This window comes from Natator depressus, chromosome 20, assembly GCF_965152275.1.
Source record: "Natator depressus isolate rNatDep1 chromosome 20, rNatDep2.hap1, whole genome shotgun sequence".
Taxonomy (NCBI): Eukaryota; Metazoa; Chordata; order Testudines; family Cheloniidae; genus Natator; species Natator depressus.
In genome coordinates, this window is record NC_134253.1 from 1,929,364 (window position 1) to 1,991,060 (window position 61,697).

The 61,697-nt window shown below is 59.9% G+C and overlaps 3 protein-coding genes across 8 annotated transcripts; 1 reads left to right on the forward strand and 2 right to left on the reverse strand.

Moving 5' to 3' along the window:
* Positions 1 to 2,501: 2,501 nt before the first annotated feature.
* On the reverse strand, positions 2,502 to 10,249 carry CD63 (CD63 molecule). Its single transcript, XM_074934896.1, has 8 exons — positions 10,117 to 10,249; positions 9,763 to 9,840; positions 4,730 to 4,918; positions 4,363 to 4,437; positions 4,042 to 4,137; positions 3,673 to 3,822; positions 3,102 to 3,185; positions 2,502 to 2,785 (listed from the first exon to the last, which is right to left on the reverse strand). Exons 2-8 carry the CDS (start codon positions 9,826 to 9,828, stop codon positions 2,720 to 2,722), a joined length of 726 nt encoding a protein of 241 aa, XP_074790997.1. The 5' UTR covers positions 9,829 to 9,840; positions 10,117 to 10,249; the 3' UTR covers positions 2,502 to 2,719.
* Positions 10,250 to 13,490: 3,241 nt separating this feature from the next.
* On the reverse strand, positions 13,491 to 50,241 carry LOC141975016 (inositol polyphosphate 1-phosphatase-like). 6 transcript variants are annotated; one of them, XM_074935144.1, is made up of 7 exons: positions 50,138 to 50,241; positions 21,008 to 21,369; positions 16,033 to 16,250; positions 15,695 to 15,755; positions 15,169 to 15,369; positions 14,702 to 14,876; positions 13,491 to 14,062 (listed from the first exon to the last, which is right to left on the reverse strand). In XM_074935144.1, exons 2-7 carry the CDS (start codon positions 21,012 to 21,014, stop codon positions 13,573 to 13,575), a joined length of 1,152 nt encoding a protein of 383 aa, XP_074791245.1. In that variant the 5' UTR covers positions 21,015 to 21,369; positions 50,138 to 50,241; the 3' UTR covers positions 13,491 to 13,572. The 6 variants fall into 6 exon arrangements, with proteins under 6 accessions (XP_074791245.1, XP_074791244.1, XP_074791249.1 ...); XM_074935143.1 differs by lacking the exon at positions 50,138 to 50,241 and adding an exon at positions 30,618 to 30,956; XM_074935148.1 differs by lacking the exons at positions 21,008 to 21,369; positions 50,138 to 50,241 and adding an exon at positions 30,618 to 30,956.
* Positions 31,435 to 50,386, forward strand: GDF11 (growth differentiation factor 11). Its single transcript, XM_074935150.1, has 3 exons — positions 31,435 to 31,948; positions 46,903 to 47,276; positions 49,398 to 50,386. Exons 1-3 carry the CDS (start codon positions 31,555 to 31,557, stop codon positions 49,776 to 49,778), a joined length of 1,149 nt encoding a protein of 382 aa, XP_074791251.1. The 5' UTR covers positions 31,435 to 31,554; the 3' UTR covers positions 49,779 to 50,386.
* Positions 50,387 to 61,697: the final 11,311 nt, after the last annotated feature.

A 61,697-nucleotide genomic window follows, 5' to 3' on the forward strand; every position in this document is an offset into this window, starting at 1 on the left:
GTGCCTTCCGCTGGACACAGGGGCCGCCTTCACTTCCTGTCCTAAACGCCCATGCCCAGTTGCTGCATGGCTGGATAAATATGCCCCCGCCCCCAGGTGGTTGAATCTCAGCACCGGGCAAGGGATCTCTGTGTCAACAGCTGCCGTGCCTCACCCCAGAAGTGGCTGCATCTGCCTGTAACACAGGGGTGCCCATGGCAGGGAGGCAGTGACCCAGGAGGCAGGAATGGGAGCCGTGTGTGGGGGGCTGTGCCTGGCCCTGCCGACCCCGGCCAATGCTCCTCGGGCCCCCCTCTCTCCCCCCAGACCTGAAGGTGCAGCGGCTCATCATGGACTTCATCTGCGACCCGGACCTGAGCAAGGTGACCAGCTGCATGGAGCACGCGCTGCAGGCCAAGCACCCGCGCACGCGGTACAGTGCCGGCTGGGACGCCAAGCTGCTCTGGCTGCCTGCCTCCTACCTGCCGGCGGTCGTGGTGGATGTTGTGCTGGCCACGATCCTGCCGAAGCCGGCCTGCCGCGTCCGCTAGCCCCGCTCTGGGGGAGGGGGGCACCACATGTGGGTTTTAGCCCAAAGCATGTGATCGGGCCCCGGCACCCCGCAGCCTGTTGGAAATAAACCGGCCCCCAAAGGACACCAGGCCTGGCCCGTTCGGCTCTGTTCACGTTCCCCTGAGCAGGGACTGGGCGATGCCCCTTCCCAGCCGGGCTTTGCCTCCCACCAGCCCCCTGCTCAGTGCAACACAGCCTCAGGGGCCAGCGGTGAGCAGGGTGCTGGGGGGCTGGCCTCAAGGATCTAGCCCCACTGCTGGGAAGGGAGGGGGCCAGTGGGGGGGGGTCAGGACTCCGGGGCTCTCAGCCCTGCTGCTGGGAAGGTAGGGGGCTAGTGGGGTGGGGGGGGTCAGGACTCCGGGGGTCTCAGCCCTGCTGCTCGAGGGGGTGCTGGGGACGGGACACCGGAAAGCAGGACCCCTGGCTGGGTTCCCTGTGGCGCTTCGGGAGAGGCACAGCCCCAGGCTGGAGAGCAGGTCCCCAGGCTGGGCAGAGGCGGCTGGTGCCCACGCTGCCCTGGGGCTGCAGGCTCTGCCCCTTTTAAAGGTTAGGCCTGCACAGCCGCAGCTCCCATCCTGCTAGCCCCGGTCCCGGGGCTTGAACCAGCAAAGCTGGGGAGGTTGCCCCCCCTGCAGCCCCACATGTGACCAGCAGGGGGCCCAGCTGGGAGACAGTAAATGCCACAGCCCCTCAGGGGTCCACCGCGAGCACATCAATGATCCCGGGGAGCCAGGCCCCAAGGAAAGTCAAGGCTCCTTCACTACGGGCGATGGGCTGCTCACTTGCGGGAAGGGGCAAAGCTATGGGGCTGCTCACTCCGGGGGGGCACAGCTCTGGGGCTGCTGTCCAATCCAAGCAGGCGGGTGGGAGCGAGCTGCTCCCAGCCGCTGGGTGGCCCCAGGTGCGACGAGTTGCCCGGTCACGGAGCCCCCGCTGCCCGGCCACTGGGGGCACGGAGATGGAGTGGGGTGGGGTGTCCCCTGTGGGTGCCTGCGCCCACTGGGGGGGCTGAGGGGATGCCAGGAGGCCACAAGGCGCCAGTCGGCAGGGGGCCCCAGCAGCCTCACCCCTGAACTAGCTGACCCCCCCGGCCCTCCCCAAGGAGCCCCCAGCCCAGGGGCTCCTGCTGGCTTGGAAGAGGCCAGGCTGTCAGCTGCTCAGCACAGCAGGGCCCCCCATTTCCACCCAGTCCCCGGGGGCCCTGCTGGCTCCCCCGGTTCCTGCTGCAGGAAGCCTGACCCTTCCGGAGGGGAGCGGCCAGGACAAGTTGCCATGACAACAGTCGCCAGTGACCTTCAGGGGCTGAAAAATATTAAACAAAGGAGGGGGGCGGGGGAGTGAATACATCCAGCCCCCTCCCACCATGTTTCCAGGGAGGGGCCACCCGTCAAACATAGAATCAACCAGGGTGAAATTCTTGGTGTGTGGTCAACAGCCCTGGGCTAAAAGGCAGCTGGGGACAGAGCGGGGCTGGGGACTCATGGGTCAGAGGGACCTTGGGGGGAGCAAGGGGAAAAATCACACACGCCCCCCCACTGAGCTGGGCAGCCCGGGCTCCTGGTCCCACCCCCGCTGCAGCAGCAGAGGGGTTAACACTTGTGGGCAGGCCCTGCCCCCCACTCACCACTGACGAGGGGGAGGTTGGTCCCTTGGGACCCCCAGCACGGACACCCCAGGCCACGTGTGTGGGAATCCCCCCTCATCAGACACCAGATGGGACGAGGTCAAATCTCCCCCTTGCCCCTCAAGCCGGGGCCCAGGCCAGAGCCAAAGAACCCAACGGGCCCAAGGCATCAGAACGGAGAGATCCAGGGAAGCTTTTTATTTTCAAAATACTGTGCCCCCCCCTCACATCTTCAAACGTATCGACGTTCCCCCCCCAAAGACAGAGAACCCCCCCCCGAACCCCCCTCCCCCGACACTGGACAGGCGGGGGGAGGGGCCGCTAAAGTAAGAAAAGGGGGAGAGGTTTTGGCAAATGTTTAAGGCACCTGCTACCCGTCCATTAGAGGAAATACGGTACCAGCTGCAGGACAGGAGCTGCCCACCAGGGGGCGCTGTGGAAAGAAGGCGGGTCTGACAGCTTAAAGGGGCAGAGAGCGACACCCCCCTCCCCTCCCCGGGGAGCCCCCCCAGAGTCCGGGCTGGGGCGGGGCCGCCCCGCCGGCTACATGACCTCGTAGCCGCTGCGGATCCCCTTCATGAGGCAGCAGGCGAAGATGATGCCCAGGAGCTGCAAGAGGAGACCAGGCGTCAGGCGACCACGATGCCAACGGCCCCCCCCGGCGTTAACCTTCCGCCTGCTGCGGCCCCCCACCCCCACCAGCTGGGCACTGCCTGGCCCTGTGACCTTTGCCCGCCAGCCCATTAGGGAGAGGGGTACCCCCAGCTCGCCCCCCCAGGGGCCCAGCCAGAGGATCTAGGGCAGGGGAAATTGTCCAGCACCCCTGGATTCCCCCGCCCCACCCCCAGCGCTGCCTGTCTCCGGACTCAGGGGCGGGGCGGGCCGGGCATGCCACAGGGAGGGGCCAGGGGCGGACGCTCGGTACCTCGAAGAAGGCGATGCCCAGCGCCACGGCCGCCACAATGACGATGTGTTTCTTCAGCCAGGCCTCGATGCTCTGTGCACAGCCCTGCAGGGGGAGCCGACGAGGCAGCTCAGGGCCCCAGCCGGGACGGTGTGAACCCCCCCCTTCGCGCCCCCGCCCTGCCCCCACCCCCCCGGCCCCAGCCGGGACGGTGTGAACCCCCCCCTTCGCGCCCCCACCCTGCCCCCACCCCCCCCTTCGCGCCCCCACCCTGCCCCCACCCCCCCGGCCCCAGCCGGGACTGTGTGAACCCCCCCCTTCGCGCCCCCGCCCTGCCCACACCCCCCCGGCCCCAGCCGGGACTGTGTGAACCCCCCCCTTCGCACCCCTGCCCTGCCCACACCCCCCTGGCCCCAGCCGGGACGGTGTGAACCCCCCCCTTCGCGCCCCTGCCCTGCCCACACCCCCCCGGCCCCAGGCGGGACGGTGTGAACCCCCCCCCTTCACGCCCCCGCCCTGCCCACACCCCCCCGGCCCCAGCCGGGACAGTGTGAACCCCCCCTTCGCGCCCCACCCCCAGGCTGGAACTCACTTGGACATTGATGGTGGCAGGCGTGGGATTGAGGTAGCATGTGGGCACGGTGGCGTTTGCCCAGCAGCAGGATGCGGGGACGCTGTGGTTGCTTTTGAACGGTTCGATGGCGGACCAGTCCGTGTAGTTATTGGCCCCACAGCAGGAATACTGCGAACAGGAGAGAACCAGGCGTCAGAGCAAGCAGGAACCCTCTGGCCGCAGAGTCATGCGGTCTAGTGGTTAGAGCAGGCGGCTGGGAGTCAGGACTCCCAGGTTCCCTCCCCAGCTGTGAGGGGGAAACTTGGTCCAGCATTTGGAACCAGAGCCGGCAGCACCCCACCCGGCCCCCCAAAGAGGTCAAAGGTCGCAATGCCCCAGCCCACTCACTTTCCTCTGCAGATCGTCCAGGGTCTGGGTTACCAGCGTGTCGTTGCCGTATTTCTTCATGGCGTCCTCCAGGCCGTCCTGGAGCACAGCACGGACCTGGGGGGGGAGCAGGGGGTCAGAGCAGCCACACGCAGCTCCTGAGGCCAAGCGCCCCCTTGTGGGCTCTCGGGTCACCCACCGCCTCAGCTGGGTGGGCCCCGGACCCAGGCTGAGCCCCACTGGTGATCCCTAGACAGCCCCAAGCGCGTCTCCCCAAGAGACACCTGCGCCGGGGGAGCAGGACCCCTCATCGCGGGATCCACACGGCGGTGAGGTGCCCACCTTGTCCTTGAAGATGTACCCGGCAATGGCAGCTGCGATCTCCACCAGGAAGATACAGGTGAGCAGGACAGCGAACTGTGGGGGAGAGTGGGGTGAGCGGTGCCCTGCAGCCCCCAGCCCCCGCATCCTAAACCCTTGGGGTGCCCCTCAGTCCTGCCCCACAGCCCCCAGCCCCCGCATCCTAAACCCTTGGGGTGCCCCTCAGTCCTGCCCCACAGCCCCCACATCCTAAACCCTTGGGGTGCCCCTGAATCCTGCCCCGCAGCCCCCAGCCCCCGCATCCTAAACCCTTGGGGTGCCCCGAATCCTGCCCCGCAGCCCCCCGCTGGCCCTGCCCCCAGCTCTGCTGCTGGCCGCACCCCCTCACCGTGGTGACCATGCAGTAATTCTCCTTCGAGGCCCCGCAGCAGCCAAAGAAGGAGACAAAGAAGATGACGACGCCCACGACGATGATGACGATGGGGGCGCCCGAGGCCGAAGGGCTGCTCATGATCAGTGTCTTGTTGAGCTCAATCTGCACGTAGATCCCGATGACGATGAGGGCGATGCCGCAGAGCTGGGGGGGAGACGGGGGCAGGTCACCCCGAGCATCACCTGACCAGCGCCCCTCCCCCACACTCACCCCTCCCAGACCCAGTCAACAAGGGCCCCTGGCTGGCCCCGGGCCCCACCAGAGCCAAGAAAGTGCTGTCCATGTCCCCTTTGCTGGATGGCACCTGACCTGCTCAGCTGTGTGTCACAGCCCCGTACTGCTGGCAGCTGATGGGGATTCGCCTGTAGCCAGGGTGGCTTTTGGAATGAGGAGGAGGGGGGACGGGAGTGCCAGTCCTGCCAGCCTCAGGGAGTTTCTCTATTTGCTAGAAGAGCTTAAATTCCCCCCCCCAGGATCCTGAAGCACATGCCAGGCCTGGCACGGAGGCCACGCTTAAAATGCAGCCACCTCTGGGGCAGGGCATGGCAGCCTCAGAACAACAGTGCTGGAGAAAGGTGTTCCCGCCCCCTCTCCCGTTGGGTCCTGCTCAGTATTCCCTCCCCTGGTATCCCCTCCTGGGGGAGGGGTTTGGAGAGTTAGAGGTACCCCCCCCCCCCCGTCAGAATTCAGCCAGGACACCCCAAGCCCTTGAGTAGTGCCAGGGCGGCTGGTGTCTCCTGTCTGCATGGCATCACCCTGGCAGCATCTCAGACACTAGAATGGGGGGGCAGAGAGACCCCGCCACCCTAAAGATAATCTGGAGCAGGGGAGGGGTGAGAACCCCCCCAATAAGGGGGAGATGTGCCAGGTAAGTCCTACCTGGCCCCAGAGAGCGACCCACAGGCAGACCCAGGCCCTGCGGCCTCCTTATCTCCCCATCCCATCTGAGGATCTCAAAGCACAAACTCCATTGAACTTCGCCTCTTCCACACTCCCATGTACACTACACCCCACACGGGCTCGCCTCCCCGCCACCAGCCTCCACCCCCTTCTCAAACAGCCCCACCTGGCCCTATTTACCTTTCCCTGCCCAAGAAACACAGACCCACTGGTGCATGGACTCCACCCACTTGCCTGGGATCAAGGGGCAGAGATGCCAAACCCTGGGGAGACCGGGCAGGGGCATTCCCTGGACGCATGGCGGGTGGAGGGGGCACGTGCCCCACTGCCCTCTGCTGGGCAAGGGCGGCATTGCTCAGCCGCATCATAGGCCCCCACCCCGCCCCAAGCCCCTGGCAGAGCCGGAGCCTCGTCCCCACCCCGCTGAGCAGGGGGGTGATTTGGTACCAGCAGGACAGAGCTGGGGGCACCAGACCCTGTGTGGCTGGGGACTCAGCTGTTGCCACCAACACCCCCCAGGTCTGAGTTCTGTAATCCCATGGGAGCCCCCCTCGGGGGGTAGGTGTCCTGTGACTCGGGACTTTCCCTTTCTCCCTGCTCAGCCCCCGGGGGGGGGGGGGGGGAAATTGGCTGGAACCAGTGGGGGGGGGAGGGGCACCGGAAGAAGCCACATGGGAGAACAGGCCCCGCCCCTGGGTGTGACGGGGCCTGGGGGTCCCTGACAGGGGAATAACATTCCCCCCCCATCCTGCCCTCCCTGGTCCCCCCAGAGCCCACCCGGCTTTCTCCTCCTCCAGCCCAGCGACATGGCAGGCGGTGGGGGTGGGGGTGGGGGGTTATTAAAGCCGAGCTCCACTGGAGCCTGGGTTTCCGGCCTGGCCTGCGAGAGGCGGCTGTGTGTGTGTGTGCGTGCGTGTGCGTGTGCACGCGTGCGTGTGTGTGCACGCACTCGGCGGCGGGGGGGGTGTGAGGCCTCGCAGGGGGCAGAGGATCCTGGCACCGGCTCTTCCACTACCGGGAACCAATGCCAAGCGTGACCCCCCCCACCCCCTGCTGGGATCCCGGGGCTGCCACGTTCGTCCCAGCCCTGCCTCAACCCCCGCCCCGTCAGCGGGACGAGCTCTCGGTGCTAAGCGGTACCCAACCGGCCCTGCAACAAACTGCCATCTGCTGCTGCCAGCGAGCTGCCCCGGGGGGCAGGCCAGGCCCCCACACCCCCACCTCTCCGGGGTGGGCTACGGGGCGGGGAGGGGCTGGGAGCCAGGCCTCCGGGGTTCCCATCCCAGGAGGATGGTGACATCCAGCGGTTAGAGCAGAGGCGGCTCAGGCCCCCGGGTTCCCATCCCAACTCTGCCACAGTCAAGTCCCTTCTCCATGCCTCAGTTTCCCCATCTGCCAAATGAGGCCACTCCACCTTCTGGAGCCTTATTCCTGGTGTTTAAGGAGCAGGGCGGGAGGGGAGCACAGGTTGCCAGTCAGAGATCCCGAGCAGGAGCCCTTACAGTGACGTTCCATCGGCCGGGATCCCCACCCCAGGAAAGCCCCGTGTTCTCGGGCCCAGGTGTATTTACCTGCCGGGGAGGGTAAACAGAGCAGCCAGCTTGGCTGCCCGTGCAAACACTGACGCTCCCCTGAGCTGCTCACCACGGGCGGGCCGGGCCAGGTACCACTGACGGCATTCACGTGGGCAGCGGAGCCAGGGTGGCAAGGGGAGAAACTGCCCCAGGCCATGCCGGGCAGAGGGGAGCTGCAGACCCAGCTACTGGGGTCACAAGTGCCCCTGCTGGGCCAGGCACTCCTCATTCCCCGGCTCCAGCCCACATCCACTGCTGAGCCCGACTGCCGGGCACCGGGGCCATGCCCCTGGCACCGCGGGAGCGCGGACGCTCCAGCACTGCCCAGGGATCCCCTGGTGCCGATGGGTTTGAAGGGTCCCCTTGCCAACCTCTGTGGGAGAGTGGCCAGGGCTGGGCACACGCCCCCTCCTCACAGCTGAGCTGGTTCCTCCTCCCAAACTCTGTGACTTCCCTGGCTGGGTGGGGCTGGGACAGGGACAGGAGGCCCTGGCTCCTTCCCCCCATTGAGCAAGTGAGACCCCCGTGCGAGCCACTCCTCCCGCCTACGAGGGGTGACTCAGCCCCCTCTTCTCGGCAGGACGCGCCCTCCCACCCGTTCCACTGGGCAATTGCAGGCTGATTACGATCGAAGCCCGGAGCCGTTAGGCCCTGCCCGGGTCTTTCCCCACCAGCCACTTCCCCTGGCCATTCGGATGGCACATGACACGGGCCGTGATAGCATCTCCCTCGGGTCAGGGGGCCCAGCACCCCTCAGCTGGAATCAGCACCATGACAGTCCCCATGCAGTGTCCAGCCTGCCACAGGCCAGGAGGTGCCCGGGCTCCAGGGACGACAGCCACCGAGGTCACAGACAGCCAAGGCAGTGGCAGCAGAGATGTCAAGGGGCGAATGGGCCAGGGAGGCCCAGCTCCCCGGGGGGAGGGGGCATCTGTCCAGGGCAGGCGAGACACCGTGGCCCAGGGGGAGGGGAGGCCTGCCCCGTGCCTGCTCTGGGATTAGCCAGCAGGGCAATTCCGTGGATGCTGAATACGCTGTCGAGCAGCCCCAGAAGCCAGGCTTAAGGTCTCCAGCCGCTCTTGGGGAAAAAATGGGTATGACTCACTCACTGCACTGGGGTGTTACCCCTGAAACCTAATGCTGGCTGATTATAGGTCAACAGTGCAGCTGCCGGGCTATTAGCAATAAATCACCAGCTACTCTGGGCCAGGGGTGGGGAGGTATCACATCTTCCCCAGCTGACTCCTGTTTACGATTAGCTGCCCACCTCCCACCCCGCCCCCCCATCCACACCCCCCCCCAAATAAGTCAATCACTCCCAAGCGGACACCCTCCAGATTTCCTGCCCAGGAGCACCAGGAAAAGCCTCAGGGCCCAACCAACCATCCCTTGGTGCCCCACCCCAGTGGAGAGCCGGGTGCAGCCTGGGAAGGCCCCGTCTCCTCACCTGCAATTCTGGATTGGTTCGCACCCTCCAGACACATTAAATGGAAACTCCTGCATCCCGGGGGCATGAGCTGTGGGGGGCCTGTTCCAGAGAAGTCACCTGCCATCGCGAGCCAAGGCCTGTACAAGGTGGCACCACTATGCTCTCTGCCAGGCAGAGCCAGAACCCCAGGCCTGTTGTCATAGACCCAATACTGCAAACAGGCAGGGGAGAGGCCCAGTGTGCTGGAACGGCAAGGTGTTTGGGGCTGGATGACCTGGGGTCAAGCCCCGCTGTGGCCATGAAGGTCTGAGTGGCACCAGGTTCGTGACAATACTAGCCAACTTCCTCCCTGGCCCCCAGTGTGAGGCAGACAGTGGTATTAGTGATGCTCTGTGGTTTTTTAGGGCCCTTTGAGCCCCGCATTAGCCACCAGAGTGGGGCTGCAGCTAGCCCACATCCTGTCCCCACAGCAGGGAAAAGGAGCCTCTTTGGGGCTGGGCCAGAGCCAAGAACCCGGCTCCAAACTTCAGAAGGGCTCAGGGCTGAGACTCAGAATCTCCCTGGTCTCTCTAATGAGCCAAACTGGCCCCTCAGCCCCACACATCAGCCTCAGCCCGGGGCCCATCTAGCCCGGCCTCCAGCCTGCCACAGGGGCAGCCCAGCTGCTTCTGAGAAGGGCCCGGGAACCCTGCAGGCCCCCGGAGACCTTCCGCCCAGCCCCACCCCACTTCAGGCCCAGCTCATGCCCTGTCACAGAGGGGGCTCAGCCCCCCATGTCCCCAGGGACCCGAACCCCCACCTGCCCCAGCCCCTGTCCACGGGGAGAGCCCCACTTGGTCCAACCCCAGCCTCTGCCCCACCCCCGGGGGGAAGTCTCCAGCCTCTGCCCCCCTCCCCAGGCAGGGCGGGGCAGGAACCTGGGACCCCCGGCCACCGCTCGGCCAGCCAGACCCCTGCCAGCGCTGGGGGCAGGGAGACGCGCCCACGGGCGCGGGGGGAGACTTGGGGGTGGGGATGACGCAATCAGGAGCCAGCCCGGGTCACCCCGAGGGAACGAGGGGGTGGGGGGGCCAGGCCCGACTCACCCAGAACAAGAAGTTGAAGAAGAAAACCAGGAACTTGACGCATCTCATGCCGCCTTCCAACGCCATCGCGCCCGGTGCCTAGGGGAACAAAGGGCGCAGCAGAGCCGCGGGGCTGGGGGAGTGCGGAACAGACCCCCCCCCACAGCCGGCCCCCGGCCCCTTCGCCCGGGGAAAGCCCCCCTCCGCCGGAATCACCCCGGCAGCGGGTCCCCCCACCCCTCCATACCCCCCCAAGCTGGAATCCTCCCCCCTCCTGCCCCAGCCCCAACCCCAACCCCAACCCCTCCTTCCCTCTCCCCCGCCCACCTCGGGAGCCGCCCCCTGGCTCCCCACTTTCTAAAGCCCCCCACCCACCTCGGTCTCGCAGCCCCGCGCTCCTGCCTCCGCCCGGCCCGGTCACTTGACTCGCTCGGCTCCACGCAGGTGGCAGGAGGGGCCCGGCACCATGTGACCCCTGTGAGTCAACAGGAAACCCACGGGTGGGCGTGGGGTGGGGCGGGGCGGCCCCGCCCCCGGGTGGCTTCCAGCCCCGGCGCCAGGGGCCCCGGTTAACCCGCCCGCCGGCCCCACGGGGAGCCCCCGGCCCAGCCCTGCGAGCCCCGGGCGGGCGGGATCGGCCCCCACGCGCGGCCCCGCGGGGGCAGCTGGCTATTGCTGGCTCTCTGGGGGCCCCTACGGGTCGGGGTCTCGGCCGGGGCCGCGCTCAGCCCCCCACGGGCGGCGGGGGCAGGTGGCAACGAGCCGGGGAGTTTGACTTTGTCCCTTGGAAAGCGCCCCACAGCCCCCACGTGACTTGGGCTCCCCCCACCTCCCGGGGGAATTAACAGAAACTTCCTCCAGCCCCACTGCCCTAAAGCGGCTCAGGCAGGGGCAGCCCTGGGGCGGACAGGGTCCGTCTAGCCCCAGATCCCGTCTTCACCAGCTGCCCTGCCAGAGCGCCAGGGGGAGAGCCAAGAACAGGGCAGCTGGCCGAGCCCCCCCCCCGGCTTCCCCTCCCAGCTCCTGGCGGTCAGAGGTTTAGGGCGACCCAGGACGGGGCTGCCTGCGGCCCTGACTGCGAACTGACCCAGTTCTTTTTTGAACCCAGTTGTACTTTGGGCCTCCCCTGGCAAGGAGTTCCACGGGTTAACCGTGCACTGCATGAAAACGACTGCCTCTCGTTTGTAGGACACCCACTGCCTGTTCTCTTCACTGGGGACTCCTGGCTTCTGTCGTGCGGGAAAGGGCAAATCACCCTTCCCTAGCCACTTTTCCCCTCCCCGGCCTGATTTTCTCCCCCTCAGTCGTCTCCTTTCTGAAGTCGAAGCCATTCCAGCCCCAGATGATCCTGCTGCTCTGTGCAGCGAGGCTAGTCCCGTATGGGACGGGACCTAAGCCGCTGAATGCTGGGTCCGAAGGGGCTGCTAGCTGGAAGCCGAACCAGACAAATTCCAGTTAGAAAGTAGGCCCAGATTGTTAACGGGGGGGGGGGGGGGTTAACCCCTGGTGCACCTCCCCAGGGCAGGGGGATCCTCCATTGCCGGCGACCTGCAGGAGCGAGACCTGGTTTCCCTCGCAAATAGCGCGGTCCAGAGCAGAACAGCCTGCGGCAGGTACGGGAGCCGACAGTGCCGGGCCCAGGGCCCAGCACAGAGCCGCTGAATCGCCTGCTCCCGGGAGCCTTTGAGCCCCCCGCAAAAGTGAAAAGGAGTCCCAGCCCCTCCCACCTGATCCAGATGAGTTTAGCATTGTGGGGGGGTCAGGACTCCTGGGTTCTGTCCCAGTTCTTGGAGGGCTTGTGCTCCAAGGACTGGTGCAGGGAGCCAGGACCTCCAGGCTCTGCTGCCGACTCCACCCGCCTCGCTGTGTGACCCTGGGCAGGTCACTTTCCTCATTGCCTCAGTTTCCCCCGCTGGGGGATGCAGACAATGCCTGGTTGTTGTCGAACTGCCTTGTAAAGTGACTTCATTTTACCCAGGAAAGTCCCTGGGTGCTGGGCTGGCGTCAGCCCGGACAGGACAAACTTTTCTTTATGTCCACGTTGCGATGGCAGGCCCGGTTCAGTCTCCGGGGGGGGGCTGTCAGTTAGGGGCCAGACCTTGGTTTTAAATGTCTCCCTCATACCTTGTGTTTTATAGCCTCCCTCAGGGGCATTATATACAGAGACCATCCCACCCACCACCAAGGTCAGTCGCCAAAGAGCGTGTGGTAGGTGCCCTCAGGCAGCGGGCATGGGCCCGGGCCGCCCGTTCGAGGAGCTGGAACATTACTTTAGGATTTGTAGTGTGTAGTGGCTAGCGGTCCCCACCGAGATCAGGGCCCCCCTTGTACCAGGCCCTGCACAGGCCCCCCAAATGAGATCAAGGCCCCCCCGTACCAGGCCCTGCACAAACACAGAGGAAGAGCCAGCCCCTGCCCAGAGAGCCCGACCCCTAACCAGACAGGGCGAGGGAGGCCAGTGATCGGGGCACCGAGGCCCAGAGAGATTTGGTGACTTGCTCACGGTGGGTGCAGAGCTCAGAAATGACCCCAGGTGAGGACACAGTTAGACCAGAAACAGCACCTCCCAGAGGGGAAAGGCCTCATGTCCCATTCCCAGCCCCCCTGAGCCAGCCAGGCCCCACCCTGGGGATCGGAGCTGACACGCCCCAGAGGGGAAAGGCCCCATTCCCAGTCCCCCTGAGCCAGCCAGGCCCCATCCTGGGGATCAAAGCCAGTGCCCCCTAGACAGGAAAGGCCTCCTGCCCCATTCCCAGCCCCCCACCCCGAGCCAGCCAGGCCCTGCTGTAGGGCCCGATCAGAGCTGTCATCCCCTGGAGAGGTGCTCCCTGGCTCCAGATTAGATAGCAGCAAGGTGAGGTGTATGGAAACTCCTCCCACCTGCCCTGCCCAGGGACAGCTCAGCGCTGCCAGGTAGGGGAGCCCCAGGGCAGGGGCTGGTGGTTAGAGAGAACGCCTGGAGCCAGGGAAAGTCTGGGCAGCAGGGCAGGGGTCCAGCGACTCCGCTGCTGGGGCAGGGGAGGGGGCTTGGATGCTGCACTGCACTGACCCCCCTGAGTTCTGCCCAGGGCCCTGCTGGGGGCAGGGGATGCCAGGAGCATCCAGCTGTGAGACAAAGGCCTGGCTGCTGGCGCCGAGCTCACTGCTCATCCTGGGGGGATTGGCACCCCTGCCCTGGCCCGGGGGGGGGGTTGCCTGGCTGGGCAGAGACGGGGAAATTCTCCTGCCCAGCAGGGTTTATACACCCCGGCTGCTCCTGCCCCCTGCTGGCTCCGGCTGGCAGTGCAGCAGGGGCCTGCTGCCATGCTCAGAGGGGCTCTGCAGTATGCACCCCCCGCCCACCAGTCCCAGAGCCCGCCCAGCCCCGCTCCAGGGCCGGGTTAGAACCGGGCGCCCCGGGAGCACCAGCCGGGCAATAGGTCTGGAGATGGGGCTGGCCGGGGCAGGGGCCTGGGGCGGGGGAAGGAGGGAGAACAAATGAAAGGCGAGAGGGCAGGAAAAGAAAGGCATGGTTTAATGGGGGCCCGGCGGAGGCTGGCACAAAGGGGTGAGCTCAGCACGGGCAGCCCTAGCAGAGGGGGTGAGGCTGGAAGGCTCCAGGGGGTGGGGGTGGCATCAGACGCCCAGGTCTGAGGCACCCGACAGGGAAGCAGGGGCTGCCTGCAGCCCCCTGCCCCTCCTCTGAATGGTGCTGCCGCCCCCGCCCCTTCACACCCTTGGTGCCCAACTGCCCCCACCCCCACAGACCACGCCGGGCGGGGGCTGGCCCCGCCCCCTGCTGCAGCAGGGGCGGAGCCAGGCTGCCCCTCCCCCAAGGCAACCCCCTGAGGGTCACAGGGCAGCAGTGGCCAGCGTGGCCAGCACCACCTCCAGGTGTTCACGGTGCATGAAGGCCACCAGGCCGCCCCGGTTGGCCCAGCGCTCGGCCCCCACAGCGCCCCCCGCAGGCTGGCTGTAGGTCAGCTCTGGCAGCGCCCCCCGCTGGCCGGCGCACCAGGCCTGCAGGGCAGCCTCCAGGTCCACCATCCCTCCGCCCAGGGCCCGCAGGATGGCATGGGGGGCGCACGAGTCCCACTTGAAGGTGCTGCCCTCCGAGAGGACGTAGGCCTCGGCCAGCCCCAGGATCACGCACAGCATCTTGTAGCCGGCGCCCGAGGCGAAGCGCAGCCGCTCCCCATACAGGGGCCTCAGCGCCCGCTGGATGGCCGGCGTCTCGCTGCGGCTCAGGACGACGGAGGGCTCGGGGCGCAGCGGGGGCCGGCTCAGCGAGCACAGGCTGGTGCCCTGGTACGAGACGCCCCAGTGATACACGCCCTGCCACCTGCGCACAGGAGAACACCATGGGGACGGTGCCAGCTGCCACAGGAAGCAGCAGAGGTGGGGCTGACGGCAGCTGCTCAGGAGAGGAGCTCAGGGCTGGGCTAGCAGGGGCTGCAGGTCGGGAGTGAGGGGCACCAGCAGAGCTGGGGGGAGCCCAGGTCTGGGCTAGCAGGGGGCTGCGAGTCGGGAGTGAGGGGCACCGGCAGAGCTGGGGGTGGGGAGGAGCCCAGGGCTGGGAAAGCAGGGGGCTGCAGGTTGGGAGCGAGGGGCACTGGTAGAGCTGGGGGGGACCCAGGGCTGGGACAGCAGGGGGCTGCGGGTCAGGGCTCAGAGGCACCAGCAGAGCGTGTGAGGGAAAGGGTTACACACACCCTGGGGGGGGTCCCTGCCATGAACTGATCAGAGAGAGCCACGAGCCACTGTCAAAGCAACCCCCCGGCCCCCTTCTCTCTGCCCCAGTCCCTGGGGGAAGGGTGGGGTTGGTACAGGCCAAGGGCTCCACCTAGTGGCCTGCCCTGTGTGGGGTCCCCAGCAAGGTCCAGCTGCTGGGATGCCTGCAGACCCCCCCCAGCCCAGGAGCAGCGCCAGGATGTGCCCAGGGCAGGGCTCAGGGGAAGGTCCGGGGGTGAGGGGCAGGTACCTGTGGGTGAGGGGGTCCTCCCGGAAGAACGGCTCGTTGATGACCCCCAGGACCGGGTCCCCCGAGCTGCGGTCATACGCCCCGATGAGCACCAGTGCCGAGCGCAGCCCGGACGGGCAGATGCCACCAATGGGCGCCACGCTGGCCTGGCCACGGATATACTGATTGGTGGAGTCTGCCAGAGAGAGGGCGGCGTCAGAAGCAGGCTCCAAGCCCCGCCCGAGGCAGAGCACGAAGCCCCCCAGCCAAAGCCACATGGCTCCCTTTGTCCTCACCGTGCTGGCACGACTGGTGCTAACTGGGGGTCTCGGCCCTAGAGCTGGGGATGTGGGGTCCCTCCAGGGCAGGGAGGAGCCACCGTGGGGGTGCGGCCATGGGTCAGCACCTTTTCCCAGCCCCAGGACAGGCCGGCCGCTCCCGCGCCCCTGGTGTCCTGCTCTGGGATGGCAGCGAGGGACCCCCCTTACCGATGGGGTCGATCCAGATGGCCAGTCTCTCCGGGGGGATTGCCAGCACCACAGTGTCCAGCGCCGGGTCCTGCAGCGCCACCTCCTGGTGGATGGCCGCTGCCAGCAGCTCGGCCGCCGGCTGGTTCCGGTCCAGGATTTTGAAGAGCAGCGAGGCCGTGTCCCGCTGGGTCGCGCACACCTGCACCACCAGGGTCTCTCCTGAGGGTGGACGGGCTTAGCCAGACGGGGCAGGCTCGGGGGCCCCCAGTACAAGGGGGCTGGAGTCAGTGTGATGGGGGGGCTCCCCAGACCAGGGACCCCCCCCACCCCAGTACAGGACCAGCTCAGACCCCTAGCACTAGCTGCCCCAAGCCCTCCCCACCCCATGCTGGGATAGCATGGCAGGGGGTGGGGGCCCTTATACCTTTCCCAAGAACTCAGCCCTGGCCACCATGCTGCATGGGAGACCAGGGACCCCACTCAGCCAGGGACAGCGCCCCCCACTGGTAGCTCCATCCTGTCCCCATGCCGCCGACTCACTCACCCAGGCTGTTCTCAAACTTGTTGGACTCCTCCCCGCAGATGTGGCCGTGCAGCTCCGGGAACTGAAAGAGACAGGGCAGGGGGAGCTCAGGGTAGCACGAACCCCTTGTCTCAGGCCCTTGAGACTCCACCTCCCTTCGTCTAGGGGTGAGGGGACCCTGGAGGGGGGTGTCCATAGATGGGGACCTAGGCAGCTCCTTGCCTCAGGGATACGATGCCCTCCCCATGCCCCCAAGGGGCACCCCCTGCCCCCGCCTGCCCCCCCCCAGGGGTGCTATTTGAATGCAGTCGGACAGGCAGAGGGGAGAGGCCCCAGCCCTGCAGGGTGCCCGCAGGTACCTCCTTGCCCACGTCGTGCTTTATGACCTCCTGGATGAGCACGTCCGCCAGCGTCTTGAAATCCTGCACAAACTTCTTGTTCTTGTCGGTGCCCGTCTTCTCCTCAATGAGCAGCTGGAAGAGCGCCTCCTCCTGGCGGCACAGCTGGGCGATGCGGGCTGACTTCTCCGACGCACCCACTAGGCTCTTCAGCAGGGCCGACATGGTGGAGCGGGGGTCTGGAAGGGAGGCAGGGTTAGATGGCACCCCGGATCCCCCTACACCTTCCCACAGGCCACAAGAGACCAGAGCCCACCAGACGGGGAAAAGGAAGGTCCAGTGATTAGAGGGCAGGACTGGGGGAGTGGGGCTCCCAGGTTCATGGGGAAGGGAAGTGGGGCTAGCAGGAGAGCAAGGGCTAGGAGCCAGGACTCCTAAGTTCTATTCCCAGTTCTGTGCCTGACCCGCTGCACGACCTTGGACAACTCCTGCCTCCAGGCCTCCGTTTCCCCTCTGAAATGGGGAGACATGAGACTTGTCTCCCCTCTCATGTGGCTGGGGTTCAGAGCAGCCCCTAGCTGCAGGGCAGGCTGGAGAGGGGCCAGGACCACCACCCGGCATCGCAGTGTCGAAGGGGTTAACAAAACCCATCTCAAAATAGCTGGGTCTAAAGCAGCAGCCGCTAATTGCAGGGCCCGGGGAGGTGCCCTGAGAAGGGGAGCCACCTGCCAGGCAGGGCAGGGCTCCCCCAGCTCCAAAGGCTTCTGGAAGAACGGCACATGCCAAAATTAACCCAAACTGTTACCAGATGTGACAGAGGCTAGGCCGAATGCCAGAGGGCAGGGGACTGCCACGGGGCTGTGGCCTGGCCTGGGTGGGGGACGTGCCACGGGGCCGTGGATTGAGCCATGGGGCTCCAGCCTGGCCTGGGGACGTGCCATGGGGGCTCCAGCCTGACCCAGTTGGGGACGTGCCACGGGGACTCTAGCCTGGCCTGGCTGGGGACGTGCCACGGGGACTCTAGCCTGGCCTGGCTGGGGACGTGCCACGGGGATGTGGATCGAGCCACGGGGCTCTGGCCTGCCTCACTCCCCCAGGCAAAGGCTCCTTCTGGGGGATGCTGGCTTTGGTCCCACGGCAGAGCACTGGGGCCAAGCTGGCAGCGCATGGGGGAGGGGAAGGAGACTGGGGCAATTCCCCCAGCCCCTCCCGCTGCCAGCCCCCACTCCCCTGCTGGCTTGGGGGGCGAGACTGGCTGGTGGGGAGCAGTTGGCGGGGTGCAGCCTGCCAGGCCTCGGGAGGGAGACCCTCACCCACCGGTGCCATGGGCCTGCCCCATCAGAACTCTGGCCTCCCCAGGGGGCGCCAGCCCCCTCCCCCGGGCCATACAGGGCCAGCAAACAGCTCCCTGGCCCGGGACAGAGACCCCTCTCCTCCAGTGGGACCCCCCCTTGCCTGAGTCAGGCCCCCGCCCAAACTGGGAGACCCCACATTAACCCCTTCAGTGCCAGGCAGCATCCCAGGCGGGAGCCAAGACAAATGGCAGCAGCAGCTCCCCCCACCTCAGCCTGTGTCCTGCCCCCCAACACCTGTCAGTTCCCCCCCAGCCTCTCAGCTCCCACCCCAAGACTGTGTCCTGCCCCCCACCCCTGTCAGTTCCCCCCAGCCTGTGTCCTGCCCCCCCAGCCTGTCAGTTCCCCCCAGCCTGTCAGTTCCCCCCAGCCTGTGTCCTGCCCCCCCCAGCCTGTCAGTTCCCCCCAGCCTGTGTCCTGCCCCCCCAGCCTGTCAGTTCCCCCCAGCCTGTGTCCTGCCCCCCCCCAGCCTGTCAGTTCCCCCCCAGCCTGTGTCCTGCCCCCACCCGAAGCCAGGCCCCGGTCGAGTGCAGCATCGTGCAGCCCCTGGCCGGCCCCCGCCGGGCCCCCCCGTACCCGCGGGCTCAGGGATGCTGCGGCCGCTCGCTGGCGCGGACAGTCACGGGTGGGACCGTCCCGACACCCCCGCGAGGGGCGGGTCCCCGCCCGGCCATGTGACGCCGCGGGGTTAACCTCGTCGGCGCCGGGCCGCCCCCCACCCCTCCGCCAGGTGCTTGGGCGTCGAGGCCGGGGGGACCCGGGTTAGGACCGGAGCCGCCGCCCCAGGCCCCGGCTGTGACCCCCCGTCCCCGCTAGCCACAGTGGTTATCGCTGGGGAAATCGAGGCACGGGTCAGGCCAGTCAGCGCAGAGCCTGGACTCGAACCCCGGACTCCTGAGTCCAGCCTCCCCCCAGGGACCCCACCCCCTGGCCAGGGCCAGGAACAGAACCCAGGAGTCCTGGCTCCCGCCCCCTCCCCGCCACTGCCCCATTCGCGGGGGTCCGGACCCTCCCCGGGCCCCTGGGCGGGTCGGAGCCCGGAGTGGGGCAGAGTTGGGCCCGGATCGGGCCCGCCCGGTATGTCGCTGTTTCTAACCTGCCAAGACCCGAATTTTGGGTTCTGGGTTTCCCAGGCAACAGCTGGTGACATCAGCGCGAAAGAATCAGGACAACTCTCAGGCCTTGGTGATGTCATCAGTCGTTGCCATGGTGAAACAGTGAGCTCTGAACTCAGGTCCTGACAGGTCAGTAAAAGAGGAACTGATTTCCGCTCTCAAATCATTCTGACACCTGGCACTTTACACACGTTCAGGAACGAGACCCCGGGACCGCTCCCCCCTGCTCAACAGGGGAAACTGAGGCAGGGAGGGGGAGACTTCAGCCTGGCCACACAGCAAGGCTGGCACAGCTGTGGATAGAACCCAGGAGTCCTGGCCCCCAGCACCCTGCTCTAACCAGTAGACCCCACCCCCCTCCCAGAGCTGGGGATAGAACCCAGGAGTCCTGGCTACCACCCCCCCTCCAACCCCCGTTAAGGCTGATTCCCCACTCTGGCACTTCAAGTGCAGAAGGTGGGGCCCACAAGCATTCTAAAAATTAATATTGGCCACTCCAGGGTGGTATTACATTCCCAAGGTTACAGGTTCTCTCTGACCTTGGCTGGGTAGATGCTGCCACCACCCCAATGCAAAACCCCTTGGAACCCAGGAAGGCGCACTTGGGAATTCCTCCCTGTGGGGCACCCTCAAGCCCTTTCACACACACACACACACACACACACCCCCCCGGGGAAGAGCTGAGAAAGGAAAACAGCTGTAGCCACCAGCTAGTTAAAGAACAGGGGCACAAGCCTCTTAGGGCACCAAAACCCCATCCTGTTCTTAACAAAGGTAGAGTGTATGAACAACAACAAGAAAGGAAATACACCTGGAACTTAGGCTTTTGCTGGATTTAAAAAACCCACTTACAAAAATCAAACATCAAGACTAACCCTGAGGTCCAGCGTAAAGGCTGCTAGCAAAACAAAAACATTTGGGGTTAGCCCTGAGGAGTCCACAGGCCAATAAGAAATAACCCTAATCGCGTTTTCCTAGACATGCCCTAATTTCCTTACGCATCGGGGGGTTCAGATCAGCAATCTCTCGGTATGATCTGATGGTTTTTCTTAACTGGCTTAAAGCTTTTCGTGGCATAACTGCTGCCTGTTCCCCGCTTCCCCGGAGAACCGCAACACACAGACAACGGGAAGGTTTTCCCCCAATTTTGAAAAGTTCTAGCCCGCCCATTGGCTCTTGTGGTCAGGTGCCCACTCCCTTCCTTTTACCTGTGGGCTTGTTGATCCTTTACAGGTAAAACAAGTAGAAAACAGACACCAAGAGGAAGTCCATAGCCAACTGGCTGGCTCGGTGTCCACAAAAGGGAGCTACCCCCTCTCATTTATCACCCCCCCGCTCTAACCACTAGGCATTTCTTCCTTCCTTTATAAGACTAAATCGCACCCCACACCCCATGGACATTCTAAGCTGCCCCCAAAGGCTGGGAGCCCTCCCTCTGCCCCAGACACTATTCAGCCCGCTGCCCCTGACAGGAGGGGGAGGCCCAGCCTCGCCCACTGCCCCCTGGGGCCTGCTCCCTTCCTGCAGTGGGTCTGGGCAGGATCCCTGGGCATGGGCTTCTCATCACCCCTGGCCGTATCAGGCTCCTGGAGTGATGTCCAGCAGCACCTGTGTCCCCTCCAGGCCCCTGGAGGGAAGGGAGCTGAGCCCAGAAATGGTCTCACAGGAGCTGCCTTTGGGGTGGGAGGGGAACACGGGGGGGAAGGCAGTGCTGGGCCTCAGGGGCCGAAGGAAGCAGGATTTTTGCTGGGTGTTTACAGAGAATCATAAATCCAGGGGCCTCAGGGCCCAGCGCCATTGAAGGAGCTGTTCCCTGGCCAGAGAGCCATGGCTGTGGCTAATGGCCCAGTGGTTTATGCTGCATTGTGTGTTTTTATCCTCGCCCTGTGATGGCCAATGGCTCTGGAATGCCCCTTCCTTCGGGGGGCCATGGCCCTGCAAGCCCCTGGCTGGGGGCGTGGGCCAGTGTGGGGTGGCCTAGGGCTGCCTAGAGAGCCAGCCACAGCCAGGGAGGGAATGGCACTCACTGCCTTCACTCCATTGTGCCACGGTACCATGATCCCGACTTGCAGCCGGCTGCTATGGGCTTCCTCTGCCCTGGGCTGCCGACGCCCCTCAGCCCCGACCCGCAGCCCCCTGCTATTCCTGGGATCCCCCTGCCCATTGCTGCCCACACCCCTCACTCCCGACCTGCAGCTCCCCTGTCAGCCCCGCCCTGGGCTCCCTGCACCCCAGCTCTGCTAAGGCTTTGTAGCCTGTGAGGAAATGGCTTTACACAACCCCCCCACGCACACACACACACAGACACACACACACGTGCGCCCTCTGGGGCAGGCCTGGTTCAGGCCATTAGCCCCCAGCCTGACTCTGCTCAGCCAGCCGCAGACCAGGGGTGCTGCACAATCTGCCCCCACTAGGTGGTGCTCTGAACCCTGATCTAGAGCCAGAGAAGCAGCCGGCGGGGGGATGTTCTGATTGGCTAAGAACTGGCGAGATTTTCTGGCACCCAACAGCCCAGGTTGAACCAACCCTGCATTCACCCTGGCCACAGCTGGTGCTAAAGGACCCCCCTGCCCCCTGTGGCAGTGAGATGGGCTGGAGGACTCAGTGACGATGAACGTTTCTCTGTCGTGCACTCGGACCCGGGTGCCCAGGTTCCAGGGCTCTGGGAGCACCCGCTGAAACACCCAGGCACCGAAAAAACCCTTAGATGCTTTGGAAATCTTGATTGTGCTACTGGGTTCTGATTCTTCTGCACACGGCGCAGGGCCAGACGACCCTCGGTGCTTCGCTTGGGAGCTGTTTGGGCCAGGGACCGGTTTCTGGTTCTGGGTTCGTACAGCGCCTGGCGCATGGAGGGCCCGGGCCAGGCCTGGAGCTCCTCGGCGGCACTGCAACGCAAGGAGAATAAGAAGTCACAGTAACTGGGCTGCGGACGCTGGACGGACATTTTGGCGCCTGCGTTTGAGCTCATTGTGTGGTATTTTCACATGAAAGTTTAGGCAGGACACAAAGTAGAACAAGTGCCTGACGTGTCCCTGGACTTCCGCAGTGGCCTCACTGCCCATGGGGCAAATCCCAGTCACGGAAAAGATAGTGACAAATTCCTCCCACCCCAGAGCAGGAGTTTCCCAACACACACACAAACAGGCACACATGCGCACCCCCTCCCCCCCCAGAACTAGCATCTACATTCAAAACCCAAACTAGTGTAAGCTATTACATTACCAGGCACCATGGCCCCTCCCTGTACAGCTGTTAACGGACACTCAGAACACGCTCGGACCTGCTGAATGACCTTGGACAAGTCACTGCTCTGCTCAGTGCCTCAGTGTCTCCATCTGTACAATGGGGCCATGGATCCTGCCCTGCTCTGTAAAGCACTTTGTGACAATGTGAAAAGTGCTGAGTAAGCACTGGAGGTTACTAGGGGATGATTAGGTACAGGCCCAGCTCCCAGAGTCATGTTCGTACAGGAGACTTTCCGTTTTCATCAAACAAAAACAGACAGTCACTAGCTCTCTTGGTTGCAGAGAAAAACTGGACACGTGACCGGAGCGGAAATCTAAAAGCTCAGACACCAGAAAGGGGGGATAGAGAGAAACCCAAATTGATTCATATTTTTAAAAAACTCATCATTTTTATGCCACTCTCGTGATTTTGGCGGCCCCGGCCATAGGCCTGGAACAGCTGGGTAGGACTATTCCCCCCCCCGATTTGCACTAAATCCAATTGCAAACTCCCCCACTTTATAGTGAAACCAATCCCACTCCACCTGCAGACAATCAGCTGCCATGCACCCCTCCCCCACTTTACTGCCACCCCCTGGAGCTGGCATGAATTAACCTCCTCCCCGGGACCCTCCCCCAACACCAGCACCTTGCACCCCGCTCAGCAGCAGCCACAGCTAACTACAAGCGGGAGGGAGGGGGATGCATGTGGCTGGCTGCTGGCCCTGAATAGGACCTGTAGGGCTTTCCTGGGTGTGGGGGGACCCTTGCCCAATTCAAAGCGCTCGGTGGGGTGAGATGAGCCCTGCAGCGCCTCCCCCTGCTGGATGCAGGACTGGGCTCGGGGTACGACTGATTTCCTTCAGCCCTGTCTTCCTGCGTGTCACGCTCTTGGCACAGGGTTTGCATCGGTGGCTGCAGCGGACTGGGCAGGCAGCACCAGTTCCCGGCTCTTTTCAGTGCCCAGCCTGCCCTGCGAGGCAGTGAGAGGCTCCTAAGACGCCCTCCCTGTGGGGCTCATTGCCCAGTGGGGCAGGTTCTCTGGCCTTTTCAGCTCCGATTCAGCTGCTCGGTGACAAGCACGTCAGCAAACAACGCGACCAATGGACAGCCCCGGCCCTATGAACGCTGCAGCCCACGCGTGGTTTTATGCACATTCTGCAGTGCTGGCCAGATTGCGGCCTAAATCCACAACATCTCTTCCCCCCGCTGCTGAAATGCAGCCACCTCTGGTGCAGAGCACACCAGCCGTAAGCACAGCACCTCCCAGTCCAGACACCCTGGGCCAGGAGATTCCAAGCCCAGCTGTAACTGTGGCAGGGGGAAGGGCAAAATGTAAATGTGTTTGGCCAGGGCACAAGGGACAACCCTTTACGCTGAAGAAACATGCCATGGGCCCAGCGGGTTTAACGATACAGACCAAGCTGGCGACACTGGGTACACCCAGAGATGGCTGCAGGGCGCCCAGGTGAGCGATCTCTCTGTGGGCTGCATGGAGCAATGGTTAGAGCAGCCATGTTCCCCAGGCGGGCTCCCCCCAAAGAGGCAGGCATTAAAACAAACTCTTTCCAACCATTCATTGTTATTTCCCCATCTCTGCTCCCTTTACGGTCACGATGAAGCACAAGCCCCAGGCTGTAGCTACGACTCCTGTCCTCACAGAAACCCCGGCGCAGTGAGACGCAGCCTGCAGGACACAGCACACAAATAAAAGTCTTTTAAAACAAAACCTCAGCCCAAAACCCCAAACGAAAACCAACCAATCCAACAAGAATCGGGCTAATGGATAAAGAAACTGACCTGACATGTACAGAACTGAAACCTGTCCTTTCACAGCCAAATACTGAGTAAGGGCGTCTGTCCCTTCCTCCCCCGTGTCCCCACGGCTGCATCTCACTGAAACTGCACCTGCCTTAGGGCAGGATGGTTCCTCTTATTTGTCTGCAAAGTGCTGTGCAAACTGTCCCACTCTGTGTGTGATAATTCCATGAATATTAGCGGTAAAGCACAGACAAGAACCCAGGAGTCCTGGCTCCCAAGAACCTGCTCTCAGCCCTAGAGCACACGCTCTCCCAGAGCTGGTCACAGAGAAAATTCCCAGTCCCCCTCCCCTGAACTTCCCATTAGTTCACACACCCCCAGCACTGGGAAGCGAACCCAGGAGTCTGGACCCCCAGCCCCTGATGGCTCAGCCATTCCCACACCACCACCTCCTGCGCACGCACAAACTTGCACACAAGTTCCGAACCAGTCAAGGATTTTTTAAATGACTTTCTCCTTGCATCTGAGGCTGGGGAGGAGCAGACAGAGTCACATGCCTTGCTGTGCATTTCTGCAGAGAAGCCAGTGGCCCCAGCCCTGCATCTCTGCTTTTCCACTCTCTCTCCCGCAGCCAGGTTCCCCACTCATGGCATGGGGTTCACTTTTCTCCTGATGGAGAATCCCACGGAGAGTTAGGATAGCAGAGACCGTGCTGGAGGCATGCCCGCCTCCAAGCTGCTATCGCCCCGTGTTCAAGGGTGGCTTCAAACAGGAAAAAACTCCAGGCATAAAGCAAAGATTCCAGCCGGTTGGAGAGAAGAACCGAACCAAAGGGGGTGCTGAGCATGTGAAAATCTGGCCCAGGAGTCGATGCGGTTGGCTAATAAATGGCCCCAGCAGCCCCTGTGTTGCTCCAGGACTGGCTGGGGCCACCAGGAATATTTTAGGGCACCTGCAAGTCCAGACCTAGCTCGAAATCTGCCTCTTCCCTTTCCCCATCCGGAGGTTTCATGGCTCATGGCACGACCTCCAGCCCCTGCATCAGGGCTTGGGGCCGCTCACAGATGGGGCTTCCTTTAGCCTCACCACCCCCCCGCAAGGGAGGAAGTAGCTCTATTTCTGTCCTTCTGGTGGGAAACTGACGCATGCTGAGGTGCAGGGACCTGGCCAAGGTCACTGAGGAAGGGAGCCCGGCCTTTGGAGCCCCAGCATAGGCCCAAAGCTGCAGGACAGAGCCAGGCCTGCTCGGCCCACGCTGGCTCCTTGAGGAGTCAAGAGGACCCACAGTGTGGGGCCTACAGTCAATGGATGCACAGGCCCATGAGCGTCAGGCCCAGTGTTTTCCCCAGGAATTTAAATTGGGGGGGTGTTGGAATATTCGGGGGGGGGGGTGAGGGCCAATGAGGGTTGAGACCATGAGGGCAAAGGTGGGCTGTATGGCACATAGTAAAAACTGAAAAATGTTTCACAACTATTTTCTTAGATTTAACTCATGTTTTAAAATCATCACAAAAGTTAAAGTTGGCTACTCAAGCCTACTATGAAGCACGACATCTACATCCGTCTTGGTTTCTTGTTCTAATTTTGCACAACTCTTTGGTGTCTTCTTGTGTGTCCGGTACTTCCAGGCCTTCATGACATGCTCATGATCAGGCAGATGGCGACGTCTTTCAGAACACAGAATTCTATTCCGTGAGGAAGAAGAACGCTCGGCTGTCGCTGTTGTGACTGGGAGTAGAAAGAGATGAATTCCTACGTCTTTCATCCCAGGAAACAGAGCACAAAGATTGGGTGGAACCACTAGTGACGATAAAGAAGTTGAAGTTAAATCTTCATTTGTTTGTCGGATGATGTTCCACTCTGTTCTGTCCTGAGCACATGGCAGCCCCAGTGCTGGTCGTGCCTCACTCCGCTCAACTGTCGGTGTTTTATAAGACAGGCATCTGTAAAAGCCATGTAGAGGTTGAGTAGAATCCAGAAATCGCATTGTAGATTTGTAAGAATCAAGTCTCTGTACTTTTTTAGCTGGCTTAACAAATACTTCTTGTCATTTTCACTTAAGGACCTTCATTGGTCAACTTCTGGACTGAAGTCTTTGCTTCTTCCAGTACATTTTCAAAGGATAACTCTCTGATTGATCCAAGGGTAGCTTCTATTGCTGGACAAAGATCTACTACTGTTGTAGCAGATGCCTGGATGACATTGTTTAATGACCCAAGTGGTTTCAACAGTAGACTTACAAGAGAGAGAACGGTGATAGTCTTCTCTGAACTTAGTAACAAAAGTAGTCCATCAGCCTCACGACCCAGATCTGTCCTATCTTGGTGGATACTTTCCAAAGCCGGTAATAACGGTTGCAGTAATTTTAAGACAACAGCCAAGAATCGCTCATGAGAAAGCCAGTAGGTTTTCGCAGGTTGGACTAATTTGAACTTCAGTCCCAGTGTATCTTCTATTTGTTTCCAAGCCGTTCAGTCCTTGTGGACTCTTGCTGAAAAAAAGAGTATAACAAAGCCGTTACATTTATGGCTTTTTAATGTCTTTTGAAGATTCTGCAGCTTGTACTTGGGCTAGCTGGAGTAGATGGCCTCTGCAGTGTGTATAGGAGAGATCAGAGTTACACTTTTCTCTGAGCAAAGCTTGTGCTCCACTATGTCTTCCAGAGAAGTTTGTAGCTCCATCAAATGCACAAGCAGCTACCTGTCTGGGGTTCAGTTGACAAGCATTTAACTCTTCTAAGATGCCACAGATGCAGCTGATGTGTCTTCTCTTACCTGAACACCTAGAATGCATCTGCTGGCCTACCACGGACATCAACATAACATACGCCATGACTTAACACTTGATGCCTAGTTGCACTGGTGCTTCATCAGCCATGTGTGCACATATTCTGAATATGGTGAGAGAGGTCTTCACTTTTTCAGCTGCTGAGTCTTTCGCTGTTGCACCGCATGTGTCTAGCCAGTCAGCTGAGTTTCTTGCAGAAAGATAGGGAGCATTTGCTGGTCTTGTTCGAAACCAGTGTCCAACTTCAGGATTAACAAATGACAATGCACTTGACATTGGCCTCCCGTTTGTAGCATGTGGTATCTCTTGCTTAAATAGAAAGTAGGTACAACAGCCATGTTGGTTCACATAAATTGAGTTATGTCTCCAGCATTCTTAAGAGCCTCATTCAGTTCTTCTAAAATTGGCTTTGACAGTGACGAGCTTATAAGGATTTCTGCATGTTGATGCAGTCCAGAGGCCCAGTGTTTTGCAGCCTTTTCATATATAGGTTGTCAGTATTGGCTTAGCTGATCAGTCTGGCAAACCAAGCTCCTCCACTTTACTATATAAATCCATGATATGCCCACATCTTGAATACTGCATACAGTTCTGCTCACCCCATCTCAAAAAAAGGTCTATTGGAATTGGAAAAGGTACAGAAAAGGGCAACAAACATGACTGGGGTATGGAACAGATTCCATAGGAGGAGAGATTAATAAGACTGGGACTTTTCAGCTTGGAAAAGAGACGACTAAGAGGGGATATGACAGAGGTCTATAAAATCATGGTGGAGAAAGTGAACAGGGAAGTGTCATTTACCCCTTCACTTAACACAAGAACCAGGAGTCACCACATGAAATGAATAGGCAGCAAATTTAAAAAAATTTTTTTTAAAAAAGCTTATGCTCAAATAAATTGGTTAGTCTCTAAGGTGCCACAAGTACTCCTTTTCTTTAAACCAAAGGAAGTGTTTCTTCACGCAACGCACAGTCCCTCGTGGAACTTTTTGCAAGGGATGTTGTGAAGGCCAAAATTATAACAGGGTTCATGGAGGTTAGGTCCATCAGTGACCATTAGCCAGGATAGGCTGGCATGCAACATCCTGCTCTGAGTGTCCCTAGCCTCTGTTTGCCAGAAGCTGGGAGTGGACAACGGGATGGCTCACTCGATGATTGCCTGTCTCTTCATTTCCTCTGAAGCACCTGGAATAGTCACTGTGGGACGACAGGATACTGGAATAGATGGACCATTGGTCTGACCCCGTCTGGCCGTTCTTACATAAAAGATATTTATAATAATAAAAAGTTTAGTACAGAAACTCCCCAACATAATGACCTCTTGAGACAGCGATGATGTGAGATAAGGACCTTGGCAAATAAGGCATTTTAAAAATCTTGGCCCACTAGGAAACATATATTTATATAAGTTTCCCAGTCACAGAACTAATATTCCAGTGCTCTGGCCGCTGTTTGTCGTGCCACCGTTCACCCTATCGCTCCGTCCCCAATGGCCCTGCACCGTCACTTTCTGCTGCCCCCTGCCACGTGACCCCTGCGAGTGGGTCTCTCGCGGTTCCACCGGCTCTCGGGGGGGAACCTCGCTGCTAGTGCAGGCTGGGCTGTCTCCTGTCCTGCAGCAGGTCTAAGCACTTACACCTTATCAGTGAGTTCAGCTCCAGTGGTCACTTAACAGGGCCTAAGCAGCTCTGTCTTTGAACAGGAGAGAGGGGCAGGTCAGATAGGGTCTGTGCCCACCCCACCAAGCAAAACACCTGTCCCCACCCTCTGTCTGTGCACTGGGATCTGGCATCCAAACTTCCTGCTTAGCGAGTGCCATTCCGTTGCGGGTGACCAGGGCTTAGTTTGTAAGGAACGAGGTGCCCCGCGGGGCTCAAGCAAGTTTGTTACTTTCCTAACTGATGTGACAAGCCCAGAGGTCCCAGGGCTCCGCACTGCTGAGCCTGGAGCTCAGCCCTGGCAAGCCCGAGCACAAAGTAAGGCCGGCGGGAGACCCCCTCATTCAGGCAGGCCGAGCACAGGTCTGCTGCCCTTTACTCGTACAATGAGGAGAACAACATTTCACGACCCCCACATTTAACACGACCGGGATTTGTAACCAACACCAGCCAAAGTCGATCGCTTGGGCAGCACAGGTCTGGCTGCCGGATACCCCCGCAGAGCAGGCGAGTCGTGTAACTACCCTGAAGCCTTTCCACCCACCCCGGCTCATCACTAGCTGTCAGGGGAGAGCTCAGTCAGACCTTGCTTATAAATAACCAGTTGGAATGACTAGGTAGGTCAATGTAGCCGAGACGAATGTGCCGACATTGTCATAAATAACAGCTGTATGGGGAAGCTCGGCTTTGTTCAGACTTTTCCAACCCATTCTGCTTTCTCGGGTACAAGTATTTTCTCATACACTATAGATGCTTTTAAAGCGCGTATTCATGTTTCAATTTCAATTCAAGCTTCCAACCCATGACTAAATTAGCAACACTGCATGTAACCGGGGCGGGGGTGTTGAGGAAATTCAGCAGGGTGTACTTCCCCCCTAGGAGGCGGGTCCAGGGAAATCCCTGCCATGGGGACCATCTGTTGCCCTCCTGCACAGCACAGGCCAGTGACCCGCCCCCAGTGATTCCTGCATCCCCATGGTACTGGCCGAGCCATGGCATGTCTCAAGGGACCGTCTCCGAGTGCTGGAGAACCCGCCCTGGCCCTGGCACTGGAAAGAACTGCACCTTATGTCGAGCCTGACTTTGCCTTGGAGCCCACATGGTGTCACTTGGAGACCGGGCGCCAGCCGCCTCTGGACCCTGCCTTGAACAAAGGAACTGGGCCGCACTCAGCTGCTGCTGGGGGGGGCTGGTCCATGCGGAGCCTGTTCCCGCTTTTGCCACATCCGGTTCTCAGGCCCCTGCACGCAGCCGCTGATCCCAGCCCTTCCCTTCCACTGCTGCATTCCCCTGCACCATAGTCCCGCTCATGGCCTCCAGCCACTGCGGCCTGTGTCCGTCTGGCCACCGCACGTGGCTCCTGGTGGCCATCCAGCAGCTGCCTTGCTATAGCTGAGTCTGCTAATGCTGCACCAAGGTCCCACCCTGCCTGGCACACCCCTGGCTCCCAAAGACCCCCAGGGAGGAGGCTGGCAGGGCTGGCTTATGTGGGGTCCTCATTTCTCAAGCCCTGAGCGTGCCTAAGTCTCTGCATCTGCCCCAGCCTGCAGGTTCCTTGCCAAGGCGGGGCTGTGGGTGCAGCACCGGGGATGGGGGCTGGGGGGGGGAGAGCTGTGGGGCATTAGATGAGATTCCCAGACGTTAGAGCTGGGCAAGAGCTTTTGGGGTCAAATAATCCATCTTTGGTTGTGCTGGTCTGGGTGCCCATTTCCAGGCTAGTTGGGAATGTCTCAAGAGATAGAATACAGCTCAGCATGTCAGCTGATCTGATCTATCTCTCTATCCATCCCCCACACCCCCTCTTTCAATCTATCTATCCATCCCCCACACCCCCTCTATCAATCTATCTATCCATCCCCATACACCCCCTCTATCTATCCATCTATCCATCCCCATACACCCCCTCTATCAATCTATCTATCCATCCCCATACACCCCCTCTATCTATCCATCTATCCATCCCCCCACACCCCCTCTACCAATCATCTATCTATCCATCCCCATACACCTCCCTCCATAAATCCCCTCTATCTATCCCCACACACAGCCTCTATCTAATCTATCTATCTCCATACACCCCATCTATCTATCTATCTATCTATCTATCTATCTATCTCCCCACACCCCCTCTATCCATCTATCCATCCCCACACACCCCCTCTATCCATCTATCCATCCCCATACACCCCCTCTATCAATCATCTATCTATCCATCCATCCCCACACACCCCCTCTACCAATCATCTATCTATCCATCCCCATACACCCCCCTCCATAAATCCCCTCTATCTATCCCCACACACAGCCTCTATCTAATCTATCTATCTATCTCCATACACCCCCTCTATCTATCTATCTATCTATCTATCTATCTATCTATCTATCCATCTCCCCACACCCCCTCTATCCATCTATCCATCCCCACACACCCCCTCTATCCATCTATCTATCTATCCCCACACCCCCCTCTATCTATCCCACACACCCCTCTATCTATCCCCCCCACACCATCTAATCTAATCTATCTATCCCCCCCACACCCTCTATCTATCTATCCACCCCCATGCCCCACCCCCCATCTAGAGCAGGACAGGGAGACCTGGGGATTTTCACTGGATGATTCGCTAGCTGCACTTGGCGCCCCTCCGCCTCGCATCGCCCCGGGCCTGTCCCCCGTGATAGCGGCTCCAGCGCCCCGTCTCACCTGGCCGGCTCTGCCCGCGGGCGGCGGAGCAAGGCGGGCCGCGGTTGCCGGCTCCCTGGCTGGAGCGGGAGGTGCCAGGACTTGTCTCGCAGGGCGGAGGGGGGGATCGCTCGCGTCTCGTGCTTTGGGCACCGGTGCCAAGGCAGGGAATGGCCGGGCCACGTCCGGGTCCGGCCCCTCCGGAGCGGTGGGACCCGGGCAGGGAAGCAGCAGCTCCCAGGTGCCAGGCGAGAGGCTGCGCCGCACTGAGCGCCGGGCAGCGGAGGCGCCGGGGGCGAGACCTGGGCCAGCCGGGGACAGGAGCCGGCAGGAGGCTTGGCACGGACCCCCCCTCCCTTGGCGATGGACGGGGACGCGGCGGCGGCGGGTGGGGGTCCGCAGCTGCCGGCTGGGGCCGGCCGGGGGGGTCAGCCGGGGCCGCTGGCTCTGACTCCGGGGCAGACAAACGCTGCTTTGGGTTCGCCCCCCGGCTCATTTCACCCCGGGCTCTGGACCTGCCCCGGGGCGCGTTTATTTCGCCGCAAGCAGCAGCTCCTCCAAAACCCAGCCCTGCCGCGGCGGGCGGGGGGGTCCCTGGTTCTTTAAGGGGCGGCCGGGCCGCCCCCTCCCCCGGGCCGGGCGCGGAGCAAGTGGCGGAGCTGGGCCCCCCTCGCTCGCGGCTCGTTCCCCTCCGGTGACAGCCCTTTGGCCAGAGGATCTTTTGTTGCGTCCCCAGCCAATCAAGGCTTTTTACGACACAGTTCAGTTGGGATATAAAACCCCGAGTCTTTCTGGCTCCCCCCCCCCCCCCGGCCAGCATCACTAGTTACCGGCTCCCACCCAGCCGGCCCCGGAGAACCTCTGCCCCATCAACCCCCCCTCCCCAGGGCAGCCAGCCGCGGCCCGAGTCCCAGGTCCGGAGGCGGGGGGAGGCAGGAGGGGAGCCGTCCGTCCAGCCATGTCGGTGCGCAGGTCCCCGCTCTTCCTGTGCGCCCTGGCGCTGGCCGTGGCGCTGGCCCCGGGGGAGGTGGTGGAGAAAGGGGCCGGCGGCGGGCAGCGCCCCCCGGGGCCCGAGGCGGAGGAGCCGGGCTGTCCCGTCTGCCTGTGGCGGAAGCACAGCAAGGAGATGCGGCTGGAGAGCATCAAGTCGCAGATCCTGAGCAAGCTGCGGCTCAAGGAGGCGCCCAACATCAGCCGGGAGGTGGTGAACCAGCTGCTGCCCAAGGCGCCGCCGCTTCAGCAGCTCCTGGACTTGCACGACTTCCAGGGGGACGCCTTCCCGCAGGACGAGTACCTGGAGGAGGACGAGTACCACGCCACCACCGAGACTGTCATCAGCATGGCCCAGCAGAGTAGGTGGCTTCTTTGTTAACCAGCCGGGGCGGGGGGGAGCGAGAGGCGAACTTCATGGGGGACCCCCCCGCCCCCGCTGGGCCGGAGCCCCCTTCCCCGCAGCCGGGTCCTCGCCGCCCCAGGGGCCCGGCTACTTTGCGCCCTTTCCACGCTGCGGGCAGCGCGAGTTCCAGGGGGAAGCGCCCGGGGGTCCCTGCGCGGGGGGCGGCGTCGCAGGCGGGCTGGGCTCCAGGCTCCTGCCTGCTCCCCTTGACTAGCAGATCGGGGGGAGGGTGCAGCTCCCCTGAGGGGCTATTGGCTCCCACCCCAGGCCGGAGGAACCTGGTGCTGATCCTGGCGCCTGCAAAGTTCAGGGTCCCGCACCCCGCGAGCAGAGGCCGCTCGGGGCGTCCCGCGGGGCTGCGGGTCATTGTCTGCGGCCGAGCTCCGCAAACGCGGCTGCCGCTGGGGCCAGCTGCGAAAGTTTGGTCCGGTTCCGCCATTGGCCCAAAGTGAGCCAGGCCCCGGGAGCGCTGCCCCCCGCAATTCGCCAGGGGCTCCCCTCTGCCCAGCCTGGGCTCCGCAGAGGGGGTTTTCCCTGGCGGGGGTGCGGGCAGCTCGGCGGGGGCCCTGGGCATAGCCCAGCTTTGGCTCCTGAGAAGCAGATTGGGGGCGGGGGTTGCTCCAGTTGGCCAAGGGAGAAAGTTAGTTTGAAAGCATCCTGCAGAGGGCAGGGCGCCTGGCAGGAGAAGTTGGGGTCTCTGCTCCCCAGGATTGCAGGCACCAGCTCTCTCCCTCCTTCTGATGGGGGTTGGGGGCAGGAGCCCAGAGTGGGCAGCTGGAGCCAGGCTCTGAAGGTGGCACTCAGGTCGCCACATCAGAGGCACTTGGCCCCCAGGCAAGGCCGCTCCAAGGTGTCCCAGGCCCAGCGTTGGCTGGCACGCAGGAGATGCCCACCTGGGGCTCATGGGGGGAGACGGGGCAGGTGGTGCTGCCACTGAGCCTCCTCGATGGGGGACTTCTGGCTGATTGGATGGGGGGCCCAGCGGAGCAGGCAGCCCCAAAGCAAGCGACCTGGACAGATCCCGAACCTCGCTTGGGAGGCTCTGATACACACCAGCTGTGCGTAGCCTGCGGCACTGACTCCAACAGGGCTAGCAGGGTCCTGGGCTCACTGGCCCAGCCAGTGAGGTGCTGCCCAGGCAGAAGCAAGGCTCAGCTCACTGCTGGCAGGACATGCAGGCTGGGTGCCAATCCCGGCTCAGAGCAGGGTCGTCTAGGGTTAGCATAGGGGGCTGCAAGCCAGGACTCGTAGGGTCTAATGCTGTTTCTGTCACTGACTTATGGGGTGAGCTTGTGCAAGTCACATTGCTGCCTGACACCTCAGTTTCCCCGTCTGCAGGTCAGGAGTGAGGGGAAGCAGCAGAACTGAGTGGGGGGAGCCCAGGGCTGGGCTAGCAGGGGGCTGCGGGTCAGGAGTGAGGGGCACCAGCCAGGCGGGGTGAATGTGGGGAATACCATCAGCTCTTGACTAAACCGGCGCGTTTATTGCAGTGGAATAGTTCTGAGTCCAGCTGGGGTGAAAGGAGCCAGGCTGAGAGCCATGGAGGCCAAAGGCCTCTGTCCAATGAGCAGGTGGATGTTGGAGAGCGGCTGGGTGATGCCCGTGTGCCTGAGCGAGCCCTGCCCTGGTGCTCTGGCTCCTTGGCCTCCACGCTCAGCTGGGCTGGTGGGTTTTGCAGAGCTGGCCGGGGCCCAGCGCAGATGAATCACCCGGAGAGCAGCCGCTTTCTGAGCTCCCACTGCTCTTGGCACCACCTGGGCCCTTGGCTGCAGCCTCTGCAGAGGCCGGGGTGTGAACAGGCCACAGGATTGAGCTCCCCAGCCTGCAGCTGGGGCCCGCTAGGGCAGGGGCGAGGCTGCTGCTGGCTGGGCTGGCCTTGCCCTGGAGATGCCCAGGGGCTCCAGTGTCACCCAGCCCCTCCCCAGCAGCAGAGACCCACGGCCTGATCCCAGGGGCTGGGCTGCCTCCAGGGCAGGGCAATAAATGGAACCTCCTTCCCTGAGGGGGCTGACGGATGGGTTGTGAGTGCTGTCACCACCAAGCCTGGGACAGGGCAGTGAGCAGAGAGGAGAGAACAGGGGAGTGCAAGCAGGGGGCAGGGAGTGGGGCGAGGAGGGTAGGGTGTGCAAGGAGGGGCCTTCTCAGACATGGAGCTGGTGGAGGGGGTTGCCCTGCGATGGCACAAATGCTGGATCACGTCTCTCAGAAAACAACCTGCCATGGGAAGCAAAGGGGGCTGGAGGATCTAGGCATGCTGAGGGGTTGGGGGAAGCAGGGGTGGTAAGATCTGTGGGGCTGCAGGATTAGTGACCGTGGGAGTTCAGCCCTCAAAAGGTCCATGTGTCCGTCCTCTCTGTGTCCAAACTCCCCGAGTTGCCGATGAGTTGCTGACCTCCCGGGTCTCCGCTCTCCAGGGAATTTCACAGAGCACTAAGTGCCATCCCCAGTGCTCGGGGAACCAGGGGATGGCGTTCAGGCTTTGCCCACAGTGATCCTCCTTGTTAGCTCTGGTATGCGGTGGCTGCAAATCTCTTGGTCGGCCATTCCCCCTCGTCTCCACGCTGCAGCTGCTCCAGAGCCCAGTGAGTACCGGGGGGTGGGAGCCACCCACAGTGCAGTCTATGTGGGGGTCTGGATAATGCAGCATAGTGGGAAGGGGTGCTTGGATACGGGCCACTCTCTTCCAGATGAGACTTACCACCAAGCTCCTGGCCACCTGTGGTCTCTAAACTTCCTCTGGCATGCTGCCTCTGAGATTGAGGGTGCCAAGGCGAAATCCCACCTCAGGAAATTACATTCTCCCTCCAGCTGAGCATATTCTGGGGTTTCCTTCACTCAGACCCACTGAGACTTCACCTCCTGTGTCTAGGTGCATGAGGCAACCCGTTTCCCCCGGCTGGCTCTGTGACTGATGTCTGACTCCATTGTGAGCTGTCTCCATGAGGGCAGTCTCCTTTCCAATCTTACTGCAATAGGCCATTCTGTGTCCTCCGCACCTTCTTTTCCCTCCAGGTGGGATCCAATCTAAGATGGACCTTGTGATTGTGCCACAGCGTAGCCGGATGACATGGCCAAAGCACCGTCACCATCTCTAAGTACTGAGACGTGGGTCTTCTATGTTGGCTACACAATCTCTCCAGTTCATTCCCAAGATTCTTCTTAGACAACACTGGTGGAGTGCACCCAGCGTCCTATTGTGTACTTGGACCCTCAGCCACCTTTTGGAGGCGTACAGTAGTGCTGGGAGAGCAGGAGCATTGTATGATCTCATTTTAGTGTGTAGATGGATCTTCTTCCTCTTCCAGATGTTTGACAAATGGGAGAATGATCCACAGGCTTTGCTGATTCTTGCCTTCGCTGTAGTGAGCTGCTGTTAGCAGATATTGTACTTCCAAGATAGACAAAGTCATCAACTCCTCCATACTCTTCTCCATCAATCACACATCAGCCAGCATGGACAGCATTCTCTGGCTACACGGTCTTGGTTTTCCACATGCTGATACGAAGTCCCACTGGGGCAGCTTCTGCTTTTTTGCTCAGAAAGAATCTTTTCCTTCCATCCAAGCTGGTATCCAGGATGACTATGTCATCTGCAAAATCCGACTCGCAGCTTATCTCCGGCCCAAATGATACCAGTGGCCAGCAGCCATCACTCTTCTCGTCACAGTCTGTGACCGTGCAGAAGAGAAGCCACCTCGCCTCACAGCGGTAACAATCTTTAACCATTCTGTGTCTCCGCTCTGTCCTGATGCAGATTAGCAATCTTTGCTGGGATTTCACAGCGTCTCCCGCTTGGTCTACACTACAGCCTTACGTCTGTATAAGTAAGTCACTCACCCCTGAAAATCCACACCCCTGAGCGACGCAGTCCTGGGGCAGACAGCACTATGCCAGCAGGAGGGCTTCCCCCAGCACAGCTACTATCTCTCGGGGAGGTGGGGTACCTCTGCTGACAGGAGAAGTTATCCTAGCAGCCCAGACCGCGTCTTCACCAAGTGTACCGCTGCGCTGCCACAGTGCTGTATGTGTAGACAAGCCCTCAGGATCTTCCAGAGGGTTTATCGGGGTTTATCATGGAAGTTAAACCCATCTTCTGCTGAGACTCTAAGCCACTCTCAGCATCTCCTCAAGGTGAAAATCTGCTCTGAACACAACTTTCCGGATCAAAATCCAGCCTGCTCTCCACCAGGAGCAGTTTTCATCCTATTCAAAATGACCTTCTCCAGGTACAGACAGGAGGCCCCCCCACTCCAGCTGCCACAAATAAGCTGGTCCCCCGATGACACGTCTTCTCCCATCCATGAGACAGAGCTCCTTATCCCAAACTGTCCTGTACTCCCTGCATGTGGCATTCCCTGCCACCTCCTCTGCAACTCTTTACCGTCCAGCATCGATCTCAGCATCGCCTGGTGCTTTCCCGCTCTTCAATTGGTTTATGGCCTTAGTTACTTCCTCAAAGGTGATTGCTTCTAGTGACATAGGTAAGCCTGCTAGTTCTTCACATCTCTCGGTGTGTGACAGCGGTTCTGGCTGGTCGAGCACAGCCTGGAAAGGTTCCACCCAACGGAATCTCTGTGCTTCCTCTGGGGTTAAAATTGTACCATCTCGGGCCTTCACAATGCCACAAAGGTTCGAGACTTGTGATGCCAGCTGTTTAGGTACTAGAAAAAAGGTTTTAGAATCCCTTCTCTCATGCACCTCCCCAGCTTCTCTCACTTGATTTTCCATCCATTCTCTCGTATCTCTCCTGGCTTTTCACTTCCTTCTCTTTGTCTGCAGGGTCTTGTTGCAGAAGAGCTCTTGTACTGCTGTCCTGCTCTTGTTGAATTATCTCCTTTCATTCTTCCCTCTCTCCAGCAAGACTCCATGTGTCTGGATGGAGCCGTTCTTGTTTCCGAGCTCTCCCCTCCACTTTAACCCTGGCTGCTTATAAACGACCATTGTTCTCCCTCCATCAATGTCTCTAACTCTTCAAATCAGCAGCTAAGTGGCAGATTGAAAAATGCCTTCGCTGCTAGATCTACTAACTTCCTAGTATCATAGAGACCCTCTGTCTTGCGCTGCTTCATCTTTGTTAGTTCTAGGTCGATTGTCCCAATAACAAGATGGTGGACACTTCCAACATCAGCTCTTGTGTGCACCCTGCAGACCCCCAATGACCCCTTGCACTGATCTGTTGTGCTGGGTTACTGGGAGTGAGTCCCACCCCAAAGGGGGCTACATTGCAGGCAGAATAGTTATTGTGTCACTCCTGGGACTATCTCTGCAGTGTGTATTGTCACGGCAAACAGGTGAAGCTCATAGAGAACTGCCCTGAATTCCCTGACACTAAACCGATGGCAAACACATTCCGCTTTATCCCACTCCGCGTGACAGCAGGTGCAACAGACACCGACTCACTGGGAGCCAAACCCGCCAAACTGAACGGATGCTGCAGCTAGGGCTTTCCGGATCGCTGCCGTGTCCTGGCTTAGTTATATAATACGAGGGCCATCTCTCAATTAATTGTCTAATTGTCACAGCTAGCTATCTCCAGACAGCCCCTCCATCCATCCATCCATCCATCCATCCCCCCAGATATACATGCAGCTACCACAACTTCCTCTCTCCATTCATCCCCAGACAGCCCCCTCCTCTCCCTCTAAGACACACACACCGCACCTTATTCCCATTCTAATCAGGGTTTTGCTCCCTTCGAGCACCCCCAGCCACAGCGTTGCTCCCAGACATACCGTCCCTGCATCCTGCTTTCTCCTGGCCTGGGACAGGCCCTGGCAGCCAGTCCTCGTGCCCCTGGCTCTGCATGGTGATGCCCTTGGGTACCTGGGCGGCCTTTTGTACCTCGCTGGATGTGATCAGCTGGGACACTTACCAGCAGTCCTGGGACTCACTGTGCCTGGAACTCTCAGCCCCTGGGCCTGACCTTTCCTGGGGGCCACGTGTGGAGCGGTCTCCATTCTGCTGGGCTGGGTGGGGTCCCGAACCCCTTTGCAAGTCCGGCTCCTTGGGAGCGGGTTGTTGAGGTGCTTGGAGTCAGCTGAGGGAGCAAGTGCCACAGAGCAGAGACAATCAGTCCCGTCCCTCCCTGACAAGCCTTGGTCACACTGCAGAGAGAACTGGAGCTCTGGGTGGGGGCAGCATTCTCGGTAGGAACCTCTCCAGCTCGGGTCCAGCCCTGGGGTGGGGGTGAGGTCAACCCAGGCAAACCAGAAGCAAAGAAACCAACCATGCCAGAAACCAACCATGAGTCTCCCACCTCTCCAGCAAGATGTGTGCAGGGGAATGGTGGAAACGTGCAGCCTGCCTGTCCGGACTGGGCCGGATCCTGGGGCTGGAGCAGCGCCCCTTGGGGGCAGCAAGAGGAGAAAGCACAGCAGGGACTTTTCAGTCATGCCTCCGGGTCCTCAAGTGGCTGCTCACACCTCATTCCCTAGTGGTTAGAGAGAGGTGGAGGTGGGAGCCAGGATACCCGGGCTCTGCTTTGCTGCTGACTCACTGTGGGAACTTGGGCAAATCACATCCCAATCCATGCCTCAGTTTTCCCAGCAATGGAAAAGGCGACAGTTCTTGCCATTATTTGCATCCCTGCAGTATCCTGTAACCCATCCGTGGCCCAGGTCCCACTGCACTGGGCATGGCCTAGACAGCCGCTGCCCAAAGAAGCTTACAGTCGAGGCGTTATACTGACCTTGGCCCCAGCTGGGCTAATTAACTAATAGTGAGTCTCCTATTCCCAGTGCTCCCTGGATTCTGCAAACTGCAGGGAGGTGGTCACTGGTGGGGCTCTAACCTCTAGACACCACTGCCCTCCCAGAGCCAGGGAGAGAGCCCAGGAGTCCTGGCTCCCAGGCCCCCTGCTCTAACCCACTAGACTCCACTCCCCTCCCAGAGCTGGGGATAGAACCCAGGAGTCCTGGCTCCCACCCCCCCGCTCTAACTCACTAGGAAACACTGCCTGTCTTTATGCTCTCCCAGAGGGGTCCTACTGGATTCTGGTGCCTTCTCCCGGGGCTGATCCAGAGTCTGGGGTCCTTGACTTGTTCCATCCTGCGCCCAGCATGCCCAGGATGCAATACACAGGTGCCCCCTGCAGCCCTGGGATGAGCCCATAGGCCAGTGCAGCGCATGGTGAAGTGCCAGTTACCCAGCCTCAGGGTTGGCTTTGGTGCCGGAGTGTCGGCTGGCAGTGAGGGTGGGCCGGGGCGTCTGGCCAGGCTGGAGGGGTGTGCAAAGGCCGAGCGGAAGGGGGGGTGAGGAATGGTTCCCTCCAGCAGCTCATGGACAAATTTCCTTCTTGAGCATTCATAGACTGGAGCGGCTTTGAAATTTTATTACCCATAAAATTGAGAACATGCCGGGGGCTTTGCGCCTCACCCGTGTGAACGTTTGCTGCTCCCCACCCGTCCCCCCAGTCCCTTCACTTGCCCCCCCCCCAAATAAATACCAGAGCACCCGTCCCACCCCACCTGACTGCTAAGGGGGGAGAGAACCTAACCGCCGTCCACCCTCAAACCCCTCACCCGTTTCAGTGGGGCCGCAAGCCCCATTAGGGCGGGCTGTCACAGGAGGAGAAGGACTGGCTTGTGGGATCCTAGGGCAGGTGACCCCCCCCCAATTCAAGCACCAACCCCCCCATGCGCTGTCTTCCAGCGTTATTATTATGAATTTCGCTCGGCAATTGCGGGTGGGTTTTTATGGTTCCTGAACAGAAGGAAAGGAAGGTTTTATAAGCTGTAAGGCCCATAAACCTCTCAGGTTCTCCTCACCCTCCCCACCCCGCCCCTCAGCACAGCCCCCCCCCCTTTTTTTTTAACTGCACAAGAAACTAGGGAAGGTTAATTGGGTCCTAAAACCATTTATTGGCTACCCGTGACCCTGCTGACCTTTGGGGTGGGGGGAGGGGAAGTTAATGAAGGGAGATTAAGGGGGGGCACAGTGTGAAACCCAACAAATCTCACTCTCAAATCCCACCATTAGGGTGCCATGGAGCCCAGAGCAAATTAAAAAAGCTGAAGGCAGGCTGCAGGTTGGGAGTGAGGGGCACCGGCAGAGCTGGGGAAGGGGGGAGCCCAGGGCTGGGAGCGCAGGGGGCTGCAGGTCGGGAGTGAGGGGCACCGGCAGAGCTGGGGGAGCCCAGGGCTGGGACAGCAGGGGCCGCAGGTCGGGAGTGAGGGGCACTGGCAGAGCTGGGGGAGCCCAGGGCTGGGACAGCAGAGGCTGCAGGTTGGGAGTGAGGGGCACCGGCAGAGCTGGGGGGAGCCCAGGGCTGGGACAGCAGGGGCCGCAGGTCGGGAGTGAGGGGCACTGGCAGAGCTGGGGGAGCCCAGGGCTGGGACAGCAGAGGCTGCAGGTCAGGAGTGAGGGGCACCAGCAGAGCTGGGGGGAGCCCAGGGCTGGGACAGCAGGGGCTGCAGGTCGGGAGTGAGGGGCACCGGCAGAGCTGGGGGAGCCCAGGGCTGGGACCGCAGGGGCCGTGGGTCAGGAGTGAGGGGCATCGGCAGAGCTGGGGGATCCTAGCAATGGAAGAGAGGGAGGCAGAATCTCCTGGAAGAGCAGGATGGATGGATGGAGTGTGAGTCTCTGGGACTGGTGCTTACACAGTGCCTGTGGCTGCTGCTAGACCAGAAAGATGAAGGGCGTCAACTGTATCAGCAGCTCCCCAGCCCTGCCAAGCCCCCCCGCAGGGACGCGCCTCTTGGGGTGAGGGAGTTCTGGCCTGCTGGGGTTTGGCACCTCCAGGCCAGGACTGGGCCCCTCCCACTCCAGTTCACATAGGCTGCCTGAAGCTTCAGTACCAGCTGCCGGCCCTAGCGACCCGGGCCAGTGGCCAAGGGCTCAGTGCCCTGCGAGCAGGCCCACGCGATCCCTCTGCTGGGGGGGTTGGCACCCAGAGGATTCAGCCTTACAGGCTGCTGGGCTGGAGCCAAGCAGGGCAGCGCCGGGCCTTGAAGGGGGAGCCTTGGCTCCTCATCTGGGAGCCAGGGCTAGTGGGCTCGGATCAGAGCTGCAGGGCTGGGAACCCCCAAATAGGCAGGCTGGGGGGCAGGCAGCGTCAGCCAAAGGCTCCTGAGCCACCTGGTGCCGTTGGGCCATGAAGCTGCAGTGCCCAGGCCCAGTTCAGCCTAGAGCCACAGGTGAGCCTTGAGCGAAGCACAGAGCCCCATGCCAGCCCTGGCCTGGAGGAGTCAGAGCTGGGAACAAATAGCCCCTCACCCGCGCACACTCCACCCGTCCTCAGCTGCAGCCGGTGTCCCGGGAAGCTTTCTGCCCCCGGTTGCCAGGGTGACAGGAATAGCATCTTGGCACCGAGGGCGGCCAGCGTGCCAAGAGCAGCCTTAGGGGGCGCGGTGCCTTCCTCGGCAGCCGCTGCACATGGTGGGCAGCATGGTGGGGAGCAGGGGTGGGAGTCGCCCTGGAGGGAGATCCCTGCCCCACACCCCAGGGGCTGATGATGCAGGAGTCCTGAAAAGGGTTAGTGGGGAGGCAGCTCAGGCACAAACCTGCCTCTGAAGGCCAGGACTCGTCTGCCTCAGGCCACAAGTGACACGAGCTTCATGGTCTCACCAAGGGCTGCGGGTCGGGAGTGAGAGGCACCGGCAGAGCTGGGGAAGGGGGGAGCCCAGGACTGGGAGCGCAGGGGGCTGCGGGTCGGGAGTGAGGGGCACCGGCAGAGCTGGGGAAGGGGGGAGCCCAGGGCTGGGAGCGCAGGGGGCTGCGGGTTGGGAGTGAGGGGCACCGGCAGAGCTAGGGAAGGGGGGAGCCCAGGACTGGGAGCGCAGGGGGCTGCGGGTTGGGAGTGAGGGGCACTGGCAGAGCTGGGGAAGGGGGGAGCCCAGGGCTGGGAGCACAGGGGGCTGCGGGTCGGGAGGGGCACTGGCAGAGCTAAACTTGCCTACATCTGCCATGCTTGGCCTGGCTCCCTCCTCTCCCAGATTGTCACCTCTCTGCCCACCCGCACCCCCACCTTTGCTCTGTGTCGGTCCCTGGTGCAGGGCTTGGGGGCTGCCCACTGCCTGAGGGCCCCTGAGAGCTGTGGGTTGGTGGGGCCTGGCACAGCTCTGGGTACCGGTGTCCCACAATGATCACTGCAGCCACCGCTCGCCAGGCCCCGGGGGGCGCTGCAGAGTCCTAGGGCTCAGTGGGCTGCAGAGGCTGGGCTCAGCCCCTGCCCGGGCCAGGGATGAGCACAGTGCCCGTCCGTCCTGCCTTTCCCCTCCTACTGTACTGCCCCTCAGGCTCGGAGACCTGCACCTGGACCTGGCATAGGGCCACACACCTGGCACCCCTGCCTGAGCCCAACACCCAGCAGGGCCCTTCTTGGGTTGGGGGGGGCAAGAGGAAGACCCCCCCCCCCATCTGCTGCAGTGCCCTGAGGATCCCCTTTGTCTCCCTCCCACCCTCCAGCCCCTGCATGGTGCCAGCCCCATCGTGGCCTCTCCACACTCTTCCTCAGATCAGCCAGAGGGAGGCGCTGCAGAGCGTAACTGGCCATGGCTCTGCCCCCAGCAAGGCCAGGGGACTGGAAGGCAGAGAGCCGTGCTGTGGCTTTAAGAGCTGACAGGGAGGGGAAGGGGAAGGGGGCAGAGAGAGGAAAGTACTTTTATGGGCTGCTCCCAGGAGAGTGGGTTTAATAGGGGGCTTGTGCTCAGCAAATTGCTGGGAGGGGTTTGTTAGCAAAGCACCGCAAGGCCCCCCGGCCCCTGTCACTTTGGTTTATGGGAGCCCCTTGTGGGCGCGGGGGGCGGTGCGGGTGACATTCCTGGCCCCCGGTTGGTGTCATGACCCCTATCTGTTAGCGGAGGCCTCGGTTCACAGCAAATGGCCCAGCGCTGCAGCTGGGTGCTATTAAACCTGACCGGTGCGTGCGTGGGGGGGGCACCGGGCGAGGACGGGGGAGAAATTCCCGCTAAATTCAACCCAGATGTTTCCCCAAAAGGGAGGGTCAGAGCCAGCAGCGCTTTCGGGGGATGGGTGTGCACAGGGTGTTGCATGTGTGCCAGGAGAAAAAGTTGGGGGGCATCACCCCATCCTACCTAGCTCCCCCCATTCCCATCCCCCATCCAGCTCCCCCTATTCCTGCCCAGCAGCCAGCTCCCAACCCCCCTCTGACAGCGCCCACGGCACCTGGCCTTGCTCTGACAGCGTCCACGGCAGGGGGCTCCCAACCCCCCTCTGACAGCGCCCACAGCACCTGGCCCCGCTCTGACAGCCCCCACGGCAGGGGGCTCCCAACCCCCCTCTGACAGCGCCCACGGCACCTGGCCTCGCTCTGACAGCGTCCACGGCAGGGGGCTCCCAACCCCCCTCTGACAGCGCCCACAGCACCTGGCCTCGCTCTGACAGCCCCCATGGCAGGGAGCTCCCAACCCCCCTCTGACAGCACCCACGGCACCTGGCCCCCCTCTGACAGCGCCCATGGCAGGGGGCTCCCAACCCCCCTCTGACAGCGCCCACGGCACCTGGCCTCGCTCTGACAGCGTCCACGGCAGGGGGCTCCCAACCCCCCTCTGACAGTGCCCACGGCACCTGGCCCCAGCGTCCATGGCAGGGGGCTCCGAACCCCCCTCTGACAGCGCCCACGGCACCTGGCCCCACTCTGACAGCATCCATGGCAGGGGGCTCCCAACCCCCCTCTGACAGCGTCCACGGCACCTGGCCCCACTCTGACAGCGTCCATGGCAGGGGGCTCCCAACCCCCCTCTGACAGCGCCCACGGCACCTGGCCCCCCTCTGACAGCCCCCACGGCAGGGGGCTCCCAACCCCCCTCTGACAGCGTCCACAGCAGGGGAATCCCGGACCCCTCTGACAGTGCCCACGGCAGGGGGCTCCCGGCCCAGCTCTGACAGCGCCCATGGCACAGGGCTCCCGGCCCCCCTCTGACAGTGCCCACGGCAGGGGAATCCCGGCCCCACCCTCACAGCATCCACGGCAGGGGGTTCCCGGCCCCCCTCTGACAGTGCCCACAGCAGGCTGGTGTTGGCGATTCAGCTAGGGCCATGCTGCCCTCTGCAGCTCTCTTCCCCCCTCTGAGCCAACAAAGCAGGGCGCTGCTCAGCAGAAGTCACCTCACAGCCCCATGTCACAGAAGGGGCACAGAGGCGAGGCATGACTGCCCTAAGGTCACATGACAAGTCAGCATCAGAACTAGGAGTAGAACTAGGAGTAGAACCCAGGAGTCCGGGCTCCCGGTCCCCCCACCCATCGCCCTTTTCTCTGGGCTCTGGATGAGCACAGTCATCATTATATTTCCCAGCTCCAAGGGGAAAGACGAGGTTCTGTTAGAAATGGCTTGGCAGTCCTGGGCCTGCATGTGACCCTGGAGCAGAGCCAGGCCTGGGGCTCGGGAGTTTTTTGGTGCCCTCCTAACCCCCAAGAATGTCCTGAGTGCCCCAGCTGAGGGCTGCCAAGGAGAGAACAAACAGAGCCAGCGAGCAGATGGGATTCTTTGCACAGGGCTCTTGCAGGGAGGCACAGAGCTGGTCTCCTTGGGAGAACCTGGCCGTCCCCCTGAGCGGTGCGCAATCAGGGGCAGGACCTGGGTTTTACACCTCATGCAGCACCGCATCGGGCCCTCAATTCCTCCTGCCGCAGAGGGCAGCATGTCCCTAGTTTGGGGGGCTCCCATCCCAGCGCAGACCCAGCCTCGACACTGCTCAAGCTGGCAGGGCAGAAGCTCCCACACAGTCCTGGGGACGCAAAGCCTCCATGGCACGGGGAGGGGCCTGCTTTTCCCCCGGGCTCATTGTTCTGCTCTGCTTGCAGCTAAGTGCTGCAGAATTGCCGAGTTCCTGGGATTCGGAGGCCCAGACGTGTGTTTGCTGCTCCCCACTCTGTCTGCTGTGCCAGTTCGGCTTGGATAAATGTTTCCCTTGGCAGATGCCAGCCTGTTCCTGGCAGCATTCCCCATCCCCCCTTCCCTGCCAATCTCCAGGGAAGGTGCACACTTGCCCTTGGACACAAACAAGTTATGGGAGACGTGGTGAGTGCAGCCACCCTGGCTCCCAGCTTTGGGGCAGGGCTGAGTTCAGGGAGTTCACCCAGAGCCAGACATCCTGTCCAGGAGCCTTGCTGGTTCACGTCACCAGTGGTATGAGTTTCTTAGGACTCAGCACCCTGCTAGTCCCATTGTAAGTGGGCAAACGGCACCCATACAAAGGAGGCAGCATGCTCCCCTGCTGGCACCCCCATTGTCCTTACACAAAGACGACTTGACTGGACCAAATATACCCCTCTCCCGCTCCCAGCTCCCATGGCCTGCCCCCTGGCCCTTTCGGGGTCACCCAGGCAGTAGAAACCTGAAAATCAATATAGGTTTGAAACACACCACCACACCACCATTCCTGCAGATGCTGCAGAGGGGGAGGAGAGCTCAGCAGGGGGTGCTCTCCCCTGGCAATCAGAGCTGACCCCGATGCCCCAGTGTGGCGCTAGGGGGCACTGTTCTGCAGGCAGCAAGGGGGGGTCAGCAGGGGGCGCTCTCCCCTGGCAGGCAGGGCTGACCCTGATGCCCCAGCACAGCACTAGGGGGCACTGTGCCGCTGGTGGTGATATCTGGCAAGTGAGGCTCCAGGGAGAGGCCATGGTCTTTACAGAGTCCCTAACCGTTTTCACAGGGCTCAGGGTGTTAATCTTGGCCCTGGCACTTTCATCCTGCTGCCCCTCTAATTTTTCCTGGAGTTGCCGCTGGATGCAGGCTCTTCCCTCACCATCCTAACTCCTTGTGTAGCTTTGCTGGAGCTGTTACACAGCTGGCATGTTCCACCCCAGAGGTGGCAGCATTGCAGGGCCAGGTGGGATGATCCAGGCCTTCTCAGGTGGAGGAAGCTAGATCAGGGCAGGGGATTATTAGATTTTGGTGGAGGTGTTCTGGTAACAAAGGGGAGGGACTGCAAAATATGAGCCTCAACACAAAGCTGGGGATAGAAACACAGAGTCCTGGGATCCCCAAATCGCCCCCCAAATTCACCCTGGATTGCTGCTTCCCGTCTGCTTTGAACAAGCCACATTCTGCCCCCCATGCTATTGATCAGTGCCCAGCTTCACCCAGGCCTGGATTCACCCTAAACTTTGCCCACGTTTGAGGCCTCAGCCCCATAGTGCCGGGCTCCTGGGTTCCACACCCCTGAGGACTCAGTGCTTAGTGTTAGAAACTGGAATCCAGGGATGACCCAGTGAGTCCTTGGTTTGGGGGTTTGTCCAGTTCTGTGGGGGACTTGCTCCCTTTGGGGTGCAGCTGAACTCCCCGAGATCAGACACGCAGGAAATGCTGGCTCCGGTTGCTCCTGACAGAGAGGCCGTCAGTTCCCTGGCTGTGCATTGTGAGGGTTGAGGGGGGCTCAGGATTCCTGCTCCCCCCGAGCAGGGTTTGCTCAGGGGCTGCTTTTCTGACTTAGGTGGAAAGCGGATCAGTGACAGGCAGCTTGGAAGCAATGCACCATGGGCTGGTCCTGGCAAGGTTCCACCCTCCCGGCTCGGCACGTGTGCCTCAATCCTGACCCAGAGCTCCGCCCTGCTATGTCAGTCTGGGGATCCATCCCCCGCTACCCACAGCTCTTCAGTGCCTTGGCAACTCCCCCCGCCGCACACTATTCCAGCATTGGAGCCCCCCGGCTCAGCCACTGCCCCTCAGTCCCGACCTGCAGCACCACGTTGATCCCTGCCCATGTAATATCCGCAGGGGGGTCACTAACACCTCACGGCATTGGGCTCAGAGGCCAGATGCAAGCCCTTAGTGCAGATACAGGGAAAATGACCTAATGACCTATTACCCGGCCTTCACCTCCCAGCGCTCTAGGAGGAGTTCCCAGTCAGCCCTTCGCTGGTGAGGCCCTGGCTGTGGCTCCTGGGGGCCGGGTAGTGGGTGTCCAGAGCCGGGAGGCAGCTCCACTCATGTGTGCTCCCCCCCGCAGCGGACCCGGTGGTGCAGATAGAGGGGAACCCCCACTGCTGCTACTTCAGCTTCAGCCCCAAGATCATGTTCACCAAGGTGGTGAAGGCCCAGCTGTGGGTGCACCTGCGGCCCGTGCAGCACACCTCCACCGCCTACTTGCAGATCCTGCGCCTCAAGCCCGTCACCGAGCAGGGCAGCCGCCACATCCGCATCCGCTCCCTCAAGATCGACCTCCACTCCCGCCTCGGCCACTGGCAGAGTATCGACTTCAAGCACGTGCTGCAGAACTGGTTCAAGCAGCCGCAGAACAACTGGGGCATCGAGATCAACGCCTTCGACCCCAACGGCAATGACCTGGCCGTCACCTCCCTCGGCCCCGGAGCAGAAGGGCTGGTAGGTGAACACGCAGGGGTGGGGACCAGCCCGGCCCCTTACAGGGCTCTGCTGGCCTTGGCAGGGGTGACTGGGAGCTCTCCACTGAGTCAGTGCTGAGCCCAATGTCCCAGTGCAAGGCGGGGGGCTCAGAAGGGGGCGCCGCTCCGCAGGGAGCGGGGCGGGGGGCTCTGAAGGGGGCGCCGCGCCGGAGGGAGCGGGGCGGGGGGGTCTGAAGGGGGCGCTCTCCTTTCAAAGTCAGTGCTGACCACAGTGCACCCCACCCTTGGGCTCTCCTCAGCACAGATCGTAACACAGCACAAAATTCTGCTCCATTTTCATATAATGGGTGAACTCTGCTTAGGAGAGACCCAGAATACTGGCACCAGGATGGCAATGGGGACTGCAGGTTGGGAGTGAGGGGCACTGGTAGAGCTGGGTGGGGGGAGCCCAGGGATGGGATAGCAGGGGGCTGCGGGTCGGGAGTGAGGGGCACTGGCAGAGCTGGGGGGCCCAGGGCTGGGATAGCAGGGGCTCTGGGTCCGGTTTAGTACTGTGTACCCCAGAATGGCTGAAGCCCAATGGCTCAAGGAAGGCACAGACCCGTTACCCTCTGGGTTCATCATGCTCTCCCCATGAAGGGGGATTTCTGCCGGAGCCCCGGGAAGCCAGGCTGATGCGGAGGGTGTGGCCTAGCCCCTTCTGATTCCCAGCCACCCCAGAGCCTCTTTCCTCGCCATCAAGCTCCCCAGCAGCAGGCCTGGAATGGAGGCCACTGTGCTGCAGGCCCATGGGTGGCTGCTGATGGGGACGCTTCTTCCCGTCAGTTTCACCTGCCAGCCTCAGCCTCTGCCTGTTCCTGGGCAGAAGGGAGAAGGGTTGTCTCCTTCTGCCCAGGCCCACGGCTGCCTTCCCGCGGGAGCTGCATCGTGTCACCTCTCAGACGATCTGTCTGTGCACCCAGTGAGGAGATGGCTGGCTCCTGCCCGAGCCCGTCCTGTCTCTGAGTCCCTGGGCCAGCAGTAGCTGATTCCTAGTCTTCTAGCTGTCCTCCTGACAGGATTTATGGCTCCCCGGGTTCAAATCATGCTGGAGCCCAGTGCAGGGCCAGGCTGAACACTGGGGAGGAGGGAGGGACCCACTCAGCCTAGTGACACAGAGCTCAGCCCAGACCATGGCCTGCATTGCCTGGCACCCAACTACAGGGTGGACCTCTCCCCACACTTCATCGGGGCCGGCAGAGGGCAGATGAGGCTGGATTAGTAGACGAAATCAAGGGATTGGCTAGAGATGGATGGCTGGGTGGACAGGTAGCTAGGGAAGGATGATGGATACAGAAGAGTGGCTAGGTGGATGGAGGCTAAGGCTGGGGTGGACAGGGATGGCTGGGTGGACAGGTAGCTAGGGAAGGATGATGGATACAGAAGAGTGGCTAGGTGGATGGAGGCTAGGGCTGGGGTGGACAGGGATGGCTGGGTGGACAGGTAGCTAGGGAAGGATGATGGATACAGAAGGGTGGCTAGGTGGACGGAGGCTCGGGCTGGGGTGGACAGGTAGCTAGGGAAGGATGATGGATACAGAAGGGTGGCCAGGTGGAAGGAGGCTCGGGCTGGGGTGGACAGGGATGGCTGGGTGGACAGGTAGCTAGGGAACGATGATGGATACAGAAGGGTGGCCAGGTGGACGGAGGCTCGGGCTGGGGTGGACAGGGATGGCTGGGTGGACAGGTAGCTAGGGAAGGATGATGGATACAGAAGGGTGGCCAGGTGGAAGGAGGCTCGGGCTGGGGTGGACAGGGATGGCTGGGTGGACAGGTAGCTAGGGAAGGATGATGGATACAGAAGGGTGGCCAGGTGGAAGGAGGCTCGGGCTGGGGTGGACAGGGATGGCTGGGTGGACAGGTAGCTAGGGAAGGATGATGGATACAGAAGGGTGGCCAGGTGGAAGGAGGCTCGGGCTGGGGTGGACAGGGATGGCTGGGTGGACAGGTAGCTGGGGAAGGATGGGTAGGCAGAGGGATGGGAGCTTATGGCTGGTTGGTTAGGGGAGCTGGTCAGATGGCTCCCTGCAGCATGCCCCCCTCCCCAAAGGCTGGCCCTAGCTGCCCTGGGGACGAGGCTCAGCTGTCTGCTCTCCCCCCAGCACCCCTTCATGGAGCTCCGCGTCCTGGAGAACAACAAGCGCTCGCGGCGCAACCTGGGGCTGGACTGCGACGAGCACTCCGCCGAGTCCCGGTGCTGCCGGTACCCGCTGACTGTCGACTTCGAGGCCTTCGGCTGGGACTGGATTATTGCCCCCAAGCGGTACAAAGCCAACTACTGCTCGGGCCAGTGCGAGTACATGTTCATGCAGAAGTACCCGCACACCCACCTGGTGCAACAGGCCAACCCCCGGGGCTCGGCCGGGCCCTGCTGCACCCCTACCAAGATGTCCCCCATCAACATGCTTTACTTCAATGACAAACAGCAGATTATCTACGGCAAGATCCCGGGCATGGTGGTCGACAGATGCGGCTGCTCTTAAAACCCAGCTGGTACTCCCCCAGCCCCGCTCCCGTGCTCCCGGCCAACCAGCAAGAGTCATCGTTGCTTCCCCCCTTTTTTTTATAGATATAAAAAGAACAAACATTAAAATTCTTTTGTGAATGTCGGGGGAGGGGGGGAGAGACCGAACACCCCCAAGAAAAACGAACAGAACCCAAACTCTCCCGCGCTTCGCCATGCACTGTGCAATAAGCAAACGTCCCTACCTGGGGAGGGCCAGCTGGGTACCGCTTTTCTCCCAAGGCAAGTCTGCAAAGGCATTATCCCCCGCCCCCTCAACCCCACCCTGTCATCGGCATCAGCAACCAGCTGTGGCTCAGTCAGAGAGGTGTCTCTTACCGGGGTTTGGTTCTTGGAGGACTAGCCGATCCCTGGGCGGCCTGGGAGCGAAATGGTTAACGCCGAGACGGCAAGACAGCGACTCTTCAACCGTTTACAAGCCGTGGAAGCTTTCTATGTGTTTAAGTTAAAAACAGAAAATCAAAACACTTGCCTGGAGCTGGAGCTCACAGAAACACACAGGATATTTTGTACGGCGCGAGAGACAAACTGAAGAACAAAGCGGCCTGGTAAAAAGGAAAGATACCCTGGATCACTGGCCTTTTCTTTCCAGCAGTTTTGTTTCGGGGGGGGGGGGGGAAACGGGAGGGGGAATTTCAGCTGCCTGCCCTTTGAGAGAGAGAATTCCCCTGGCAGGTCTCCAAAGAAAGGATCGCTTGGCTCCCCGGACCCAGCCAGCGTGTGCTGCGGAGAGCTAGGAGGGGCCGGGCTGGGGGCTGCATTGCTGATGTTGGAAAGTCTGATCCTGCTGGCCCAGCACAGGTTAAACTCCCTGATCTGACCCCACCGCCCTGGCCCAGAGCAGGTGCCGTGAGCCCAGATTATGGTCAGGCTCTCTGATCTCATTGTTCCTTGTCAATCTGCTCCAGAGCAAACTCACCCCAATCCCATCACCCCTCAACACCCCAACCCCCGACACCCACTGTGCATCCCAACCCCCCATTACTCCTGCATACCCCAAGCCCCCCATCCCATCATCCATAATGCACCCCAACCCCCGCATCCCAGCACCCCTTGTGCACCCTGAATGTGCCCATCCTGGCATCCCAGCACACCTTGAACTCCCCACCACCCCACCTCAGCCAAATCTTTCCATCCTGGCACCCCAGCACACCCATCCCACCATCCCCTGCACACCCCAACTCCCTGATCCCATTGTACTGCTAGAGATGAGCTGGTAGGCACGACAGGCTCCAGCTCCTGTCTGGGCCCAGCTTTGATCCTAATATGGAGGGCACGGGGGGGGGGCAGTGTCCCTGGGAGTTTTTGCCTGCGAGAGGACTGCAGGAGCAGGTGACACAGTCCAGCAAGTCCCCTGCAGCCCCACTCCCGCAGGGTGCTTGCGCTAGAATGCTGGCCGCACAGAGGCCCAGCCTGGGAGGAGACGGCTTCCCACGGTAACTTATTTATTTATTAATTATTCTCCTTGTGAGAACTCACAATTTGCCTGGCTACTGCACTAGAAAAACGTGTGGCCTCCCACCTCACCTAGACAGAGCCGTGTGAATGGCTGTGGTTTTTAATGCACTTACATAAACCCTTTTCTTGCTGTCTTCGGAATCACCAAATAACCCCCTGCCCCATGCTAGGTCTGAGATTCCGGCCTAGACCCCTCAGCCCACCTGTAATGGGGCTTCCCAGACTGCCTGGATTAGCTACAGACTGAGACCCCACTAACATAGGCAGAGGAAAGCCAGACGATCTGTCCCAAGCAGGTGCGTGAGGGATGGGAATCCTGGCTCCTGGAGGCTCCATTTGCATTCCCAGCCGGGTGGAGGCCAGACCAGGAGCAGTCTCTCTGACTGTGGAAGAGTCTCTCAAGGGGCAGTTGTGGAAACACCGTTCCCTAGGCTGTGTAGACAAAGCATTAGGAACGGACTGGAGGGAACAATCCGGCCCTAGCCGTATGGGCTGTGGACCAGGTGGGATCCAATTGAGCTGGTTGGATGGACTAGGCAGGATCTCTCAGGGCTTTTCCATCACTGAGCTCTGTGAAGAGAGTCACAGGGATGAACATGGCTCCATGTGCTTCCATGATGAAGCCCAAGGGGTTGTGGCGCATAAGCTCTTATCCCTGCTGTCCCAGCGCTCTGGCAAGAGAGGTCACCGGGCTGCTGCAGCTGGACTGCAATTCCTGCCATTTGCCGGGTTCAGCCCAGGCCCCAGTCTTTGTCGTGGTCTCAGTCCCAAGAAGCCACAGGAGCCAGGCAGGCAGCAGTGCTCAGCGTAGGCGGCTCAGTGCTCTGGACCGAGGGTGTGCTAGGAGGAAATGAGCCCGGTTGTCCCATCGCTCTGTGGATCCCCACCTGGCTCCTGGCACAGGGGCGGTTATGGAGAGATTCTCTGTGCTAGCTGGCTCAGGCAATCAGGCTACCAATGATTTGCCTCTTGGCTGCTGCTTTGCATTCAGCCCACGGACCAGACATGGTTCCCCCCTGACTGGAGGCCCCTGTGTGAAGTGAGGGAGTCCTAGTGGAAAAACCATCATTGCAATCGGGATTCACCAGCCTATGTGTTGGCAGCCTCACCAGAGAGATCATGGAGACGGACCATCTCTGCTCCCCGGTCTGTGGGTTCAGCCAGCCTGGCGCTTCCATGGGCATTACCTTCTTGGTCGAAAAGTGGATCACTGTTCAGGAAAACAGGAAGCTTCCTCCCGCTGACCTGAGCAGAGGCCTGGGGTTTGTTACTGGTATGCGGCAGGATGGACGCATATGGGTCAAGTTTATCTCTAAAGGAGGAAAACTTGGCCAGAAACCCTGGCTGTGGAGAATTTTGCTGATGCAGCACATTTGCTTCCCACTCTGCCCTCGCTGTTTGGATTATTACTAAGAACATTTGCACAAAAACAGGATCCTTGTTTCTCAAGAGTTCATTGGCTCCTGCTGCTTGGGGCTGCCCCCCACCCCCGCCCGTGCCATCAGGAAGATGCAAACAGAATCTGTGGGTCGCCATCTCCGAGCTGTCATGGGGCAGTGTCCCCGGCGCCAAGCCGGCGGACCGCGGGGGAGTTGGATGATGACGTCAAACCAAGTCCCTGATGCCTCGTGGTCATTAAAACCCCTGTAGCATAACCCTTCCCACGCTGGGTCAGCAGAGACCTGGCTCCTCAGCCTGCTGCCGGCTACGAAACTGTGTGAAGCTAAAAATACCTCAGCCCTTTCGCCCCGTTCCTTTGCCATGGAAGCATCAGCTGTAGTGGACGCAGGGCGAGGCCGGGCCTGCGACTGGGGAGGGAGCTGTCGGTGAGACGCTCCCTGTGCGAGTGGGGCCCACTGGAAGGAAAAGGCTGGAGAGTCCCCGCCCCTAGCACTTATCTTAAGAGTCGGGCTGTTAAATCTGGCGTCCTGGCCAAATTCCAACGGGGGCCTCTCTAAGCTCCCCTCAGGGGTCAGCTGGAGCCAATGCCTCCTTGCTTTCCTCTCCCGAGATACCGTGTGCAGTTACTAGGGCAGAAAGGCTGCCAGGTATACCCACCTTTCCCCTGTGGCTGGGGCCTCCCTGGTTCTATGTATACACCCTACAAAGCACTTAGGGGTGGGTCGGGATCAAAGAGGCTCTGGGAATAGATCCCTCTGATCCTGCTATCTGCCACTGCTAGAGAGATCCGTTCTGCTCCGGCTGCGCTCCTGACGCTGGGGAAGCAGGAGGGGCCCACAATATTTAGCACTTGTCTCAAGCTTTCTGTCCGTGGATCTCAAAGCGCTTTACAAAGGGGATGGCCCCCGCTCGACAGAGGGAGAACTGAGGCGCAGAGAGAGGACGTCCCCGTCCCAGCGTCGCACAAAGAGCCAATGGCAGAGCCAGGCACAGACCACAGATCTCACGGCTCCCAGGCCAGGGCCGTAGCCCCTGGCCTGCTGCCTCGCTCCTTAGCACTTACAGACTGTAGCGCTTTACGTTTCCAAAGCACTGTTCATAGACCAACTAACTTACTCAGCCCCTGCTCCGGTTCTAGCCAGGCTGCTAACCTAGGCTAAAGATGGGCAATGAAAGGGAACAGGCTGAGCTCCTGCTAGAGGAAGGAAGGGAACACTGACCCTTTGCCACTTTGAGGTACCTCCTGCCTTCCATCCGCCTGACTCTCGTCCTCCTTGCCCATTAGCCCCCCACTGCCGGAGCCGGCTGGGCTTTTCTAGTGCACGCCAGCCAACTCAGGTCTGCAGTCTGCGCTCTTGGCAGGACAAGAAAGTGTTTTCCCTTCACTGCCAAGGGAGGCCTGGGCAGGGCAGGGTCGGAAAGGAGACCAGCATATTGTCTGGTTTCAAGGAGGGGTCACTAAAGCAACAGGATGCCATGAACTCTGAGGACCCAGAGATCCTGTTTTCATGCTGAAGCCCCGAGCGACAGAGAGCCCTGGATCTGAGGCTCGTTAGAAGAAGAACCTCTCCCTCCAATGTGGCAGTGATCCAAAGTGGCACCATCTGCCTTGGCATCCCTGCCCCCTTTCTTTACTGTGACTACCACACAGGCCCAGCCCAGACACGAAGGAGTGAGAAGGATTCACAGCCTGTCTTGCACATCACTGCAGCCACAACCGCCAGCTTCCGACCGTGGAGCAGAGAGCCAGGAAGGACTGAGTGGGGCGACAAGATCATAGGGTCAGCGAGCGGTCGGGGAGCCCCGCAGCGGCACTTGGGTGGCTGCATTGCTGGTTCTCATAAAGAGGCAGCAGTGGAATCTACACCTGCAAAGAACGTTCTGAGCCCCGGAGACAGCAGCCAACCGAACCAGGAGCCGACTGGCCAGTTCTCATGCTCCCTGCAGCCCACCGCTGCTTTAATCTGCCTAGGAATCATTTCCCCATCTGGCATCTGAAGCAGGGACAAGGAAACAGCCCCTGCTCCACTGTCAAATCTGCTGCTGGGGACCTTCTATTCTCTTCACAGCCTCAGCATGATGCTTCCCAGTCCAGGCATGGAGGGCAGCCCCAGTTTGGAGGTCTAAGAACACACCTCTTCCTCTTCCTAACACAGAGCTACACTGTTCCCCTCTGGCTGGTGCCACTCCGGAACAGCAGGGCTTGAGCAAAAAGGAACTGGAGCAGCTTTGTACCTAACCCTCCCAGTGCTGCCTCAGTTGGAAGGACTCAAGAGATATTACTCCACCAGTGAGCACATAGTAAGGTATTCAGAATAGAAAGGTCTGGACTGCATGGGTCTAGCAGTTAGACCAGGTGACTGGGAGTCAAGGCACCTGGAATTCCTTCCTCCTGTTGTCCTTTTGGGGAGCTGCTTCCCCAGCTGTGCCTCAGTTTCCCCCTGTGAATGGGGCTCAATCCTGCCTCGCAGCCTGCGGGGAAATGGAGGTGTAGAAAGGGGAAGTGGCTGGCCCACTGTCACACAGGGAGTCAGTGACAGAGCCAGGAATCGCCGGCTCTGTGCTTCTCCCACAAGACCCTGTTCTAGGAACACCCAAGGGCCATGAAGGCGGCATTTCAGGAGTGGTCATGGTCAAGGAACCAGCTCTAACAGTAACCTGGCAGGTCCCCAGTTTTATTCCCTCGCAACAATCTGGGCTCCTGTTTGCTTGTCTCATACGGGGAAGGTTCCTTTTCTAGCCGCCACCACCCAGGCTCTGAACATAGCAGGGCTCCGGCTGCTTCCAGCGGCGATCTGGACTTGGTGGGTTATCTCACTGCTGCGGCTCCCCTCACTCTCCTGGAGCTGGGCTGGCTCGCCTAGGGACAACATTCAGCATTCTAGGAGGCAAACTGCTCCTTGCCAACATGCCTGGGGAGCACTGCTTCCCAAGCCCAGCTGATCCGTTCAATACCTTTGCCCAGAACCCCTCTCGAAAGCTGCGCAGATCAGCCTGGGATTGGACGATCGTTACATACTTGAATCCCCTCCAGTTTTAAGATGGGGACGTTCTTAGGTGACCTGAGCTATGGAACCGGGCCACATCCTTGCCATCATGTGCCCGCTTGCCACAGGGGAGCAGAAGGAGGTAGCGTGAATGGTGAGGCTATTTCTGACTAAGTACTGTTTCCTGTTGGTGGCCTCACTCAGACACGGAGGGGAAAAATGTTATCCCAGAGATCAGAGATGGAAAAGACCAGTTAGATCCCTGGGGGAAGGATTGTTCCCCTCAGGACATTTCTAATGCTTCACCAAGGCTGTTTTGAAAGGCTCTGAGCAATGGGCTATCCCAGCATAGCTCAGTTGTGTCTTGCTCACAGCAGCCAAGGGAGCTCTCAAGCAAGCTTCTAACTACAGCTGTGATCAGTCCTTCATGCTAACTACAGGCTCGGGAGGTGGGCTGGGAGAGAGAGAATATGACCAGGAGCTTATTTGTGGCTACAGTAGCTGACAAGCTGCCTAGATCGTCCCCATGAGAGATGAAGCCTAAAGAATCCTACACATCAGAGATGAAAAACAACCCTTAGGTCCCATCTATTCTGCCTCCTTCATTCCTTACAGCATATTTCCTAGTGCTTTCACCAGGCTGGTTTAAGTTCTCCCAGTCAATGGGAGACCCACCAGTGAGATGGTGGTGTTTGAATTAGGGAAGTTAGAAATGAGAATGGTGTAGTAGACCCTGCAGTCCATCTCACTGCAAATACACAACCCCTTCCTGGATACACACATCTGCCAGGCAGGCCCCTTCTCTCCCTCTTAAACATGGAAGCTCTCACTGGCTGTTGGCTGGGGCATGGAGAAATTTGGGGAAATTTTTCCAGCCAGATGACACCGGAGATGAAAAGACCTAACTCTGGCAATGGGGGACGTCGCCCATGGCTGTTCTGTGCATTGTCCGGGGGAATCTGACTGGCCGAGGGCAGGCAGGGGTTGTTTCATGTGTGTTTGTACAGATCAGCCCTACAAGTATTTTATTATTATTTACTTTGTGTGTGTTACTGGGCGTAATGTCTTAGCTTGGGTTTGTTTTTTTCATTGGGTATCTGAAGATGAAGAGTTTACGAGGATGGCGGCTCAGGAAAGAAGCCATTGGTTGGGGTGGGTTTTTTTATTTTATTTTAATCACATGACCAAAAGGCCATTCATTGGTTGGGTTGTTTTTTCATTGTTGTTGTTGTTGTTTTAATCACATGACCAAACACAGCACTTGAACATCAAAAATAAATAAATAAATAAAAATATTTTAAAAAGTAATAATAATAATAAAAAAAAATCAAAGAGTTCAGAGCTTTCCGCTCCAGGCCTGCACCTGCGACTCACTCGCCCTGGGCCTGAGCCTGCGATTCCGATGGGGCTCCACCATGACAGATGGTGCGGCTAGAGGCACATGTGCTCCCATCAAGAGGGACTCTTCTGGCAGGGATCGGCATTGGGTTTTCAGGCACTGGCCGCTGCACCCTGCAGTAACTTTCATTCCCAGTAAGGGGCTAGATTTGTTTCATCAGCTGATTTCCAGGTCCAGAGGCCACCACAGCAGGTGCCCATCAACAGGCTTCCTGCAAGAATCCATGGAACGTTTATTGACTTGGTTGATGTATCCACCCCCCCCCCCCCGCCACTGGATAGTCTCATCCAGCTGCACTGCTCCCTCTCACCGAAGCAAAAACTCAATCCATCCAGGAGGTGACAAGCAGCACGAGCTGTGGGGATGCTCTGGAGGCTCAGAGGTGGTGGCACCAGGAGACTTGATTCTTCCCAAATTGCAGGAGCGAGGCAAAGCGTCTGACTCAAGAACGCTGAATGTTCACTGTAAAAATTTCTGTATTGAAAGACTTGGGCTAAGGTACCATTTGCACTATGGAAGGTTAAAGAAAATTTAAGAGACTAGTATGGGGTTTCCCTTTGTGACACACCAAGGGCTCGACAGGAGATGCTTTTATGTCTGTGCTTTCTCTTCTTGTAATTGCTGTGCGTGAGGATTAGTGCGTTTGCGTCTTGATGTTTTTTCCTTGCTGCCAGAGGAGATGGTTCCCTCTGCCCTGCTCTGTGTCTGTGCAATCCCAGTGGTCAGAGGCTAGGCACACGTGCCAGGATACTCAAATGAATCCAGATGGCGGCGTGTAACCACTGCACCGCTAGCATCGCTGAGCTCGACTTGCAACGTGTGAAATTCCCCCGCTCTCGCATCTTCTACAGATCCTCTCTGACAAACTGGGACAATTCTGGGTTACCCAGCATACAGTCCAGCCCTGCATTCCCTGCAATCCCCAGGTATCACTTGGGGCCAATTAGAGGACTCTGCCCATGTGATAAGTGGCTCAGGAGCACGAGAAGAAACTGGGCCGTGCACTGGTGTCTCGCTGGAGAATAACCTGTGTTCCAGCCCATAAGAGAGGGTCCCAGCTGTCCACTGCTTATGAAGAACTCCACAGCCCTTCCAGAAAGGGCAGGGAAGTAGTTGCCGTGTGTTAAGGAGCAACCTTGATTTTTGAAATACTTTTACGATGTCAGCATGGAAGGGAGTTGGGTCTAGTGGTTAGAGTTGGGAATCAGGATTTCTGACCTCGAGCAAAGGTTTGTGTTCCTCCTCGGTAGAACAAAGATAATACCTACCTCATAAGGGTCTTGTGAGGCTTCATTACTGCGTGCGGCATTTTGAAATCCACAGGCAGCAGGCATGCTACAGCCGCATACAGCGCTGAGAACATGCATGTGGGGTGACGGGTTTTTTTGTAAAACACATTTAAAAGGAAATGCCACCACTCCCCTCACCTCCCGGATGCCCAAGAGAAATTAGTCTTAAACCAGAGACCCCCCTGCTCCAAACAGCCACCGCCTCAGTGGCTGTTCAGGTGGCTTTGAAGTTTAAAAAGCTTTAGTGTGTTTCACTTCTCCACCAGACAGACAGAAAAACTACCCCGCTGAGTGTCCCTTAGCTGAAGGCAACACTGGAACTACTCTCCAAGATGAATCCAATGCTGGAAGTGGATTTAACAGCCTCTAGGAAATCCCAATATGGTTTCTTATATATCATGTGGTCCATGTTAAAATGTCCCTCTAGGAAACAAATTCCTCGCCCCCGCATCACAGCTCACAAAGTTCCTAGCAAACATTCCTGTTTAAAATTCTCACCAATGGGGGCAAATTTCACACGGACGCAATCAACTAAAGAACAACAACAAAAAACTCTGGTACATGAAAAAGTAAGAAATAAAATATCGGAGGAAGCTCACATTTATGATGAGATGGGGCAGAACAGGAGGTTATTTACAGCTTCTCTTTCATAAATCATTCTAGAAAAAGCTACAGGAAAGGGGAAAAAAATTAAATGACTGTTATTTCTCTTCCAGGTTGTATAAACTAAGCTTTAGTCATCTGTATATATTATAACCGTTGCTTCTGTCCCAATTTCTTTCTTTCTTTTTTTTTAGACTTTTTTTGTACAATAAAAATTATATAGCCAAACAAAAAAAAAAGGAAAAAAAAAAAAAAGGAAAAAGGAAAAAAAAATCTGCTGGCAAATGCATTTTCCTTTGGTGACTTTTCTTTGATTGTCTTTATTATGACAGCGCCTAATGCAAGGAATAGACCTCAGGAGTTCTGCTCTCCAGATTGCAACTAGTTGATTTTAGAACCTCTCCAAGTAGAGCTAGATTTATTTCCCATTTGGTTTATGGGATCTCTCTCTCTGCCTATCCATTAACACCGGGGTTCTAGTGCCCACTCTGGGAGGCAAGTTGGGTCTAGTGGATTGGAGGAGGTGGGCAGGGCCTAGGGATCAGGACTCCTGGGTTCTGTTCCTTGTATGACCTTGGGTCAGCTACTTCCCCTTTCTAAGTCCCTATCTGTCTTTACTCTCTGTGGGCGTTGGGGAGTTTAATTCCTGTTTGCAATATGCTTTGAGATCTTTGCTTGGGATGCTTGATGGCAAGTTATTCCTGGCTGGCGAAAGCCTGTGGGATTCTTTGGAACGAGACGTTTTATAGACTATATGGGCCAGCACATCATAAATCATTCCTGATTTAGCAAAAAAGGAAACAAGCTCGTAAATATCCTGGGGCCAAGGCAAGGGCATCCAGCATCAGCTTGGCCCAAACAGGCACTTCAGCCACGGCCCAGTGACTTGGTCTGTGTGAGCTGATCCCCAGGGCTCTGTGGGGAGCAGCCTACAGGATCGGGCCCTTGGCCTGCACCTCCCTCCATGGTGGGCTCTGGAAAGCTTCTGAGGTTTGCAGCTGAGTCTACACATCCTCAGAGCCTTCCAAACCCACATGTGTTGGCGCATCCAATCCCTTCAGCTCTTCCCTGGCCATCTCCTCCCTTGAGAGCTTTTGGCTGGATTCAATGACCCGAGTTTTGACTGGCTCCGAAAATATGTTTCCTAATGTTTCTCCTTTTTCCCCACACTCCCTGATGCTAACCATAAAACCAGTCCACCATGCAGGTGGAGGAGCTCCTGGCATAAGAAAATCCAGCCTAAACCCAATTCCCAGAATGATTTTCCGTAGCTGCAGGACATTCTTACTTTCATATGCCAGTCAGACCAAACACAGTCGCGCTCTCTCTCTCTCTCTCTCCTTTTTTAAACCCTCTGTAGTGGTTTCTCTTTGTAATTTTAACAATGATGCAAAGACAAACGCACCCAGCTCTGCAGAAAGGCAGCCTGTCAGCAAAGCCACTCCTTCAGTTGCAGAAGAAAGGTGCCTCCGTCTCAGCAAGGCAGGGCAGGTGTTGGAGGGCTCACCTGGCACTCAAGAGACAGGGGCTCAGGTTCTTGCTCCTCCACAGCCTTCCTGTGACCTTGGGCAGCCACGAGAAGCAAGTGGGACCAATTTACTCTGAGGTGTGAATATAAACTGCAGCAACCCTCCTGGGTGGACTTGCTGATTTCAATTTAGCTTAAATTCATTAGGAGCAGGGTTAAACTAGACCAAAATCAGAAGCTCTTACAGTGATCTAGGAGCATCCTTGCAGGGCTCCGCACCCGTTTAAGGCCTTTTCTACACACACAAAATTGTACAGCTTTGACTCTGCTGTTCTTGTTACAGAGGCAACAATGTCCCTAGCGTGGCTGCAGTTATAAAGGTACTTCAGAGCAGGAGGGCTGCTAGCTACACCCGCCTAAGAACCCCCTCTAGCAGCATCCATCCTGGTATTGGTGTGTGGGCAACAAATCGCCCTCCGACTGACAGGCCAGGAGTTAAACCAGCGCGATTTTCCCATGCAGACAAGCCGTTAGTTGCTGTGCCTCAGTACCCCACCTGTGCAATGGAGATGAGAGCACTGCCTCCCCTCACCGGGGGCTGGGACGTGCCCAGGCACCATGCTTATGGGGGCCAGATAAGTGCCGCAGCCAGATGACACCAGTAATCCTGGACTCAGTTGGCTTTGCCCAGGATTACTCTCAGACCCGTCCAGCAGCAATCCAGCCCTGTTCAGGTGCCACAGCCCCTCGGGTTGCCCGCAGAGCAGAGCAAGTCCAGGGGATGGACACCAGGCTGGGGTGGAAAAGCAGGGCCACGCGGGATCTGGCTGCACTGATTCTGCAGGGTGTAAATGGCGCCAGGAGTGGGCTTGGCACGTTGGTTAAACTGCTCTCTACGTTGGCCCCTGGGGTAGATTTGCTAGCTCGGCTTCCATCTAACGCCGGCTCTCCAATGCAGACAAATGGGCAGGGGGTGGCATGAAGCCAACCATGCCCCCTGCGCACGGTGTGGGTTGTTAAGGGCCTTCCCTTGTACAACTTCCATGCCCCCCTTGCTGATACATCCCACACTTTGGGAAACCTTGTGCGAGGAGCGGAACCTGCACAGCCCCCCTCAGCCCACAGGCTCCAGCCTGTGCCAGCTATGCCTGGTCTGTCATGCAAAAAGCTCCAGTCCTTTCCTTTGGAAGCCCGGGGGGGGGAGAGGGGGGAAGAGCGGAGAAACAGAGAGGAGAAAGCTCACATGGCTTGGTCTGGCTGGGAGGTAGCACTC

What these genes read in the sequence shown, in the direction of transcription:
- CD63 (XM_074934896.1), bottom strand. Translation starts at nt 9,828, where the DNA reads ATGGCGTTGGAAGGCGGCATGAGATGCGTCAAGTTCCTGGTTTTCTTC. An exon ending in GGTACATCTTCAAGGACAAG is followed by an intron (nt 4,138 to 4,362) that starts GTGGGCACCTCA and finishes CTCCCCCCCCAG; the next exon opens with GTCCGTGCTGTGCTCCAGGA. An exon ending in CTGCCACCATCAATGTCCAA is followed by an intron (nt 3,186 to 3,672) that starts GTGAGTTCCAGC and finishes CTCCCCCTGCAG; the next exon opens with GGCTGTGCACAGAGCATCGA.
- LOC141975016 (XM_074935144.1), bottom strand. An exon ending in AGCACGACGTGGGCAAGGAG is followed by an intron (nt 15,756 to 16,032) that starts GTACCTGCGGGC and finishes TGTCTCTTTCAG; the next exon opens with TTCCCGGAGCTGCACGGCCA. An exon ending in GAGGACCCCCTCACCCACAG is followed by an intron (nt 14,063 to 14,701) that starts GTACCTGCCCCT and finishes TCCTGTGCGCAG; the next exon opens with GTGGCAGGGCGTGTATCACT.
- GDF11 (XM_074935150.1), top strand. Translation starts at nt 31,555, where the DNA reads ATGTCGGTGCGCAGGTCCCCGCTCTTCCTGTGCGCCCTGGCGCTGGCC. An exon ending in CATCAGCATGGCCCAGCAGA is followed by an intron (nt 31,949 to 46,902) that starts GTAGGTGGCTTC and finishes TCCCCCCCGCAG; the next exon opens with CGGACCCGGTGGTGCAGATA. An exon ending in GCCCCGGAGCAGAAGGGCTG is followed by an intron (nt 47,277 to 49,397) that starts GTAGGTGAACAC and finishes CTCTCCCCCCAG; the next exon opens with CACCCCTTCATGGAGCTCCG.